General features: G+C 42.8%; 1 long non-coding RNA gene across 1 annotated transcript; it reads right to left on the bottom strand.

The window, feature by feature from the left end:
• Positions 1–16,938: 16,938 nt before the first annotated feature.
• Positions 16,939–37,687, bottom strand: LOC120985950. Its single transcript, XR_005775608.1, has 3 exons — positions 37,676–37,687; positions 24,406–24,410; positions 16,939–17,077 (listed from the first exon to the last, which is right to left on the bottom strand). It is a non-coding gene; the product is annotated as an uncharacterized LOC120985950 (long non-coding RNA).
• Positions 37,688–72,089: the final 34,402 nt, after the last annotated feature.

Raw genomic sequence — 72,089 nt, 5'->3', positions numbered from 1 at the left:
GGTCCGAAAAAAATAAAAGAACCAAGTGAAGAGGTGAGGTGAGGTAAGGTTGTATAACATTTACAACGTTCAACTTAAATTACTTTTACAAAGCTATACTTGACCTTTTGAGAATGATCATAGTATCAGGCTCAGGGGACAACAAGTAAAACAAGAAAATAGAGCATATTCAGAGACCTCTCCAGAAAATATAGCAGGAACAGTGATTTATTCTTGCAGTGAGAAATACTTTGGCTTCCTTCCTGTAATAGTTGAAGATTAAAGCTTCAGGAACCAGCCAGTTTATTTACACTGCTCAAAAAAATAAAGGGAACACAAAAATAACACATCCTAGATTTGAGTTACTTAAATATTCTTCTGAAATACTTTGTTCTTTACATAGTTGAATGTGCTGACAACAAAATCACACAAAAATAAAAAAATGGAAATCAAATTTTTCAACCCATGGAGGTCTGGATTTCGAGTTACACTCAGAATTAAAGTGGAAAAACACTAAAGGGTGATCCAACTTTAATGTAATGTCCTTAAAACAAGTCAAAATGAGGCTCAGTAGTGTGTGTGGCATTCACGTGCCTGTATGAACTCCCTACAACACCTATGCATGCTCCTGATGAGGTGGCGGACGGTCTCCTGAGGGATCTCCTCCCAGACCTGGACTAAAGCATCTGCCAACTCCTGGACAGTCTGTGGTGCAACGTGACGTTGGTGGATAGAGCGAGACATGATGTCCCAGATGTGCTCAATTGGATTCAGGTCTGGGGAACGGGTGGGCCAGTCCATAGCATCAATGCCTTCGTCTTGCAGGAACTGCTGACACACTCCAGCCACATGAGGTCTAGCATTGTCTTGCATTAGGAGGAACCCAGGGCAAACCGCACCAGCATATGGTCTCACAAGGGGTCTGAGGATCTCATCTCGGTACCTAATGGCAGTCAGGCTACCTCTGGCGAGCACATGGAGGGCTGTGCAGCCCTCCAAAGAAATGCCACCCCACACCATTACTGACCCAATGCCAAACCGGTCATGCTGGAGGATGTTGCAGGCAGCAGAACGTTCTCCACGGCGTCTCAAGACTCTGTCACGTCTGTCACATGTGCTCAGTGTGAACCTGCTTTCATCTGTGAAGAGCACAGGGCGCCAGTGGCGAATTTGCCAATCTTGGTGTTCTCTGGCAAATGCCAAACGTCCTGCACGGTGTTGGGCTGTAAGCACAACCCCCACATGTGGACGTTGGGCCCTCATATCACCCTCATGGAGTCTGTTTCTGACCGTTTGAGCAGACACATGCACATTTGTGGCCTGCTGGAGGTCATTTTGCAGGGCTCTGGCAGTGCTCCTCCTGTTCCTCCTTGAACAAAGGCGGAGGTAGCGGTCCTGCTGCTGGGTTGTTGCCCTCCGACGGCCTCCGCCACGTCTCCTGATGTACTGGCCTGTCTCCTGGTAGCGCCTTCATTCTCTGGACACTACACTGACCTGAGCCACTTGTGTGGGTTGTAGACTCTGTCTCATGCTACCACTAGTGTGAAAGCACCGCCAGCATTCAAAAGTGACCAAAACATCAGCCAGGAAGCATAGGAACTGAGAAGTGGTCTGTGGTCACCACCTGCAGAACCACTCCTTTATTGGGGGTGTCTTGCTAATTGCCTATAATTTCCACCTGTTGTCTATCCCATTTGCACAGCAGCATGTGAAATTGATTGTCACTCAGTGTTGCTTCCTAAGTGGATAGTTTAATTTCACAAAAGTGTGATTGACTTGGAGTTACATTGTGTTGTTTAAGTGTTCCCTTTTTTTTTTTGAGCAGTGTATAACAGACACATTACTTGCTTTTGTGTGTGAATGTTAAGTGTGTGTCACAGTTCAGGCCAGTTTTGTGTCTCTCTGTCCATGAAAACGCATATTTCGTGGAAAACATCTCTTACAATTTAGAAGGAGAATGCAATTTCAATAGCCGCACAGACAACAAATGCGAAGAGGCCAGGGAGCAAAATAAGTTTACTGGGATGATTATACTCTATATGTAACATCAGGCCAGTTATAGCACACCATATAGCACAAATCCCATAAGCACTTACTCCTCCCTGCAGCCTATAGCAAGGGGAGCATGGGGAAAGGCTAAGGAAGGAAGAGCAACAGCAGCCATCAAAAAGACAGAGATCTCCACAGACAGAAGTGTGCTCTGTTTCTGTGAAGACGCTACAGCACAGTGTATGAAAAGAGAAAGCTCAAATAGTGCCTTAAAGGGGTTCTGCGGCTTTTTCTTACTGATGAACTATTCTCTGGATAGATCATCGGTATCTGATCGGTGGAGGTCCGATAGTTGTTTGAGAAGGCAGCGGCGCTGGCAGTAGCACCACAGCCTTCTCGCTGTTTCCTGCAGGCCCAGTGATTTCACAACTAGTATCACTGGCCTTTGCGCGGCTAAGTCCTGTTCACTTCAGTGGGGTTTGAACATGGCCATATGTCTCCATGAGTCTCACACTTCAGCTTAGGCATTTCGAGTCAGAATTAACATATGATCAGTAGGCATACCCCTGAGCGAAAGCGAAAACTGAGTCAGGTAAATGACAGATATGCAAATCTTTTGAAGTGTTTCGATGAGTATAATAAAGTGTTTTTACAAAGGTAAAATAAGTAGTGCTTCACCACAGTGGATGGAGTCAGAAGAAGAAAGCTCAGTTAACTGTTCTGTGGCTGTGCTAGGTTATCACAACTCAGTTCCCATTCACTTGAGGACACTCTGGGGCGTTACACAACTACAGATGATGATAGTCAGGGTGGAAGCAGAAGTTGTGAGAGGTCAGGGATGTGGCAAGAGATAGGTGAAGGTGACACAAGTGACGAACAATGATTAAATTACTCCAGCATATGAAGGTATTGCAATGAAGTAATAATTCTTTTTATTCAAGTTGATTGTGGCTGTATAAAATAACATGGCATTTCGGCTTTTAAGCCTCCATTAGACTACAGTCAAAAGTAGCAAACATAAAGATATCAGAGAAAAATAATGATAACAGAGCATACATCTAAGTGTATACATAGATAAATAAATAAATAAATCGCTACCATGGGCCTGCTGCTGACCCTCTAAAATATTATGAGCGAGGGCCCGCTGGTGACCCTCAAAAACATTATGGGCGAGGGCCTGCTGGTGACCCTCTAAAACATTATGGGTGAGGGCCTGCTGGTGACCCTCAAAAACATTATGGTTGAGGGCCTGCTGGTGACCCTCAAAAACATTATGGGCGAGGGCCTGCTGGTGACCCTCTAAAACATTATGGGTGAGGGCCTGCTGCTGAGCTGAACCTCTAAAACATTAGGAGCGATGGCTGCCTAATAAGCATGTTGATATGATGGAGGAGGAGTAGAAGGACGAGAAAAGGGAGATTGAACTATATAACCTTTTTAGTTGTGGAAGGGGTGCATGGGAATACAGTGTATTCTATACACCATAAAAGCCACATTTAGGGTGCCTTCATGTTCAGCCTCTTTCCTCTGGTGGAGTAGAGAAGGGGCAATCCAGGCCTTGTTCATTTTTATAGGAGTCAACCGGTCAGCATTTTCAGTTGACAGTCGTATGTAGGGCTGCAGTAAACGATTATTTTAGTAATCAAGTTTTTTATTGATTATTTTTTACGATTAATTGAGTAATCTAATGAGAAAAAATTAATAAATAAACTGTTTTCTTTAAAAAAAAAACTCAGCAGACCCCCTGCCATAAGTCCCAAACACCCTTTGTTCTCCCCTGTGCGATCAACCCAAGTGCATCAGTTCCCTTCAGTGCCATCAGCTCTGTTCCCCCCAGTGCCATCAGCTCCACTATCCCCCAGTGCCATCAGCTCCCCCCCACCCCATTGCCATCAGCTGCCCCCCAGTGCCATCAGCTGTTCCCCCAGTGCTATCAGCTGCCACCCTCAGTGCTATCAGCTGCCCCCAGTGCCACCAGCTGCCCCAAATGCCACCAGCTTACCGCCCAGTGCCACCAGCTTTCCCCTTAGTACCACCAGCTGCCGCCAGTGTCACCAGCTGCCACCCAGTGAAACCAGCTTCCACCCCCAGTGACACCAGCTGCCACCCTCAGTGCCACCAGCTGCCACCCAAGTGCCACCAGATGCCACCCCAGTGCCATCAGCTGCCCCCCAGTGCCACAATCTGGCACACCCAGTGCCACCAACTGCCCCCCAAAGCCACAAGCTGCCCCCAGTGCCGTCAGCTTGCCCCCCAGTGCCACCAGCTTGCCTTCCAGTGCCACCAGCTGCCCCCCCAGTGCTACCAGCTTGCCCCCCAGTTCCACCAGCTTGCCCCCCAGTGGCACCAGCTTATCCCCAGCACCACCAACTGCCCCCAGTGCCATGATCTTCCCCTCCTAGCCATGTCCCCAGCAACAGTACTTACTTTTCCTGTAGAAGCGGCGCTCCACAGCTCCTCCATCTTCTTCTCAACGCGCTGCACTGTCGTCCTGACGTCACACAGCGTCGGGTCATATTGCGCGCTTACTTGCACCTGATGATGTGTCAGGAAGAAAGTGCAGTGTAATGCGGGCCGGAGGGTGACCACGGAGCAGTAAGTAATAGAAAGCGCTTCACTCCCACTCCGTTGTCACATGACACAAACGAATCCTCCATGTAAAAAATTTGCTTAGCAGCTATTATGCCCCCAGCAGCACTAAATACACGCTATGACAAAACACTGGCGGACGCGCAGGCCAGCACCTCCAAGGCGTAGAGCGCCAGTTCATGCCACGTGTCCAGCTTGGACACCCAATAGTTGTAAGGCACAAAGGGATCACACGGTCTGCTACATACTCCTTCACCATCATACCAAATTTTTCCCTCCTTGTGACACTGGGCCGTGCATCAGGCTAAGGTTGCTGGCGGGTGTCATAAAACTGTCCCAGGCCTTGGAAAGTGTTGCCCTGCCTCTGTTGGAACTGCTGTGTGTTCCCTTGTCTCCCCTCCTCGGTTGGCCAAGGAACTAAGTACTCTGCAGCCCGCGTTGTCAGCTGGAAATTTTCTGGTATTGCACCATTTTGCTCGTCCTCTTCACCAAAAGAATAAGAGATGAGAAGTTCTCTTTGTAGCGCGGGTTGAGAAGGGTGAACAGCCAGTAATTGGTGTTAGCCAAAATGCGTACAACGCAAGGGTCATGGGAAAGGCAACCTAACATAATGTCAGCCATGTGCGCCAGAGTCCCAACAGACAAGATTTTGCTTTCTTCATCAGGAGGATGACTCTCAATCTACTCATCCTCTTCCTCCTCTACTACCCGTCCATGCTGAACAGATGGAATAAAACTTCCATGGGTACTACCCTCTGTAACGGAGGCAACCGTCTCCTGCTCCTCCTCATCATCATCCAATTCACGCTGAGAAGACGAACTGAGGGTGGTCTGGCTGGCTATTACCCTGTGTACTGTATTCCCCCATTTCAACCTCTTCCACATGCAAAGCGTCCGCCTTAATTGTGAGCAGCGAGCGTAGACACAGAAGTGGGATGGTTACGCTGATAATAGCGTTATCACTGCTCACCATATGTGTTGATTCCTCAAAGTTGCGTAAAACCTCACAGAGGTCAGACAGCAATGCCCACTCCTCGCTTGTGAAGAGCGGAAGCTGACTGGAAAGGCAACAACCATGTTGCAGCTGGTATTCCACTACTGCCCTTTGCTGCTCACAAAGCCTGGCCAACATGTGGAACGATGAGTTCCAGCTCGTGCTCACGTCGCACAGCAGTCGGTATGCTGGCAATTACAAGTGCAGCTACAGCGTTGCCAGACTGGCGGAAGCTGTCGATGACTTGCGGAAATGGGCACACATGCGGGGCACCTTTACCAGTAGCTCAGGCAAATTGGGGTAGGTTTTGAGAAACCGCTGAACCACTAGGTTGGACACGTAGGCTAGGCATGGTATGTGTGTGAGCTTGCCGAGCTCCAAAGCCACCACCAAGTTACGGCCATTATCAGACACAACTATGCCTGGTTCTAGGTTGAGTGGCGAGAGCCACAGCTCAGTCTGGTCCCTTATCTTCTTGTCAACTAAGCAGATCAGTTTTAGCACGGCCTGTTGCCGCTTCCCCACTGCAGTGTTACACTGCTTCCAGCTACTGACTGATGACAAGATGATAATTCAGAGGTGGAAGTGGAGGAGGAGGCGGAGGAGGAGAAGGGCCTGGGTTTTAATGTGTTAGGTCATGTGACCTCGCTAACCAATCCTTGCCCTCCTGCACATATATACAGTACAGACCAAAAGTTTGGACACACCTTCTCATTCAAAGAGTTTTCTTTATTTTCATGACTATGAAGGCATCAAAACTATGAATTAACACATGTGGAATTATATACATAACAAACAAGTGTGAAACAACTGAAAATATGTCATATTCTAGGTTCTTCAAAGTAGCCACCTTTTGCTTTGATTACTGCTTTGCACACTCTTGGCATTCTCTTGATGAGCTTCAAGAGGTAGTCCCCTGAAATGGTCTTCCAACAGTCTTGAAGGAGTTCCCAGAGATGCTTAGCACTTGTTGGCCCTTTTGCCTTCACTCTGCGGTCTAGCTCACCCCAAACCATCTCGATTGGGTTCAGGTCCGGTGACTGTGGAGGCCAGGTCATCTGGCGCAGCACCCCATCACTCTCCTTAATGGTCAAATAGCCCTTACTTTCAAAGTTTTCCAAATTTTTGGGCTGACTGACTGACCTTCATTTCTTAAAGTAATGATGGCCACTCGTTTTTCTTTACTTAGCTGCTTTTTCTTGCCATAATACAAATTCTAACAGTCTATTCAGTAGGACTATCAGCTGTGTATCCACCTGACTTCTCCTCAACGCCACTGATGGTCCCAACCCCATTTATAAGGCAAGAAATCCCACTTATTAAACCTGACAGGGCACACCTGTGAAGTTAAAACCATTTCAGGGGACTACCTCTTGAAGCTCATCAAGAGAATGCTAAGAGTGTGCAAAGCAGTAATCAAAGCAAAAGGTGGCTACTTTGAAGAACCTAGAATATGACATATTTTCAGTTGTTTCACACTTGTTTGTTATGTATATAATTCCACATGTGTTAATTGATAGTTTTGATGCCTTCAGTGTGAATCTACAATTTTCATAGTCATGAAAATAAAGAAAACTCTTTGAATGAGAAGGTGTGTCCAAACTTTTGGTCTGTACTGTAAGTGACTCAGCCCCCTTCTCAGATGTCTCCGTGTCAAGGTCCTTGTGTCTTGCTAAGGTTCCTGATATCCACTTGTGTTCCTGACTGTACTTGTGTTCCTGGATTCTGCTTCCCATTTGATCCCTGCCTGCTTGCCTTGGCTCTCCTTTTGCCGACCCGAATTTCTTGACTGTACCTGTGCCGCTTGCCCTGACCTTTTGCCTGTCTGACTTTGCCTCTGCCTCATCCTTCAGTCCTGCACTGTTGTTCGTGGTAATGAGTAAACCTGCGAACAACGCCTGTACCTCTGGTACCTTTCTCAGATACCTCCTGGTCTGCCTGGACCAGCTGACTCATGTGCCCATCTTCCTCAAGTGGTAACGACCTGGTGTTCCCCTCGGGAAAGTCTATCCCCACCATCAAGGGTACTATGAAGATCGAGGGATTCACTTATACAATGCCCTTAGAGGAGGTAGGAGACGTGGTACAGTGGGTTCACACCCGCTGGTTTGTGACACCCTGAATACACTTTGAATACTATTCAACATGTGTCATAACAGTATGACAATATAATCATTTAACTACGGGGTGGGAACCCTACTCCCAGCATGACAGCAGTGTGCCACAAGGCTAAAATACAAGTGACAACCAAACAGATTTAGATGAATTTGTAGCCGATTGTACATGGGAGAAGGCTGAAGAGGGGGTATTGTCATTATCAGGGGATGAGGGTGGCAGTGTGCCCATGAGAAAGCAGGGTGGAAGTAGTAGGAGATCTCCAGTTAAACACGGGAAGGGTACTGCTACTGGGGAGACTACCTGTTAGGAACACTCTAGCAGTGCACTGATTCATAAAAGCAGAGGCTGGCAGGCATCATGCAGTGGTGGGGAGAAAATGCCACACTTGCCAGTGTGGGAATTTTTCGCCAAATCAATGGGGGGTGTTAGCGTGGTGGTATGCAGGATGTGTGGGCAGAAGGTGAGGCGTGGCCAGGGTGTTAATGTTGGCTTGATAACCACACATGTAGTGTCACCATAAAGTGTGGTAAAACCGTGTCACTTGTTTAGTGTAACAGCCTGATGCAGGCAGAAGGAAGCTGTTTTCCCTTTTCATCAACTTCAATGTTGTCTATTGCTCCTGATGCTCCTCCTCCAACTCCTCATCACTTGTTTCAACAGCAATCGATCACAGAGGCAATTGCAAAAAGACAACAGTATGCATGCACTCATCCAATGTGCAGAAGCTTAACATGCACCTGGCCAAGTTGCTGGTACTGCAGTCCCTTCCTTTCCATGTAGCTGACTCTGCACATTTCAGAGAACTGATGATTTGTGCCCACTAGGGATGAGTAGACCCGTGGATTTTCGGGTTCGCTGGGTCCAGCCAAACTTCGGGTCTGGGACCCGAACTTGACCCGAACTCAAACCCGAACACCATTGAAGTGCACTTTGGTGCACTAAAATGACTGTAAAATAGTCCTAGTAAGGGCTAGAGGGCTGAAAAAGGAAGCAAAATGGGGGTAAGAGCAGGACAGTTGCCCTGCAAACAAATGTGGATAGGGAAATAACTAAAAATAACAGAATAGAAAAAAAAAAAAAAAATTATTGAACTAGGAGGCGGAGTTCAAAGTGGAGTAGGAGGTTGAGGAGGCGGTGGACGTGGCGATGTAGGTGGAAGTGGTGGTGGAGGAGGAGGAGGTAGCCAACACTGTTTTTGTTGTTTTTTTTATTAATTTTTATTTAATTTTTTTTATTTGTGTACAGGTCGGCTATATGAAAGCAGCAGAGTTGTGCCGGAACTGCTGTACCGAGGGCAGGCTGAAGAGGCCCACCCCATTGAGATATTAAAATAAAGAGGGCTTAGGGAGGGTGGAGCAAGACGAGCTGTCGGCAACATGCCGGAGCCGCTGCGAACTTAAATAGCGATCGCCCCGCCTCCGCTCACACAAATGCGGCAAGACCCTCTTGACTAAAAAAAATTTGTGAAGACCCCAAAACATTGGGAAATACTAAAGAAAATGCAAAGAGAAAGTGTACTGGAGTATAACAATGGCTGGGTGCGGCCGGTGTACATGTCTAATCTGCACAAAGTACGGACAAGTCCTGTGGTATCCATGCCTGGTTCATTTTAATGAACGTGAGCTTGTCCATGTTGGCTGTGGACAGGCGGCTGCGCTTGTCTGTGATTACCCCCCCTGCCGAGCTAAACACACGTTCGCCACAATACACTTGCTGCAGGGCAGTCCAGCACCTCCAAGGCGTAAAGGGGAAGCTCAGGTCATGTGCAGACCCAATTTGCAGACCCAGAAGTTGAATGGGGAAGACCTATCAGTTTGTACGTGTAGGCATGTGCACACATACTGTTCCACCATGTTGCTGAAATGCTGCAGCCTGCTAAGACATTCCGTATCAGCTGGTGGTGCTGGTTGTTGTGGCGTGCTGACAAAGCTTTTCCACATTTCGGCCATGCTAACCCTGCCTTCTGAGGTGCTGGCAGTGGCCCATCTGCATTGGCGACTTTTTCCTCCTCCTCCTTTGCCTTGTGCTTCCACTGAGCCCCCGCTGTCAGATGTGAATGCCATCAGCAGTTGGTGGTGAAGTGGTGCTGTTCCACAGAGTGACTCACCCATGCGTGCTGCAGCTGAAATTCCACTATTGCCTGCTGCTGCTCGCACAGTCTCTCCAGCATGTGCAAGGTGGAGTTCCACCTTGTGGGTAAGTTGCATATGAGGTGGTGAGACGGAACGCCGAAGTTACGCTGCAGCACAGACAGGCAATCAGCAGCAGGGTGAGAACACCGAAAGCGTGCACAGACGGCCCACACTTTCTGCAGTAGCTCTGACATATCGGGGAAATTTTTCAGGATCCTCTACACCACCAAATTAAGCACATGTGCCAGGCAAGGGATGTGCGTCGAACCGGCTAGCCCCAGAGCTGCTATGAGATTTCGCCCATTATCTCACACCAACAGGCCAGGCTTAAGGTTCAGCGGCACCAACCACTCATCAGTCTATTGTTCCATGGCCGTCCACAGCTCCTGAGTTTCAAAACAACCTGCTGTCATTTCACCCTGGTTGTGCTAAAGTTGGTGGTGAAGGTGTTACGCTGACCAGACGAGGAGGCGGTAGAGGAGAAAGCGGAGGAGGAGGAGGAAGCAACGAGAAATATCCTGCAGTCCTCAGTGGCGGTAGGACATGCGCCAAACTGCTATCCACCTCAGGACCAGCTGCCACTGCATTTACCCAGTGTGCAGTTAGGGAGATATAACGTCCCTGCCAGTGCTTACTGGTCCACGTCCAGAGGGGGAGGAAGAGGCCGTGACTATAGCAGAAGAGGGAGCAAGAGGAGCCTGAGATATTTTGTGGTTTTTGAGGTGTGTACTCCACTGCAGCTCGTGCTTTGCATTTAGATGCCTGGTCATGCAGGTGGTGCTCAAGTTTAGAACATTTATGCCTCGCTTCAGGCTCTGATTGCACAGCGTGCAAACCACTTGCGTCTTGTTGTCAGCACATTGTCTGAAGAACTGTCATGCCAGGGAACTCCTTGGAGCTGGCTTTGGTTTGCTCAGTCCCTGGGTGCGGTGGGCAGTAACAGACATACTGGCTAGGGGACGGCCACTCTGCTTTTGCACCCTTCTCCTTCTTTTGCTGTGCAGCTGGCGCTGTGGGGCCACCACCTCTTCCTCCGAATTGTACACGTCACTCGCATGACCTTGATTCCATGTGGGGTCTAGGACTTTATCATCCTCCACATCATCTTCCACGTACTGTGTTCACCCCTGCCCTCCTTGCCAGTCTGCACATGGCAGAAAGCTGCAGCAGTTGGCACCTGTGTTTCATCATCATCATCAGAGACGTGCTGCGGTGGTCCTCCCATGTCCACATCATGAAATATAAGTGGATGGGGATCAGTGCACTCAATCTCTTCCACTTCTGGGGCAGGGCTAGGTGGATGGCCCACAGAAACCCTGCCATCAGAGTCATCAAAAAGCATAAGAGACTGCTGCATGACTTGGGGCTCAGACTGCTTGGCTGATTTGCAAGGGGGTGAGGTGAAAGACAGATGCCCATGGTTGCGGTTTCAGCAGAGGACCAGGTGGGAGACAATGTGAAGGAACTGGAGGCATTGTCAGCCATCCAATCTACTACCGCCTCTACTTGTTCTGGCCTCGCCAGTCATACACCGGTATTCAGGCCTAGAAAATGACACTGAAAGTCCTGTTGCCTACGTGCACCTGAGGAAGGTGTTTCATTTGGGTGTGTAGCTCGCACAGATCATCCACGTCCTCTCCCTGCAACAGGAGCTCCACCAGCACCAGCAGCACCACGACCAGGGCCATGCCCCTTATTTGATGCTTTCCTCATTCTTTGAGGTCACCTCACACAAAAAATGGAAATATGTCGACCCACCGAACTAACAGACAGATTAACTATATTAATTTCCCTGTCACATATACAGTGCAGGTGTACCTCACACCAAAAATGGGTATATGTCACCCATCGAACTAACATACAGATTAACTATTATATTTTTATGTCAAGGGTACAAAAATGGTGCATTGCACCCACAAAAAATCACTATAGGTCACGTACAGAATTAACAGCCAGATTTATTATTATAGACAGATTAACTATTATATTTTTGTGTCAGAAGTGCAAAGCTGGTGTATTACACACACAAAAAATTCATATAGGTCACGCACAAAACAAATAGCCAGAAACCTAAAACTTTCCCTCGCTTCAGCTGCCTGCTTCTGTCCCTGCACTACTCAGAGGTGATAGGTGGTGCTAGACGTGATCCAGCTTGTATAGAGGCTGGGTCACATGATGCACCGGCCAATCACAGCCATGCCATTACTAGGCATGGCTGTGATGGCTTCTAACTGCCCACAGCTTAAAAGCTGGTTGATTGGCTGCCCTGCAGCCTTTCAAAAGCTTTGTTAAATGCTCGCACACCTAACCCGAACTATTCCGGCAAAGTTTGGGTTTAAGGGAACCTGTCACCTCCCAAAAGCATCCCAAACCCCCAGCAGTACTTGGTGTAGCGAGCAGCGTGTTTTTGATGATGCCTTTCTTTCTGAACAGCGTCACTACTTTTGCTGCATCTTACTTCAGGAAGAAAGGCATCATCAGAAACACGTTGCTCGCTACATGCAGGTACTGCTGGTGGCTTGGGATGCTTTTGGGAGGTGACAGGTTCCCTTTCAGGTCCAGACCCAAACTTTACAGTTCGGGTTCGTTCAACACTAGTGCCCAACCAAGTGAGTCCCAAGCAGACATCACTTCTCAAAAAAGCAGTACCAGCCCTGCACCTGTACATTGAGCAGAAGGTGGGCTAGTCCTTGGGCCTCTCGGTGTCTAGTAGAGTTCAACTAAACAAGATGGTACAAACTCCTTTCACTTAAGTCTCACTACTCGGTACAATGCGAAACATGCCCAAATTAGACAAATTTTAGCTAAACACTGGATCGTCCTACAGAGAGATCCAATTCTAGGGAAAAACATTCCGAAAGCACCTAACCTTACCTGTGGAAAAATATGTTAGCAGCACCTTTCTGTCCCAAATAATCACACAACTCCTGGGGCCATGTGACAACTGTTAACCCTTTCTACCCCAGGCCAGTTTTCACCATCCTGCCCAGGCCATTTTTTGCAAATCCGACAAGTGTCACTTTATGTGGTAATAACTTTAAAATGCTTTTACTTTTCCAGGCCATTCAGAGATATTTTTTTTCTGTCACATATTGTACTTTATGACAGTGGTAAAATTGATTAGAAGAAAGAACCGGCACTCCTTGCGATGTAATTATCAGTATTTTATTCGCCACTCTTGGATAGAGGTTACGCGCGTTTCGGCACATGCAAGTGCCTTTGTCAAACTCATGCAGACAGCAAGTGGCAATGAAATGAACATCAACATATGTTTAAATAGCCCGCCCCTCATCACATGATAGAAGCTTTCGGGTCATCTGATTCTGACGTCATGTTGGCAAGGCAACAAAAATATGTTTACTAACATCCAAGAAAAAGAAAATAGATGCGATCCTTCTGTATCATCGAGGATCGTTAAATATCAATTACACTGTGGAAACACATGGGAAATATAGAAACAAAAATAATTACCTATACGAATATAAATGAATGATTATTTACAATAGACATTCTCATAGAAAACTGCTCACCGCGTACTCACGATTCAACCCCTTGGGTGTCATCGTCTGTAGGCGGTGAATCCAATAGGCTTCACGTTTCAATAGTAACTCCACCCTATTACCTCCCCTTCGAGGGGGTAGTACCTCCTCAATGATTTGAAACCTAAGTTGGGACACATTATGTTTTTGTTGTGAAAAATGCAAAGGAATCGGTAATAGTAAATTTTCATTGCGAATGGTCGATTTATGTTTGGCAAATCGATCCTTCATCCGCATTGTGGTTTCCCCTACGTAGCAGAGTCCACACGGACATTTCAGTAGATATATAATAAAAGAACTATTACACGTAAAGTGGCCCTTTACAGGAATTTGTTCCCCACTATGTGGGTGTGAAATGTAAGGACCTTTAATTATACTAGAGCAGTGAATGCAGCTTAAACAAGAAAAGGTGCCCTTCCTGACAGTAGAAAATATCATTTGTCGGGGCCCTTTTTGGCAGTGCCTATATCTGCTCTAATAATTTTGTCCCTTTTGTAACATAACATCAGAGGACTTTGAAATTCTGCAATCTGGGGATAAGACCTAGTTATAATATTCCAATGCTTATTAATCACTGCCCTTATGCGATTAATCCAAGGGTGGTACTGTATAACTAGGGGGAGTTTTTTTTGAGGAGTCGTATTCTGCTCTATTGGGGATATTTCACATTTATTTAGTTGGTGAGTGAGTAACCATTCAGGATAACCCCTTTGCCTAAACTTATTGGTCATCTCTCGAAAACGATTAGTACAAGTAGAAGGATCACTCACAATTCTACTCACCCTCTGGAATTGTGAGTAAGGGATAGACCTTTTCGTGGCAGGTGGATGATTACTGTCGTAGCTAAGCAGGCTATTACGATCTGTGCTTTTGGTATATAGGTCTGTTTGACATACACCATCTTGATCCTTTATGACCCAAGTGTCTAAAAAAGGTATCTTAAAGAGATCAGTATGTGCTGTAAATTTAAATTCGGGCCATATATTATTAATAAAGACAAGAAATTCTTGTAGGGTCAAAATGTCGCACCGCCATATGCAAAAAACATTGTCTATAAAACGCTTCCAAAAAATGCAAAGCTCTTGGAAAAGTGGATGAGGATATATAAAATCCTGTTCGAACTGAGCCATATAGCAATTTGCATATGGCGGTGCGACATTTGACCCCATTGCGGTCCCACGGCACTGTTGGTAATAGGTATCTTGAAAAAGAAAATAATTTCTCATCAAAACTGTGGTCAAAAGGTCAAGAAAAAAATCTTTCTGCTGTGGTGTATATTCACTACGATCCAACATCTTCCGCACAGCTGTTAATCCTTTATTATGAATTATAGAAGTGTATATACACACATCTAGGGTCACTAGTATACAATATGTATCTATCTTGATTTTTTTAGAAGTTCATCTAAGAAGTGATGAGTATCCCTTAAATATGAGGGGGCTGTTTGTGTTAAGCGTGTCAGAATTTTTTCAAGGAGGATGGCTGGAGGAGTTAATATTGAATCAGTTGCTGCGACTATTGGTTGTCCTGGTGGACGTTCCATACACTTATGTACCTTGGGGAGAGTATAAAATACGGGGGTGATAGGATGTTGTTTAATAAGAAACTCTGTTAATTGCCGGTCTATAGTTATATTCGCTTCATATTGCTTAACTATATTTTCAAGCTCACGCTTGATATCAAAGATCGGATCCCTTGGTAAAATTATATACGTTTCACTATCGGACAATTAGCCAAGGATTTCTTGTACGTAATAATCTTTATCAAGTATCACCAAAGCTCCCCCTTCGTCTGCAGGTTTAAATATGAGTGTATCATCATCTAATAGGTGTCGAATGGTCTGTCTCTCCAAGGTCAAGAGATTCTGATGTAAATAACACTCTCCCCCTTGTTTTAACTGTGTTAATAGTTTATCTATATCCCTCTTAACTAGCCCTATATACGTTTCTACGGGATGTTCACTCTTAGTGGGCATATAATGGCTTTTCAGCCGTAAACCAAATTGCTTCAAAGTCAGTGAACCCTTAATATCTTCAGAATGTCCAATGTCCCCTGATGCGAACTCTCTCTCTTTAGAGAAGTGAGCTTTCAACCGCATAGATCGGAAAAAAGTTGGAGATCCATGTCCAAATTAAAGGTGTCAAGATGTGCAGTGGGGCTAAACGATAAACCCCTCTGTAATAGCTGTATTTGAGCTAAGTTCAAAGTCTTAGAGGATAAATTTAGCACTAAAGAGTCGGGTGTACCTGTGAACGAGTCACTCGTGGGGCATCTACTTCGCCGATGATGGCGGCCGGCTCTCCTTGTGTTTGCTTTCTTGGCCGGCGTCGTCTCCCTAAAAAAGGTTGTTGGCCAATAGTAGATTCGCTCCCAGATCCTGAGGATGAATAGCCTGCCCTGCGGCCTGGGCGTCTGATATTCTGGATAGCCATACCGGACTTGTCTTGCCACCGGTATACGCGATTGGTTGAATAATCCTCAGAGTCCCGAATATATTTGTTTCTTTTGGTGGCTTGAATTTGTATCCTTAAATTTGTGCATTGTTTATCGACTTTTGTTTTCAATGCTTGTAGATCCTCTATCTTAAGACAATCCTTTAATTGGATCTCAATGGAATCAATAGTCTGCTTGCTATCAGAGATAGCTTGAGTGAGATGTTCAATGGTTAATGTAATCAAATCCAGGGAACACTTGTTTAGAATGCTGGCAAACCGAGTACAATATTCGAGATTGTCACCAAACAGTGTAGGTCTAAGGTTCACACGGAGCCCTCGTGGTATACGTTGTGTGCGATAATACTCAGCAAGTGTAGCCGCGTGTAACTCTAGGGAAATTAAATGCTTTGATTCTCTTTCCAAATCACGACTTCTGAACTCACTGGATGGAACCTTCAAAAATTCAACAGATGAATCGACTTGCGCTACTATCCGGCGTGCTTGGTCGTCATCGTATCTAATAGTGTTCATTTGCAATGCTGCAGCTGGTTGCATGGTGTGCGTGCACGCTCCGAGAAGACGTAGAACTTGAAAATAGATGTGAAATATCCCCAATAGAGCAGAATACGACTCCTTAAAAAAAAACTCCCCCTAGTTATACAGTACCACCCTTGGATTAATCGCATAAGGGCAATGATTAATAAGCATTGGAATATTATAACTAGGTCTTATCCCCAGATTGCAGAATTTCAAAGTCCTCCGATGTTATGTTACAAAAGGGACAAAATTATTAGAGCAGATATAGGCACTGCCAAAAAGGGCCCCCGACAAATGATATTTTCTACTGTCAGGAAGGGCACCTTTTCTTGTTTAAGCTGCATTCACTGCTCTAGTATAATTAAAGGTCCTTACATTTCACACCCACATAGTGGGGAACAAATTCCTGTAAAGGGCCACTTTACGTGTAATAGTTCTTTTATTATATATCTACTGAAATGTCCGTGTGGACTCTGCTACGTAGGGGAAACCACAATGCGGATGAAGGATCGATTTGCCAAACATAAATCGACCATTCGCAATGAAAATTTACTATTACCGATTCCTTTGCATTTTTCGCAACAAAAACATAATGTGTCACAACCTAGGTTTCAAATCATTGAGGAGGTACTACCCCCTCGAAGGGGAGGTAATAGGGTGGAGTTACTATTGAAAAGTGAAGCCTATAGGATTCACCGCCTACAGACGATGACACCCAAGGGGTTGAATCGTGAGTACGCGGTGAGCAGTTTTCTATGAGAATGTCTATTGTGAATAATCATTCATTTATATTCGTATAGGTAATTATTTTTGTTTCTATATTTCCCATGTGTTTCCACAGTGTAATTGATATTTAACGATCCTCGATGATACAGAAGGATCGCATCTATTTTCTTTTTCTTGGATGTTAGTAAACATATTTTTGTTGCCTTGCCAACATGACGTCAGAATCAGATGACCCGAAAGCTTCTATCATGTGATGAGGGGCGGGCTATTTAAACATATGTTGATGTTCATTTCATTGCCACTTGCTGTCTGCATGAGTTTGACAAAGGCACTTGCATGTGCCGGAACGCGCGTAACCTCTATCCAAGAGTGGCGAATAAAATACTGATAATTACATCGCAAGGAGTGCCGGTTCTTTCTTCTAATCAAGCATCTGGGGGACACCCGTGGACCGTGCACTCACAACAGCAGTGCCGCGCGACATCTATTTTCAAGTGGTAAAATTGAGTCAAAAAAAATTCATTTTTATTTATTTACCAAAAATTTGGAAAAATTTGCAAATTTCCAAATTTCAATTTCTCTACTTTTGTAATACATAGTAATAACTTCAAAATAGTTATTACTTTACATTCCCCATAAGTCTTCTTCACATTTGGATCATTTTGTGAATGCCATTTTATTTTTTTGGGGACGATAGAAAGCTTAGAAGTTTAGAAGCAAATCTCCTAAATTCTGCAAAAAATCTGCAAAATTTCCAAAAAACACTTTTTAAGGACCAGTTGATGTATGAAGTCACTTTGTGAGGCTTACATAATAGAAACCACCCATAAATGGCCCCATTTTAGAAACTACACCCCTCAAGGTATTCAAAACTGATTTTACAAACTTTCTTAACCCTTTTGGTGTTCCACAAGAATTAATGGAAAATGAAGATGAAATTTAAGAATCACTTTTTTAGCAGATTTTCCATTTGAATCCATTTTTCCACTAACAAAGCAACAGCCAAACTCAATATTTATTACCCTGATTCTGTAGTTTACAGAAACACCCCATATGTGGTCCTAAACTGCTGTACGGGCACACAGCAGGGCGCAGAAGGAAAGGAATATATTATCACTAACCTACTACATAATTATTACATAATATTCGCTATATTGTATATATTCGTTTTTTAGAATATTCGTAATATTCTAAAAAACAAATATATATCAATATAGCAAATATTATGTAATAATTATGTAGAAAGTCAGTGATAATATCTGACACTGGAAAAGCTGGGTAATAACTCAGTGTAGATCGCGAGTTATTACCCAGCTTTTCCAGTGTTAGATATCATCCTAGTGTAGATCACGAATATTCTAATTTCCATGAAAAAGGCAACACTAAAAGGCTTGTCATAAGAATCAGTCTGATATTCTTGTCAGACTATAAAACCAATAGAGGGCGCTATTGAGTTATGAACATCGCCCTCTATTGGTTTCATAGTCTTCTGACAAGAATATTAGACTTGTCATAAGACTTTAAAACCGGGGGGCGGAGCCTGGATGCTGAAGTGGATGGCAGCGTGAAGCTTCAGCTCGTCCACACTTAGGCAATTGAAAGCCAGAAAAGAAGCAATACCCGACTAAAAATGGTTAAATACGGCAGAGATAGGGGTACAGACCCCTCGGATACCGCAAGATCGCATAAAGGGCAACAAGAAATGCAGAGATTCTTTAAGAAGAAAGCGGCTCACTCACCGGGCTTAAGCGCTAAGATGGCGGCGGCTGCAGCGCGGGCTTAAGAGGAAGAGGAATCGGAGGCAGAAAGCGCAAGAGATGAAGATACAGAGACCCAAGATGGATCTCCTGTCTCTAAAGCCTTCCTTACTAAGATACTAAGCCAAGCCCTAGAAAGAGCTATTTAGCCCGTTCTTACCAAGCTGTATGACATAAAAACGGATATAAGATATAGCGCCGTCCACACTAGCAAAAAGACGCATCCTGAAGCCCTTGCTAGACAAGCTGCAGAACCAGAAGATACCGTACACCTGGATGTACCCCTTCGGACTCTCAATTCTCAAGAATGGGAAGAGGATAATAATCCACACACCAGAGGACTTAAATAAAGCGTGGTCAGTTCTGGGACTTCAACCGGTTGAAATACCTACATGGATGCCTGTCATTCATCCATCATCACTACCAAGCCTACCAGCAATTGAACCCTGGAAGAAGGTATCCATGAGCAGGGCAGGCAAAGCAATGAGAAGCATCAGCAGATCATCCACTCTTCCACTGTGACTGCCTGAAGAAACGGACAACCCTTAGTTTTTCACTTAAGTGTGACCGTTCTAGATAGGCCCATTTCCCCTGACCTGAACAGGATAGGGGACTGTCTTATGGGCCTGAGATCTTCTACTACAATATAATGCACACTAACCCAGCTTTTCTTTCCTAGGTTGTGACACCAATTTGCAGAGAGGTTTAAAAAAAAGAAAAAAAAAGAAAAGTAATTTTTTCACCCTCTCAAAATATTATATTTTGTGTGGTGACTAAAAATACCTTAGTAAAGCAAGCCAGTTCCATATCTTTACCGAAGTCACGGCTTGTAGTCACATGTTGGCTAGCTAGTCCTTTTCAGAATGATCTTCTGATCGGGCCTAGTGGGCCTCCAGGAAACTGGGATGATATGGATGTAATGTTATGGTGACCTTTTTTGTTGTTTTTATCTGAGAAATGTTTTTGAATGTTTCGGGTGAATACAAAATGCTTGATCATAGTTCTGGCTTTCAGCCTGAGGTCGTTTGAAAGGTTTAAGTAAAATACAAACCCCTAATCTTCCCCCCCAATAATAATAATATCAATTGTTATTATTAGTACTAATATATCTGGGGCTTACGCATGGGATTAAGCCCTTGCCTGAGCCACAGATAGATCGGGGAAATAGCTGTCTAATGACGAGCTCTTCCCCTAACACCTAGTACCTTTAGGGGTCCTTTTTCTTTCTTAAGATAGACACGGCTGTGTCTATAGAGGTTGACGACATAGAATCTCTAATTAGAAACTAGTAAAACAACATACAGTTGACCTACTGTTAAAGTTCTATTGCTACTACTCTTGCAGTTTATACAGGTATTCGTGTTGTATTGTTAAAATTTCCTAATCCCTAACTCTTCACACCCAGTCCGATTCCTCTTTAACACCTGACACTCCAGAAATACCAGAGGAGATCCTCTCAGTAGACTATCACGATTTATATCGACAACTTAGCTAAAGAAGTCAATTATGAGTGACCTAAAAATCACATTTAATGTTAAAGGGTTAAACTCACCTGCCAAACGCAGCCAATTAATGCTCACACTTAGAAAACTCCATTCCCACATTATATTTCTCCTAGAAACACACTTTCGCCAAGGTAAAATACCAAAACTACAGTCTCATCTATACAAGCAATGGTTTCACAGCACGCATCCTAACTCTGCTTCCAAAGGAGTTTTGATTGCCTTTCATCATACCATTCCGTTCACCATTAAGCAACAACTTGCAGACGCAGAAGGCAGAATGCTGTTACTAAAGGGGGACATAGGCAGTCGCAGATTCACTTTTGTGAATTTGTATGCTCCCAATACAGCCACAGTCCTTTGGCTAATGAAAAGCTTTGACACAATTAAAATATTTGCAGAAGGTTACATAATACTGGGAGCTGATCTTAACTTGACTCTTAACCCCCTGATAGACTCGTCCACAGCGAAAACACATATCTCGCAAAAACACATAGGTAAACTACATAAAAAACTACATGAACTACAATTGGTAGACGTATGGAGATGTCTTAACCCCACAGTCAAGGACTTCTCCTTCTACTCCAACCCACATAAGTCCTTTCAGAGACTTGACTACATACTGACCTCTGCTTCTCTTTTGCCTCTCTTTAGCGCCGCTGGGATAGGAAAATCACGATTTCTGATCATGCCCCTTGCATGGCGAATTTCACCCTGGCCTCCCTCCCAGGAGAGACTGGAATTGGAGGCTGAATGAATCACTCCTGAACAACAAGCAAAATCTGGAACAGGTTAGATCTCATTTGGAGACCTTCTTCGCTGTCAACTCTCCTGCACACAGCAAACGCACAGTTATCTGGGAAACGCACAAAGCATACATTAGAGGGATTTTCATAGCTTTAGGTACCAAGGTTAAAAAAGATCAACAAAAAGAGGTAGACTCACTTCTTGCCCAAATAGCAGCACTAGAGAAACTAAATAAACAATCTGAGAGTAGGGCTTTCCAGGAAGATCTGAAAAATCTTAGAATTAAACTACACAACCTTCTAGCCCAAAAGACCGCAAAACAGTTGTTATATTTTCAACACAAAATATACGCACATGGTAACAAAGGAGGAAAAATGATGACATCACTACTCAAAAAAACCAAACAGGTGACACATATACCCAAAATAAAGAATGCAGATGGTAACACCCTCGCGGAGACCCCGGCTATAGCAAAAGCTTTCCAAGAGTTTTATGCAGCGTTATATAACCTTAACAAAAATGAAAGCGAGGATGGCTCAAAAATGAGACAAGGAAACATTACCAAATTCCTGAGTTCCCTAAATCTTCCTTCCCTCTCACCTGAAGGAGCCTCCTACCTAACAAGCCCAATCTCACCTGATGAGATTAAACAAATAATAAACAGCTTCCCTCCGGGAAAAAGCCCAGGTCCGGACGGGCTTCCCCTGGCCTATTATAAAAAGTTTGAAGATATTCTTATTCCCAGGTTCACAGAGGTTTGCAATTCACTTATACAGGGAGAATCATTGAAGAGACAAACACAGGAATCCTTCGTCACTTTGATACACAAAGAGGGTAAAGATCCGGAACATTGTGGCAGCTATAGGCCCATTTCTCTACTAAACCTTGATCTTAAAATATGGGCGAAAATATTGGCTACTCGTCTAGGCGGTTTCCTCCCAGACTTGATAGGACCTGAACAGGCGGGGTTTGTGAGGGGGAGAGAGGGGAGAGACAACTCTCATCGAGTATTTCATGCCATACATATAGCATGAACGAGAAAGCTGCCACTAGTATTACTAGGAATAGATGCTGAAAAGGCATTTGACAGAGTAAACTGGAAGTACATGAGAGCAACTCTCAGTAAATTCGCCCTACCTGAGGCTTTTATTGATGCTATCTTTACTTTATACGAACAACCAAATGCTAGGTTGAGAGTTAATGGCACACTCTCACCAACATTCGACATCACAAATGGCACTAGACAGGGCTGTCCTCTCTCCCCCTCATTATTTATTCTAGTAGCCGAAACGCTTCTACATGCGATTAGACAGGACACAAATATTACAGGGGTCAAGTTTGGAGAGAAGGAGCTTAAATGCACAGCATTTGCTGATGATCTCTTATTCCTTATAACAAATCCAAAAGTAGGATTAAACAACTTGGAAAGAAAACTTGAGCAATATAGCAAACTCTCAGACTTCAAAGTGAATACTACAAAGTCGGAAATTCTCAATATAACACTCCCTGAGGACACAGTACTACAACTTAAAAAAACATCCCCCTTCTGCTGGTCAAAAGGACCTATAAAATACCTGGGAATTAAAATCCCACAGAATTTAGATGATTTATTTAAATATAATTTTCTGCCACTAAAAGAAGACATCAAGCAATTGCTCCAAAAATATAATATACCCTTTCTGACATGGATGGGCAGGAAAAATGTTTTAAAGGCTTACGTAATACCCAAGATCCTCTACACTATGCAGATGGTCCCCATTCACATCTCTCGGCGATTTATTCTAGACTTGAAACGTTTGTTCTCTAACTTCCTATGGTCGAGGAAGAGGTCTCGCATATCATACAAAGTCCTAATAAAAAACAGAGAGAGGGGAGGCCTCGGACTACCGGATGTAGGTACTTACTATAAATCGATACAGCTTAATAGATGGTTAGAATTAGCAGACCCAAAAAGACAGAAAGATGTTAGAGAATTGTGTGAATACAGTGTAGGGGATCTCTTTCAAAAATACCTCTGGCTCCCGAATAAAAAAGCAGATAAAACAGACAACATAGACCCTTTATTTAAAGGGGTGTATGAGATGTGGTGCTCAGAAAGGAGTTCTTTGGCCCCTACCCAATCTCCACTGATGTCAATGAATCTCCTTCCAGATCTCTTGGAAACACCAATAAAAATATTCCCAGAAGTGTGGTCTTCCTTTGCGCAGATTAAAGTAGGAGACTTTATGAGAGACACAGAACATTATTTAAAGGAAATTATCACAGAACCAACTAGAATGTCCCCAATCTTTTTCCTAACAAACTCACATATAAAATCTGTGTGCAGGAGAGCGGCAGGGAAATACCGGTTCCTGAGGCGCCTTACTGACTTAGAGTCATTGCAAGAAGCAACCTAGGTGAAATGAAGAGGGGTATCTGAGGTCTCTGGGATTCTGGGAGGTCAGAGTGAGATCATAAAACCGCCATACTTATTGGCATGGGAAAAAGAATTAGAGATTGTACTCTCAGAACAGGAGACTAAACAAATATTAGCAAAATCACATGGATTCACGCAATGTGTTCGTATGCAAGAGAATCATTTTAAACTGCTCAAGAGGTGGTATAGAATGCCTGAGTTCCTGTTCAAGAGAGGTCTTTCTGATTCCCAGCGGTGCTGGAGATGCGAAGGAGGGGAAGGTTCTTTATCACACATCTGGTGGTCCTGTCCCCAGATTAGAAAATACTGGGAAGAGGTAAATAAGGCGGTTAAAAAAATAGCACTACCTGACTTTGAAATCACTGTTGAGATGATAGTCTTGTCAAAACCTTCCTCCCTATACACTCCTTCAAAGAAAAAACTTAATAACACATTTATTAGCTATAGCTAAAGCACTGGTTGGACACAAAACCTCCCACAATCCAAGAATGGAAAGCCAAGGTAGACCAAATCTACAATTTTGAAGAAATGACTAGCTGGATAAACAGGAGTCATGATAGGTTCCTCAAGATATGGAAATTATGGGAACTGGTGAAAGCTGATGGTTAGGGCGTTGCTAAAAAGTATGACAACAGGGATATTTTGATAATAATCAGTAGTTAAGATTGTCAAACCAATCTAATACTCATTGAATGACTAGACATCAGCTTTCTGGAGATGCAAAGAGGTTTCGAATACATTCATTCCCCCCCTACCCCCACCCCCCAAAACTTCTTCATCCCTTCCCCTCCATACACCCCCCTCCACTCCCCCCCTCCCCCATTAATTTTTGTGTGTTGATTACTACAACTATCACTGGACAAGTCGCTTTATTGGTCCAGAATGTTATGTATAGGAAATTAGCAATTCGAGGCCATATTAAAAATGTGCTTCGATGAGTTTCACTCATGCTTGTTGATACAGCAACTCGTTCCTATAACAAATGTTAGTTCTGACTGTTATTTGTACTGTCGTTAGAATAATATTGATTAGATTGTCTCTGAAATCAACATTGTCATGGATATAAATACTGAAAATACAGTATATATAAATAAATAAGACTGTAAAACCAATAGATGGCGCTGTTCATAACTCCATAGTGCCATCTATTGGTTTTCATAGTCTTATGATAGCTGAAAAACAAGGCTCATTTGCATGTCTTTCCCATAAGCCCATGTTTATGCAAATACGTTTTTACATGATAAAACTGTATAGGAAGGTTATTGAATATTATGTTAGGACAATCTGAAAACTTTTTGTCACCCTAATAATATTGATCTAGGTGTGCAGGTCCACCCAAGCCATCCAACAGATGTCAAATAACCTTGAGGTTTACTGGTTCTCACTCAGATAAGAGCTGGTTTGGAATATCTCATAGTGCACAAGGCTGCCATTGTAAGGTATGCTGGCTGTTATCTGTCTCATGGATGGATGGCTTGTACAGTCGTGGCCAAAAGTTTTGAGAATTATATAAATATTGGAAATTGGAAAAGTTGCTGCTTAAGTTTTTATAATAGCAATTTGCATATACTCCAGAATGTTATGAAGAGTGATCAGATGAATTGCATAGTCCTTCTTTGCCATGAAAATTAACTTAATCCCAAAAAAACCTTTCCACTGCATTTCATTGCTGTCATTAAAGGACCTGCTGAGATCATTTCAGTAATCGTCTTGTTAACTCAGGTGAGAATGTTGACGAGCACAAGGCTGGAGATCATTATGTCAGGCTGATTGGGTTAAAATGGCAGACTTGACATGTTAAAAGGAGGGTGATGCTTGAAATCATTGTTCTTCCATTGTTAACCATGGTGACCTGCAAAGAAACGCGTGCAGCCATTATTGCGTTGCATAAAAATGGCTTCACAGGCAAGGATATTGTGGCTACTAAGATTGTACCTCAATCAACAATTTATAGGATCATCAAGAACTTCAAGGAAAGAGGTTAAATTCTTGTTAAAAAGGCTTCAGGGCGTCCAAGAAAGTCCAGCAAGCGCCAGGATCGTCTCCTAAAGAGGATTCAGCTGCGGGATTTGAGTGCCACCAGTGCAGAGCTTGCTCAGGAATGGCAGCAGGCAGGTGTGAGCGCATCTGCACGCACAGTGAGGCGAAGACTTTTGGAAGATGGCCTGGTGTCAAGAAGGGCAGCAAAGAAGCCACTTCTCTCCAAAAAAACATCAGGGACAAATTGATCTTCTGCAGAAAGTTTGGTGAATGGACTGCTGAGGACTGGGGCAAAGTCATATTCTCCGATGAAGCCTCGTTCCGATTGTTTGGGGCATCTGGAAAAAGGCTTGTCCAGAGAAGAAAAGGTGAGCGCTACCATCAGTCCTGTGTCATGACAACAGTAAAGCATCCTGAGACCATTCATGTGTGGGGTTGCTTATCATACAAGGGAGTGGGCTCACTCACAATTTTGCCCAAAACACCCTCCAACAGCAACTTCTTCCAACAATCCAACAACAGTTTAGTGAAGAACAATGCATTTTCCAGCGCGATGGAGCACCGTGCCATAAGGCAAAAGTGATAACTAAGTTGCTCGGGGACCAAAACGTTGACATTTTGGGTCCATGGCCTGGAAACTCCCCAGATCTTAATCCCATTGAGAACTTGTGGTCAATCCTCAAGAGGCGGGTGGACAAACAAAAACCCACTAATTCTGACAAACTCCAAGAAGTGATTATGAAAGAATGGGTTGCTGTCAGTCAGGAATTGGCCCAGAAGTTGATTGAGAGCATGCCCAGTCGAATTGCAGAGGTCCTGAAAAAGAAGGGCCAACACTGAAAATACTGACTCTTTGCATAAATGTCATGTAATTGTCGATAAAAGCCTTTGAAACCTATGAAGTGCGTGTAATTATATTTCACTACATCACAGAAACAACTGAAACAAAGATCTAAAAGCAGTTTAGCAGCAAACTTTGTGAAAACTAATATTTGTGTTATTCTCAAAACTTTTGGCCACGATGGACATACTTACCTGGCTTTTGGCATATAGCCTTTGTGTGGTTGTCTATTGCATGTCGTATATAATAGGAGTCTAAGACGCATCCAGCTATCCTCTTAATGCTGTTGCCAAACCATTTTGATGGGGTTTCCATAAATTTCTAACCTTTTTTTATGAACCAGACACCCTCTTGTCTTCCGAGCAGGGAGTGCCTGGGTGTCTCCCATTGACTCCCATTGTATTAAATTGTATTCGAGCACCCAAATTATTCGGCCGAGCACTCGGGTCTGCCGAGCATAGCGATGCTCAAGCCGAACAGGTATTCGGTCGAGCGTGCTCGCTCATCACTAGTTAATATGTCTTATGGAATTAATTTTTTTGTTATATTCTTTAATAACGTTGGCTGTGGCCTAATTTAACCATTTATATTATGTGTCCAGGTTTCAGATTTTATTTTTTTGTTTATGAGGTTAAATTACTGGGGTGTGTATATATATATATATATATTTATTTAATCACATGCAAATTAAGTGGGGGATGTATCTAATGTAATAAAGGACAGGGCCTTTTACTGACACACACACGTATATACACTGCTCAAAAAAATAAAGGGAACACTTAAACAACACAATGTAACTCCAAGTCAATCACACTTCTGTGAAATCAAACTGTCCACTTAGGAAGCAACACTGAGTGACAATCAATTTCACATGCTGTTGTGCAAATGGGATAGACAACAGGTGGAAATTATAGGCAATTAGCAAGACACCCCCAATAAAGGAGTGGTTCTGCAGATGGTGACCACAGATCACTTCTCAGTTCCTATGCTTCCTGGCTGATGTTTTGGTCACTTTTGAATGCTGGTGGTGCTTTCACTCTAGTGGTAGCATAAGACAGAGTCTACAACCCACACAAGTGGCTCAGGTAGTGCATCTTATCCAGGATGGCACATCAATGCGAGCTGTGGCAAGAAGGTTTGCTGTGTCTGTCAGCGTAGTGTCCAGAGCATGGAGGCGCTAACAGGAGACAGGCCAGTACATCAGGAGACGTGGAGGAGGCCATAGGAGGGCAACAACCCAGCAGCAGGACCGCTACCTCCGCCTTTGTGCAAGGAGGAACAGGTGGAGCACTGCCAGAGCCCTGGAAAATGACCTCCAGCAGGCCACAAATGTGCATGTGTCTGCTCAAACGGTCAGAAACAGACTCCATGAGGTTGATATATGAGGGCCTGACGTCCACAGGTGGGGGTTGTGCTTACAGCCCAACACCATGCAGGATATTTGGCATTTGCCAGAGAACACCAAGATTGGCAAATTCGCCACTGGCACCCTGTGCTCTTCACAGATGAAAGCAGGTTCACACTGAGCACATGTGACAGACGAGACAGAGTCTGGAGACGCCGTGGAGAACGTTCTGCTGCCTGCAACATCCTCCAGCATGACCGGTTTGGCATTGGGTCAGTTATGGTGTGGGGTGGCATTTCTTTGGAGGGCCGCACAGACCTCCATGTGCTCGCCAGAGGTAGCCTGACTGCCATTAGGTACCGAGATGAGATCCTCAGACCCCTTGTGAGACCATATGCTGGTGCGGTTGGCCCTGGGTTCCTCCTAATGCAAGACAATGCTAGACCTCATGTGGCTGGAGTGTGTCAGCAGTTCCTGCAAGACGAAGGCATTGATGCTATGGACTGGCCCACCCGTTCCCCAGACCTGAATCCAATTGAGCACATCTGGGACATCATGTCTCGCTCTATCCACCAACGCCACGTTGCACCACAGACTGTCCAGGAGTTGGCAGATGCTTTAGTCCAGGTCTGGGAGGAGATCCCTCAGGAGACCATCCGCCACCTCATCAGGAGCATGCACAGACGTTGTAGGGAGGTCATACAGGCACGAGGAGGCCACACACACTACTGAGCCTCATTTTGACTTGTTTTAAGGACATTACATCAAAGTTGGATCAGCCTGTAGTGTGTTTTTCCACTTTAATTTTGAGTGTGACTCCAAATCCAGACCTCCATGGGTTGAAAAATTTGATTTCCATTTTTTTTTTTTGTGTGTGATTTTGTTGTCAGCACATTCAACTATGTAAAGAACAAAGTATTTCAGAAGAATATTTAATTAACTCAGATCTAGGATGTGTTATTTTTGTGTTTTGTGTTAGCGAGGTAGAGATGTACGATGTAACCTGCTGATTTGCTACCTGTCACACCAGGTACTAGGTAATAAATTGTAAAGGGATTAAATACTTATTTGTATAACTGTATATGTACATTACATGCAGAGTGTTGGCGATAGATACAAAAGTAATGTAAGCATTTTACCTTGACATTATCTGTCCCGGATCTTTGTGATCCACTCCAAATTCCTCCTCTTCAAATCCGACCACTTTTTTAATATGGCCATTTGAGGGTACCTGACCTTAATATTTGTTTTGAGCTCGGAACAGAGCTCCTTTACAATGGCCTGTTTCTCTGCCTGGACCCGGGTGCGGTTATATCCCCACTCCAGAATGCGCTGCAGGATAAAGACACAAGCATATAATCCCAGTTTTGTTTAATACAAATATTGAAAATAATGTCCTCAACAAAACATCTAACAGTATTTAAGTGTTTGAAGGGGAAATATTAGATTTAATGTTACCGTTATAAGATCGGATTGTATTGTGATTGTATGTTTGTGGGGTCTGAGCAATCGGATATTGTAGAGATGTACCTGTCTAGTGAAGTGATGGTATGGTATGGGGTGTAAAGCTAGTTCGCCTCCCCGTAGTGCACCCTGGGTAACTCTAAATGAACCAGCAAATAGCTGGTGGTAAGACAAAGAAAGCTTCTCCTGAGTCCTGACCAAGAGGACGTAAACTCTAATCTATAGACTATGTGTGTGTGTGTGTGGGGAGGATATTTGAGAGATATTTCTATGCTGCCCATACGTACAGTGCAGACCAAAAGTTTGGACACACCTTCTCATTCAAAGAGTTTTCTTTATTTTCATGACCATGAAAATTGTAGATTCACACTGAAGGCATCAAAACTATGAATTAACACATGTGGAATTATATTCATAACAAACAAGTGTGAAACAACGGAAAAAAAATCATATTCTAGGTTCTTCAAAGTAGCCCCCTTTTGCTTTGATTACTGCTTTGCACACTCTTGGCATTCTCTTGATGAGCTTCAAGAGGTAGTTCCATGAAATGGTTTTCACTTCACAGGTATGCCCTGTCAGGTTTAATAAGTGGGATTTCTTGCCTTATAAATGGGGTTGGGACCATCAGTTGCGTTGAGGAGAAGTCAGGGGGATACAGAAGTCAGGTGGGGTGCTGCGCCAGATGACCTGGCCTCCACAGTCACCGGACCTGAACCCAATCGAGATGGTTTGGGGTGAGCTGGACCGCAGAGTGAAGGCAAAAGGGCCAACAAGTGCTAAGCATCTCTGGGAACTCCTTCAAGACTGTTGGAAGACCATTTCAGGGGACTACCTCTTGAAACTCATCAAGAGAATGCCAAGAGTGTGCAAGGCAGTAATCAAAGCAAAAGGTGGCTACTTTGAAGAACCTAGAATATGACATATTTTCAGTTGTTTCACACTTGTTTGTTATGTATATAATTCCACATGTGTTAATTCATAGTTTTGATGCCTTCATAGTCATGAAAATAAAGAAAACTCTTTGAATGAGAAGGTGTGTCCAAACTTTTGGTCTGTACTGTACATGCTACAGACATAGTGCTGTGATGTTACAACAATACTTAGTGCACCAATCAGTAATATCTACTTAGAACTGATAAAAAGTGAAGTTGTATGTATTGCGAAAAATATATTCGCATCATAAGTGGTGATTTTTCGCAATCGAGAATATTTTATAGCACTCTATCTGCATATAAAATGATTGGTCTGACATGCATGTGAAATGTAATCAAATACACTGGTGTAATTTGAAATTAGGTATCTAAAGAAGAATAATAGATAGTGGCTCACCTGGCTACTTCTCATGTACAGTCAGGTCCATAAATATTGGGACATCGACATTTTGGCTCTATACACCACCACAATGGATTTGAAATGAAACAAACAAGATGTGGTTTAACTGCAGACGACTGTCAGCTTACATTTGAGGGTATTTACATCCAAATCAGGTGAACAGTGTAGGAATTACAACAGTTTGCATATGTGCCTCCCACTTGTTAAGAGACCAAAAGTAATGGGACAATTGGCTTCTCAGCTTATCCATGGCCAGGTGTGTGTTATTCCCTCATTATCCCAATTACAATGAGCAGATAAAAGGTCCAGAGTTCATTTCAAGTGTGCTATTTGCATTTGGAATCTGTTGCTGTCAACTCTCAAGATGAGATCCCAAGAGCTGTCACTATCAGTGAAGCAAGCCATCATTAGTTGAAAAAAAAAAAAAAAAAACATCAGAGAGATAGCAAAAACATTAGGTGTGGCCAAAACAACTGTTTGGAACATTCTTAAAAAGAAGGAACTCGGAATGGACGTGTGAAGGACGGCTCCCATGCTCGCATAACCCTCACAGCACTGTGTCTTTAGCCCACTGGAACCCAAAATGGTTAAAATCGGGGGACAAAAGCCCACAGACTAATCGAGTACCAATCGCTCCCAGAACCAGGCCGGAGAGATGGAGAGATATGTTAAGAAGACAGCCGCAGCGACAGTGAGCCGCGAATCTAAGATGGCGCCCGGCACACCACGCTCAGCACACAAGCTACCAACAGCGTCTGGCGAGGATAAGGTAGGAGAGGACCCCAGCGATGCAGACTGCTTGCCCATATCTAGAACCTTCCTAAAGGAGGCCTTAGCAGAAGCACTGGGTCCCCTCAGTATGGATATCTCCTTAATAAAAGAAGATGTCAGGCACATAGGCAGAAGATTGGAGGCTTTGGAGGAATCGCAGGTCGCAATCCTACAACACCAGTCGGAAGTCTCATCATGCTTGTCCCTAGCTCAATGCCATATTAATTCCCTATATACAGCCATGGAAGATCAAGAGAACAGGAGCAGGCGTAACAACTTACGCTTTAGAGGCATTCCGGAATCTATCTCGACCATAGACATTCCGGAAACAATAACTCAGATATGCCTGAAAATTCTGGGACCAGAATCGACACATGGAGTTCTGCTAGAAAGAGCCCATAGAGCTCTCAGGCCAAAACCGCAAGCGAATGAGCCCCCCAGAGACGTCATTTGTAAATTTTTACACCTTCCTGTAAAGAAGGCCATACTGGCTAATGCTAGGAACTCTAGCTCCGTTGAGTGGGAAGAAAATACTATCATCATATTCCAAGACCTGGCACAGTCAACTCTTAAAAAACGCAAAGCCCTGAGACCCCTTACAGAATGGCTGCGACAGCACAGAATTATATACAGATGGACTTTCCCGTTTGGAATATCGTTCCTGCATGATGGTCGTCACATCCACATATCTTCCTTTGCTGACTTGGATAAAGCCTACGACCTTCTTCAAATTGCTCCATTGCCTATTGAGAACTGGGACGTTGCCCAAAATCTGAGCTCCCTACCTAAACTCCCCCAGGTGACCCCCTGGGAACCTTTGGGTACTCCAAAACCCCAAAGAAGTAAAAGGGGAAATTCCTTCTCCACTCCCAAACGCCTGACCATGGTGGAGAAGTAAAATGTTTTGTTTTCCTTAAATCTAGGTGGACTCTATACAGCAATATGGGAGATATACAGATTTCAAGCTAATGTTAGATTGTTTTTTCATGTGATGACTCCTTGTATACTGGACGGAGGGCCGAGCGTCCATTGCTCTCTGCCCAGTATATGACGAAACAGTAGGGATCTTTTTCATGAATTTCCCATCTGTTATAAGATTAGTTCAGTCACATGGCCAAATACCAAGATCAGCCTAATTTCAGTATATATGTGCAATCCCTTATAATGGTTGCAGTGCAAGGCACTCAAAACTGCCCGCCACTATCTTATAATAATCCACTTTATCGTCTCCTCTAAGTAAAGTGTTTTGTTCTTCTTTAATTTGGGTGGACCCTGTTGAGTAGTATGGGAGACGTACAGATCTTTAGCTAAAGCTATACAGGGAGTGCAGAATTATTAGGCAAGTTGTATTTTTGAGGATTAATTTTATTTTTGAACAACAACCATGTTCTCAATGAACCCAAAAAACTCATTATTATCAAAGCTGAATATTTTTGGAAGTAGTTTTTAGTTTGTTTTTAGTTTTAGCTATTTTAGGGGGATATCTGTGTGTGCAGGTGACTATTACTGTGCATAATTATTAGGCAACTTAACAAAAAACAAATATATACCCATTTCAATTATTTATTTTTACCAGTGAAACCAATATAACATCTCAACATTCACAAATATACATTACTGACATTCAAAAACAAAACAAAAACAAATCAGTGACAATATAGCCACCTTTCTTTGCAAGGACACTCAAAAGCCTGCCATCCATGGATTCTGTCAGTGTTTTGATCTGTTCACCATCAACATTGCGTGCAGCAGCAACCACAGCCTCCCAAACACTGTTCAGAGAGGTGTACTGTTTTCCCTCCTTGTAAATCTCACATTTGATGATGGACCACAGGTTCTCAATGGGGTTAAGATCAGGTGAACAAGGAGGCCATGTCATTAGATTTTCTTCTTTTATACCCTTTCTTGCCAGCCACGCTGTGGAGTACTTGGACGCGTGTGATGGAGCATTGTCCTGCATGAAAATCATGTTTTTCTTGAAGGATGCAGGCTTCTTCCTGTACCACTGCTTGAAGAAGGTGTCTTCCAGAAACTGGCAGTAGGACTAGGAGTTGAGCTTGACTCCATCCTCAACCCGAAAAGGCCCCACAAGCTCATCTTTGATGATACCAGCCCAAACCAGTACTCCACCTCCACCTTGCTGGCGTCTGAGTCGGACTGGAGCTCTCTGCCCTTTACCAATCCAGCCACGGGCCCATCCATCTGGCCCATCAAGACTCACTCTCATTTCATCAGTCCATAAAACCTTCGAAAAATCAGTGTTGAGATATTTCTTGGCCCAGTCTTGACGTTTCAGCTTGTGTGTCTTGTTCAGTGGTGGTCGTCTTTCAGCCTTTCTTACCTTGGCCATGTCTCTGAGTATTGCACACCTTGTGCTTTTGGGCACTCCAGTGATGTTGCAGCTCTGAAATATGGCCAAACTGGTGGCAAGTGGCATCTTGGCAGCTGCAAGCTTGACTTTTCTCAGTTCATGGGCAGTTATTTTGCGCCTTGGTTTTTCCACACGCTTCTTGCGACCCTGTTGACTATTTTGAATGAAACGCTTGATTGTTCGATGATCACGCTTCAGAAGCTTTGCAATTTTAAGAGTGCTGCATCCCTCTGCAAGATATCTCACTAATTTTGACTTTTCTGAGCCTGTCAAGTCCTTCTTTTGACCCATTTTGCCAAAGGAAAGGAAGTTGCCTAATAATTATGCACACCTAATATAGGGTGTTGATGTCATTAGACCACACCCCTTCTCATTACAGAGATGCACATCACCTAATATGCTTAATTGGTAGTAGGCTTTCGAGCCTATACAGCTTGGAGTAAGACAACATGCATAAAGAGGATGATGTGGTCAAAATACTCATTTGCCTAATAATTCTGCACGCAGTGTATTGTTCTCCTTTTGATGACTCCTTGTGTGCTGGTCGGAGATCTGAGCGTACATTGCTCTCTGCCCAGTATATGACGATGAATCAGTAGGGATCTTTCTCATAAATTTCCCATCTGTCATAAGGTTAGCTCAGTCATAGAGCTAAATATTAAGTTCAGGTTACTTCCAATATATATTTGTACGCTCCCGTGCTATGGTAGCAGCTCAAGACACTCAAAGCTATCCGCCAGTATCTTATAATACTCCACTTTGTCCTCAAAGATCCCCCGATTGTAACACTGATATTACGTTAATATCACCAATATCAAAATGTTCCAGTCTATTTGGTACTACAGAGGGTAGTGCTTATGGGTACTTTACCCTCTTCCCCCCCCCTACATGATGCCTAGGAAAAAAGGCACAATTGTTATGTTCTATCTGGTACGGATGATGTTTATTCATCCCTTACCTCCACTTATTGTTTTATTTTGTGTTTCTAATTGTTATTGTTTTGACAGGTACTATAAAAGTTACCAAATACTCACTCAAATGAACATAAGGATGTCTTCATGGATTCAGGACCCAAAATCTGAAATTCCTCCTTCTGTCTGGATGCTGGTGGTCTTCTCTCGTGGCCGCACTCCCTCCTCCGCTTTGCTCCTGGTTGGTCAGAATTTCTTTGCTATTACATCCAGAACCCCTCCCCCTCTCCTTGTTGAGACATGGTGGATTTTAAGCTAGTCTCTTTCAATGTCAAGGGGATGAGGTCCCCCTCCAAGAGATCCCAGATTTTCTCTCTCTTACACAAGGAGAGGTGTTCTGTAATCTTTTTGCAGGAGACACATTTCAAACATGGGAGCTACCCTAACCTTTCCCACTCCAAATATCCGAGCTGGTATCACTGTGGTGCTGGGGGTGTGGCCTCGAGGGGAGTCAGCATTGGCTTTGGTAGGGGGTTCCCTTTTCAGTACAAATCGCATGTTCAATACCCGGAAGGCCGATACCTAATCCTCATAGGCCAAATAGGGCAATCCATCTTTACCTTTGCTAACTTATACGCCCCAAATGTAGACCAAAACAACTGGCTCACCCCAGTAATTTCTCTTATAGAAAAACACAGAGAAGGATTTCTGATCATGGCAGGTGACCTTAACGTGGCTTTAAATCCCTCATTAGACACCTCCTCTAAAAAGTCCCCATTATCAGCAAAAACTCTTAGTCTGATACACACAAAACTTCATAACCTGGGAGTCTTAGATGTCTGGAGATGCCATAATCCTGATGCGATTGATTATTCCTTTTATTCCCCTGCTAACAAATCTTATAGCAGAATCGACTACATTTTAATCCCAAAAGAAAAATTACAATTCTGCTCATTCCCAAAAATTGAAAACATTACTCTATCCGACCATGCCCCAATCTTTTGTGAAATCCGCTCAGACCAGAAAACCAATAGACAAACCAACTGGAGGTTCAATGAGTCCCTTTTAAACAATGCAAAACATACTTCTCTTATCTCCTCTTACCTTGAGGAATATTTTCTTACAAACGCTACGCCTGAGATTTCTCCTCAAACCCTATGGGACGCCCATAAGGCGTATGTTAGAGGCAGACTGATTGGTCTTTGCTCCTTCCTGAAAAGGGAATCAGAGAAAAAACTTAATGACTTACTATCAAAAATCCACTTAGCAGAAAAGGCCCACAAACAATCCATGTCAGATTCACTGCTAGCGGAACTTTCTACCCTTAGAGCTCAACTAAAAAACCTTTTAAACGAACGCTCAGCCAAACTTTTTCTGTCAATACAACAGAAAATTTTTGCCCACGGCAATAAAGCCTCCAGATTCGTCATGAATCGCATTAAACATAGGAGAAGTTCCCGCTATGTTCAATCCCTCAGGTCTCAACAGGGTAACCTTTTGTTCAAAGCGGAAGACATAGCAGATCAATTCAGGATATTCTACAACTCCCTATACAACCTAAAAGTCCCAGATCCACCCGATCCCTCCACTTCTAGAGAAACCAATATTAACTCTTTTCTTGACACACTTGACCTCCCAACCTTAACCTTAAAACAGCGGGATTCCCTGGCCAGGCCTTTCACTACCCCAGAATTAGAAGCCGCCATTAAATCTACCCCCAGGGGTAAATGCCCCGGCCCGGATGGTCTCCCTATATCATACTTTTTTGCTTTCAAAAACATACTCCTACCACATCTGCTCCCTGTCTGCAATTTAGCCATGTCCAATTTACCACTTTCACATGATATGACTAGAGCCACTATAACAATAATACCCAAGGAAGGCAAAGACCATACACTATGTTCCAATTATCGTCCAATTTCTCTCCTCAATGTAGACCTTAAACTTATAGCTAAGATGCTAGCCACTAGGCTACAAAGCTTTCTACCCAACTTGATACATCCAGACCAAGTAGGCTTCGTAAAGGGGAGAGAGGGGAAGGATAATACCACAAAAATATTAGACTCCTTGTTTTATGCTTCCCATAAACATGTTCCCTTGGTCCTGATTGGCACGGACGCCGAGAAAGCATTTGATAGAGTAGACTGGCTATATATTAGACTAACTTTGTCGAAATTTCAGCTCCCAGAGTCATATATCAATGCAGTATTTGCAATGTATACGCACTCCTCGGCGTCCGTGTCGGTCAATGGAATACTATCATCCAGTTTTTCCTTAAGAAATGGGACGAGGCAAGGGTGCCCCCTTTCCCCCCTTTTATTCGTACTCGTGATGGAATCCCTTCTACAAGCCCTTAGACAAAACAGTGACATTAGTGGTCTGAAAATAGGTTCTCGAGAATATAAATTAGCAGCATTTGCCGATGACTTACTGATCACCACTACTAATCCACACAAATCCATGCCCAAGATCCTGTCGACACTTAACCTTTTTGGATCCTTATCAAACTTTAAAATTAATCCTTCAAAGTCCCAGGTCCTTCATATAGGCCTCTCGCCCGCTAGTGTCTCCTCTCTCAAAGTAAACTCCCCATTCAATTGGCAAACCCAACAATTAACCTACTTGGGAGTCAAACTCTCTCCACATTTACCTGATTTATTTCGATTAAACTACATGCCCCTTTTAATAGCTATGCAGACACAGATGAATTCCCTAGACTCACAATACCTCTCCTGGTTTGGTAGAAAAAACATTTTCATGTCTCTGATCATGCCCAAACTCACGTACCTGATGCAAGTCCTACCCATAGAAATACCCAAATCATATTTCTCCTCTCTTAATAAATACATACGCAAATTTATATGGCAAGGCAAGAGTCCTCGCATCTCCTTTGATACTTTGACCAAACCCAGAACTTCAGGGGGCATTGGTCTCCCCGATCCGGAGACTTATATGAACGCTATCCAATTATCCAGAATTATTGACTTAATTAGGGAACCTGGTCACAAATCCTGGCCAGAGTTGGAAAATGCCCTTCTTCCATCTTCTATTAGGGCACTTATATTAGCCAATAAATTACTGCCTCAACCTAGCCTCATTTCAAACCCTATCACACGTAACACCCTAAAGGTCTGGAGGAAGTTCACTTCCAATCCTGGAGGTCCCTTGCTCCCTTCACCTCTTCTACTTATTAGAGACACAATTGATCTGGCACCCAAAGAATTAAAGGATAGCTGCCCTTCAGCCATAAGGAATTCAACAATTGCCGCGTCACAACTTATAGATAAAGATGGTTGTGTTGTTTCGGACTCTGAAATAAACACAAGACTGGACACGCAGATTCGCAATCCAATATTACAGCATTTCCTCAAAACAGAGGCCCTCCTTTGTGCGAAACAAACCTCCCGAGTGAGAGAACTCAACTGGTTTGAGACAATGCTGAGCAGTAAGTTGTATCCTCCTAAAACTATTTCCAAAATATACAAATATCTGAAAACACCTCCCTCCCCTCCCAAACCTGCGATCGTAGGCATTTGGGAAAGAGACTTACAGCGTATCCTATCACCTCAAGAGATTACTAAACTTCTATCCTCCCCCCACAAACTGTCCAGGTGTATACGCATACAGGAGAATAGTTATAAAATTCTCATGAGGTGGTACAAGACCCCAGATAAAACTTGTATGTACAGTTCAACAGCTTCTGATGTTTTGGAGATGTCATACATCGAAAGGCACATTTATGCACATCTGGTGGTCTTGTGACCTAATTGAGCCCTGGTGGCAAAATATTCTCCAACTTTGCAATAAGATTTGTCAGACGTCTCTCCCATGTACGCCTGAAACAGCTCTTGTCTCCTTGGGGATGGAGAAAGTGGGACCACATAAAACTTCTCTATTCTTACGCCTAATAGCAGCAGCCAGATTACTCTTGCCCACGCATTGGCTCTCTTCAGACATCCCCAGTATTGATCATTGGATCAATAAAGTAGACCAGATATACAGGTTGGAGGAAATTTCTCATTGGGAATCACATTCTAGGCCCAAGTTTTTAAAAATTTGGTCCCATGGAAAGAATATAGAGGATTTACGTAGCTAATTATATACATATGCTCATATTTGTTAATGGTCGCCTGCCCGTACTCTCTCGAGCAGAAAGTGGTAGCCTCATGTATCCCCCATCTACACCTATTCTTACCCCTATGTCCATTTTACCTCATGACAGGAAAGGGGCCCTTGGATCCGTGTCATTCTATTTGAACAGAAATCTATTCAAGCTTATCAGTAACTCATGCCTGTCAATGTTGGGCTATATTGCCCGTCTGTTACAAAAAACTTGTGATGATTCTTTTGATTACATATATCGCCTGCTTTTATGTCACTTGTAATATTGTTGTATTTTGACTTCAAGCCTGTACCATGCTATGATAAATATAAAAACAATAAAAATTGTCAATTAAAAAAAAAAAAAAAAAAAAGAAGGAACTCATCCGTGAGCTCAGAAACACCAAAAGACCCGGAAGACTGCGGAAAACAACTGTGGTGGATGACCGAAGAATTATTTCCCTGGTGAAGAAAACACCCTTCACAACAGTTTTCCAGATCAAGAACACTCTCCAGGATGTAGGTGTATGTGTGTTAAAGTCAACAAGCAAGAGAAGACTTCACTAGAGTGAATACAGAGGGTACACCACAAGATGTAAACCATTGGTGAGCCTCAAAAACCAGAAGGCCAGATTAGAGTTTACCAAACGACATCTAAAAAAGCCTTCACAGTTCTGGAACAACATCCTATGGACAGATGATACCAAGATAAACTTGTACCAGAGTGATGGGAAGAGAAGAGTATGGGGACGGAAAGGAACTGCTCATGATCCTAAGCATACTACCTCATCAGTGAAGCATGGTGGTGGTAGTGTCATGGCGTGGGCATGTATTGCTGCCAATGGAACTGGTTCTCTTGTATTTATTGAGGATGTGACTGCTGACAAAAGCAGCAGGATGAATTCTGAAGTGTTTTTGGCAATATTATCTGATTATATTCAGCCAAATGCTTCAGAACTCAGTGGACGGTGCTTCACAGTGAAGATGGACAATGATCCAAAGCATACTGCAAAAGCAACCAAAGAGTTTTTTAAGGGAAAGAAGTGGCATGTTATGCAATGGCCAAGTCAATCACCTGACCTGAATCCAATTGAGCATGCATTTCACGTGCTGAAGACAAAACTGAAGGGAAAATGCCACAAGAACAAGCAGGAACTGAAGACAGTTGCAGTAGAGGCCTGGCAGATCATCACCAGGGATGAAACCCAGTGTCTGGTGATGTCTATGCGTTCCAGACTTCAGGCTGTAATTGACTGCAAAGGATTTGCAACCAAGTATTAAAAAGTGAAAGTTTGATTTATGATTATTATTCTGTCCCATTACTTTTGCTCCCTTAACAAGTGGGAGGCACATATGCAAACTGTTGTAATTCCTATACCGTTCACCTGATTTGGATGTAAATACCCTCAAATTAAAGCTGACAGTCTGCAGTTAAAGCACATCTTGTTTGTTTCATTTCAAATCCATTGTGGTAGTGTATAGAGCCAAAAATGTTAGAATTGTGTCGATGTCCCAATATTTATGAACCTGACTGTATAAGGTTCTCTAGGTCTAGCTGATTCACCCAATCAGAAGATAAAGATTTTGCGATGCCGAGCAAGGATATCCAGACGGGGAACCAGCTACAACTCAGTGGTCGGGAAAGGTACCAGCAGTCAGGGTATTAATACAACTCAGTTGCCGTGTGGGATGCCAAATTAGGCACAATACCCGACTGTTTCTATTAGAACGTTTACATATATAGATGACTGAAATACCTATGATACAGCCATCAGCACATTAGATTCAGTGTAATTAATTACTGGAAGATTTCACTTGACTAGATTGGTTTACTATTGATTTACTCTTTAGTATATTATCTCCCATCCAAGCATACCAACTGTGATTGAAATTGCTACACATTAGCAATAAAACTATATTGTGGCAACCAAAGGGGTGACGTCATTCCAATGCGTTGGCAACACTTTGGCAACACAAATATGCTACATTTACGGCAATAACTGCTGCCCATCTCTTTTTGAAAAAGGAACTTATCCACTATTCGTCTTTTGGAGAGACTCTTTTTTCCCTTCTTTTTTTTTCCCTTTTTGCTTTTTTTCCCCTCTTTGAGACAATCATAAGAATGTTACCTCTCATATATGTTTTTAATAATTTTTATATATGATTAATTTTTTATTATTTTTAACGTCACTCATAATAAAATAGATAGTACCGTGTATATTTGACTTCCGTGCATTATTAGATGAAGAGTGCCTGTCTATTTATACTATTAGTAATGTGAAATAATAATCATAAATCAAACTTTCACTTTTCAATACTTGGTTGCAAATCCTTTGCAGTCAATTACAGCCTGAAGTCTGGAACGCATAGACATCACTAGACGCTGGGTTTCATCCCTGGTATTGCTCTGCCAGGCCTCTACTGCAACTGTCTTCAGTTTCTGCTTGTTCTTGGGGCATTTTCCCTTCAGTTTTGTCTTCCGCAAGTGAAATGCATGCTCAATCGGATTCAGGTCAGGTGATTGACTTGGCCATTGCATAACATTCCACTTCTTTCGCTTAAAAAACTCTTTAGTTGCTTTTGCAGTATGCTTTGGATCATTGGCCATCTCCGCAGTGAAGCGCCGTCCAATGAGTTCTGAAGCATTTGGTTGAATATGAGCAGATAATATTGCCCGAAACACTTCAGAATTCTTCCTGGTGCTTTTGTCAGCAGTCACATCATCAATAAATACAAGAGAACCAGTTCCATTGGCAGCCATACATGCCCACGCCATGACACTACCACAACCATGCTTCACTGATGAGGTGGTATGCTTAGGAACATGAGCAGTTCCTTTCCTTCTCCATACTCTTCTCTTCCCATCACTCTGGTACAAGTTGATCTTGATCTCATCTGTCCATAGGATTTTGTTCCAGAACTGTAAAGGCTTTTTAAGACTTTGTTTAGCGAACTCTAATCTGGACTTCCTGTTTTTGAGGCTCACCAATGGTTTCCATCTTGTGGTGAACCCTCTGTATTCACTTTGGTGAAGTCTTCTCTTGATTGTTTGCTTTGAAACACATACACCTACCTCCTGGAGAGTGTTCTTGATCTGGCCAACTGTTGTTGGGGTGTTTTCTTCACCAGGGAAATAAATCTTTGGTCATCCACCACGTGGTCTTCTGGGTCTTTTGGTGTGGCTAAGCTCACCGGTGCGTTCCTTCCTTTTAAGAATGTTCCAAACAGTTGTTTTGGCCACGCCTAATGTTTTTGCTATCTCTCTGATGGGTTTGTTTTGCTTTTTAAGCCTAATGATGGCTTGCTTCACTGATAGTGACAGCTCTTTGGATCTCATCTTGAGAGTTCACAGCCACAGATTCCAAATGTAAATAGTACACTTGAAATGAACTCTAGACCATTTATCTGCTCATTGTAGTTGGGATAATGAGGGAATAACACACACCTGGCCATGGAACAGCTGGGAAGCCAATTGTCCCATTAATTTTGGTCCCTTAACAAGTGGGCGGCACATATGCAAACTGATGTAATTCCTACACCGTTCACCTGATTTGGATGTAAATACCCTTAAATTAAAGCTGACAATCTGCAGTTAAAGTACATCTTATTTGTTTCCTTTCAAATCCTTTGTAGTGGTGTATAAAGCCAAAAATGTTAGAATTGTGTCGATGTTCCAATATTTATGGACTTGACTGTATATGTATATGGATGTGCCCCAAGCATCTTGATATAGATATATATTTATAATACGGCCAGTATCCCCCCCCCCCCAATCGTGGTGCCCCCCCAGCTTAGGAGAGGCCAACAACTGGACAATTATGTCCAGTTTCGTCCACTTCAAAGGACAGAGGATCAATAAAGATCCTCTGCCCTTTGATAACATCTCCGGCAGCGTCATATCACCGCGCCAGCCCACGTGTACCTGGCTGCAGGCGTGCATGCGCACACCTGCAGCGGGGGAAAACGGGAGCGAGCGCTGCAGGGTTTAAATATCCCAGCAGCACTGCGCTCGAAACACAGAACCCCTACTCCCTCGCAGAAGAAGAGAGCGCAGGCAGCCATGTGCCGGGCTGCGCTGCGCTAGAGAGCAGTAACCCCCCGACCTGCCCCAGATGCCCACAACCCCCACCTCAGACGGAGAGCACAGGCAATGCTCTGGACAACTCTAATCCGGCTCCCAAGAAGGAGTGAGAAGAGCGCAGGCAGCACACAGCGCTGTGCTCAGGAAGATTTCCTCAGCAGCATTGAAGAGAGGGACGGAAGAGGAAAGCAGTCAGCTGGCTAAGTATCGCTTTCCCTGCCCTGCCTCCTCCTTAACCCCTGCTGCCCTGTACCCCAGTTAATTCCGGCATTGCATTGCCCTGATCCCCTGCTGCAGTCTGCTGCCCTGATCCCCTGCTGTACCACTGTCAGACCCCAGCCTTGCTCCCCTGCCCTGATTTACCCCTGCATACCCAGGTCATTAACCCCTGATGTATGAGTGTTAACCTTTTCCAACCCTGGGTTAACCCCTTTATGTCCATCATCCCCTGCACTGTATTGGTTGCCACTGTAGTATATTATAATAAAAATAGTAAGTCGCACGTAGTTCAGTGTAGTGTATAGGCAATAGAGGTAGCTAGCTAGTTAGACAATTAGTTAAATAGCTAATTAGCTAGAGAGTAATTTCTATAATATTGTATAAATAGGCGGAGTCATCAATAGACGACTCATGCCTATTTATTATTATTAATTATTGAGATTTCCCTAAATATCAATAATTAATATTTCCCTTAACACTGCCAATCAGAGGCCGTCATGTGACTGGTGAATGTCATGATGTCATGTGACTACATTTGGACAAAGTTAAGGGGATGGGCTGCTGTGGAGGTCCCATTTTAAAATGGCAGGGCACTGTGGGGGGGGGGGTCAGTGTTAAGGAGTGGGGGACTGTGGAGTTCACTGTTAAAGGGACAGGGTGCTGTAGAGGTCACTGTTACAGGGGATACTGTTGAAATCTTTTAATGACACACACAAAGATTAAATTAAATAAAAATAAATATACCGGTGCAAAGCCAGGTCCTTCTGCTAGTATATATATATATATATATATATATATATATATATAGTATCCAAAGGATGAGGCAGCACTCCAATTGAAGTAAAAAAGTGGATCCTTTATTCCCCTCTGTGCTATATATATTCAGAACCTGTTAATATATAATGCATATAATATGCTGAGGGACTTGGGAAATGGAAGTTGGTATTAGTGGACTTTAAGTACTCATAAGTTAATTTCAAACGCCTCGTTCAAACCATATGGCTTAAGGCTATTAAGCTTAAAAATCCAGTACATCTCCTGCCGTCTAATATATTGGATGTCTTCTCTTTGGTATACGGGTATTTGTTCTATTGGGGTGATAGTAAAACCCACAGAAAAAGCTCTGTGATAGTCTGCATCATGTCTCGAAACGTTATGTTTCGGGTACTTCTTCTTTATGTTGAATCTATGTTTGTTCAATCGATTTTGAAGTGTTTGTATAGTGCGGCCAACATATATTAGATTGCAGGGACATTCAAGTATGTAAATGACAAGGGTTGAATTGCAATCAAGGTTGCCCAAAATGGGATAGAAAATCCCATCACTCTTGTTCTGGAAGGACACTGTTTGGCAGATAATTGGGCATTATAGACATCTTGATTGTCTGCACCTCCTACTGCCATTCGGTTTTTCCCTGTTGATGTTGGCCCTCCCACTTTCGCCATTTCTTAGTTTGTTCAGTGCCAATATATTTTTCAGGGTACATGCTCTTCTATATGTGAGTTGAGGCGCTCTTGGAATTATTTTATTAAGATTTAACCGTGTTGTGACTCTGGTTATAAGTGGTGATACAATTACAATGATAGTTATTAACTTCACTGGCTTGTTTTTTATTAGGTTCAAGACATTCCAACTGTGTTAGTCCCACTGCCTTATCACATGAAGCGGTAATAATACTTTTAGGGTAACCCTTCTCACTAAATCTGGGTGATAGAATTGTACTCTGCTGTTTGTAATCTTCCTCTAATGTACAGTTTTGTCTTATCCTTTTAAATTGACTGAACGGAATATTTAGTTTCCATTTTATTAAATGTGTGCTAGTGTAGTCAAGATAACTGCTACTATCGACTTTTTTTTTAAAATGTTCTCGTTAAAATTTCTTTACCTTTAAAGAATATCTCTACTGGCCCTTGACATAGAGAAAGCTTTCGACTCAGTTACTTGGGATTATCTTTACTCAGTCCTCCAATCCATGGGTATTAAGGGTCCATTTGTGCAGGCCATTAAAGCTCTTTATTCGACCCCAGTAGCCTACCTTAAGCTCCCGTCCCTAAACCCCTCCCCTATCCAAATACTTAGAGGCACGCGACAGGGATGTCCCTTATCCCCGGCACTTTTTGCTCTGGCAATGGAACCATTGGCCATCTCTATTAGAAATGATCAGAACGTAATGGGGGTTAAAATTGGCGAGAAAGATTACAAATTAAGTTTGTTCGCAGATGACCTTCTCCTTACCCTTACCAATCCACTAGTTTCTCTACCAAACCTTCTACGTCTCTTGGAAAATTTCTCAGAGGCCTCTGGACTACGAATTAATCACCAAAAATCAGAACTTATGTTATGTAATAATCCTCCCTCCTTGAAGTCTCTCCTCCTTAAAAATTTCCAATTTCACTACTTGCCCAATCACATTCCATATTTAGGCACATTATTACCAAACTTACCAAATAAGATGTATAAGTTGAATTATATTCCTTTGTACAGAAGTATAAGAGATGACCTTAAAACTTGGCATAAGTTACCGATATCCTGTATAGGACGTATACATGTTATTAAGATGGTAGTCTTACCCAAACTCCTGTATTTATTCAGGACTATACCAACCCCAGTCCCAAATGGAGATCTTCAAGGCCTACAAAGGGATGTGATGAAGTTCGTATGGGGCAATAAACGGGCTCGTATTGCCAAGGCTACCATGTGCCGACACAAAACACAGGGTGGCCTATCTGTCCCCGATTTCATTAAATATTACAAAGCAGCTAGATTAGCACAACTTTTTTTGACACACACCAAATATGAAACTCACCCATTATGGGTCTCGCTAGAACAGTCCCTTATATCCCCTTGGACATGGAAAGCTCTAATCTGGTCTACACTACCCATTCCAAAAAAAATCTGTACTGACTCACCACTATCATACCAGGCCATACTTTTATGGAGGTCGGTTCGGTTTAAATTTTCATTACAGTCAAAACCCTCTCCACTCATCCAATTGATAGGCAATCCTGCCTTCACACCGGGATTGAGATACACCAATTTTAAGTGGTGGACTGACAACAATTATACAAGTCTGCACAGATTCCTGGTTAGGGGGAAATTGATTACTCTGGGCGATTTTAAAGATAAAGTGGACCTCCCAAGCGATGAATCGTTCAGAGCTAATCAAATTTTCTCATTCCTTCAATCCCTGAAGATTGATAATCAGATATTAGACTTTACCTCCGTTGAACGATTTATCAATTTCTCTCTGTGTAGACAGGGTATGTTGTCTAGATTTTATAGCATGCTGGACCTTACACCCGAAGGGGTTCGTCTTCCGTATATGGTGGAGTGGGAAAAAGATATCCAAAATAAATGTCCACTATCTGAATGGTTTCTTCGTTCCCAGACACTGACCAAGACTTCATGGCAGACCACACTGGCAGAGACCTCTGTGAAGGTTCTTCATAGAACCCACTTAGTGCCATTTAGGTTGCACCGTATATATCCAGAGGTATCTCCATTATGCTTTAGAGGATGCAATAATGATGGTACGGTCTATCATATTTGGTGGACCTGCCCTCATGTACAGCTATTCTGGTCCAAAATTGGCAAATTGCTTACTACAATTCTAGGATGTTCCTACCAAATTTCACCAGCTTTATGCCTCTTAGGAGATAAACCTCCTGAACTAACTTTTGCCAAATTTAAATTGTCACAGTACATTTTAATGGCAGCCAGAATCCACATAGCGTTTAAGTGGAAAACAAATGTCTTAAGCTTCCAGGCAGTCTTAGATAGAATTAATAGGATACTTCTTTATGAAAAACTATCAGCAATTCGAGCCGACACTTTCGAAGCGTTCGAAAAATTATGGGAACCTTGGGTCTCTTCAACCTACTCAGCCAAGATACAACATAACCTATCACTGTAGTGTGCATTACCCAAAGTGTTGTTACATCAGACTAAAAACAAGCAGGATGTGCATATTCAGGATGCTATCTAAATTCACTTGTGAATCTTTGCCTAAAGTTCTTTAGAATAACTCCATTTGACAACTAGTTTTTGTTCTATGCATATTGTTTTTTAATTATTATTTCTCTGTATGTCTTTACTTGCTATATGAACAAAATGCTTGTATATCTACAATTATTCTACAATGCACCAAGATACATTGTTGATGTTGAAAATAACTTTTAATAAAGCATTTGAAACATAAAGAATATCTCTAGGTCTAGGAACTCAGTTTTTTGGCTGTTATATGTTCCTATAAAGGATATCTCGCAATCATTAGCATTGAGGTGGGAGATAAATCTTTCAATACTTGTTTGATTTCCTTTCCAGATGAAAATCAGGTCATCACTTTAGCGTTTTAAATGCATAATATTTTCTCCCAAATACTGTGTCTGATATATAAAAAGATCTTCAAAAACTCCCATGAATAGATTTGCAAAGCTTGGGGCAAACCTAGTCCCCATGGCGGCCCCACTCGTTTGTTTATAAATCTGATCTTGGAACTGAAACACATTATGTGTAAGGATGAACTCAATACCTCTTATGAGGAAATCTTTTTGTTCCACAGACATTGTGGGATCTTTATTGAGGAATTTAGATGTACATTCCACCCCTAGTTTATGTGAAATATTAGAACATAAGGAGTGCCAAGGTGAGCCACTGGTATTCTTCATTCCATGTGATACCTTTTAGTTGCCTAATTAAGGCCGTAGAATCTGTTAGATATGATCTAAGATTGCTTACGTATTTTTGTAGGAATACATCGATATTGTGAGTTAGATTATAGGTAAGGGAGGAAACTCCAGAAATGATGGATCAGCCAGGGGTGATTTTTTAGATCCTTGTGGATGTTGAGAAAATGGTAAAATGTAGCCAAAGTAGATTTTTTTTACTAAAATGTACTCTGTTTCTTTTTTGTCTAACAGATGATTGGCTGTCTTTATTAGTGCTAAGAATTCTTCTCTATCTTGTGTAGAGGGATCATTTTTAAGTGTTACGTAATATTCCTTATCAGATAAAATCTTCATAGCTTCTTTGATATAGTCCTCTCTATTTTAGATAACTATCCCTCCTCCTTTATCTGCATTCCCAATAATAATGATGTTTTTATTGTATTGTAGTTTCTTTAGGGCATTTTTCTCAAAAGGTTTAAGGTTATGTCTACTGGTGGGTCCCTGATTGATTTGTTGGAATTCCTCTGATACAACTGAGTAGAATGTGTCAATAAAATTACCTTTGTGGTGAGTTGGGTAAAAATTAGATGGTGGTTTTAGACCTGAAGGTATACAGTAGGTGCAGGAAGATCTAGGTGAGATTCATTAGAATCAGACTCAAAACAAATTTCAGAAATGTGGATTACCACACATAATATCTTCTTATGTGTAATGTAAATTTACATGTTAGAGAATAAGAAACGTGAAGATCCCTTAAATGCCAACTGAGAATTTTGTAATGAGACAATATCTTCATGATGAATTAACATTGTTTACAACCTGCAAAAAAAAAATTGAGATTTATATCTCTTTTCTAAATGCTTGGTTGTTTAAATCATGTCACTTTGGGAATATTCCATTTTGAATCACTGCAAAGAGATGAAAGAATGAATTTGATGGTTTTGAGCTTGTTTTTGATAACGGACAGCTTTAGCATCTAAAAAATATTGCAGAAAGTGGTCAACACTCTGTTAAAAATATTTATTGTATGAATACATGTATCAGGCTTCTGCTTGAAAGGCTTTGAGCCAAGGACTTTTTAGTAATGTTTTTCATGTAATAAATTTTCATAGTGCGAGAAGCTGTTTAATAGGACTGTGGATAGAGTGCTCAGAAAGCACACTGAGTACTTATTTAAAAAAAAAAAAAACATCTTGTAATATTTTACAAGAGTTCATATATAAATTAATTTCAGGCTGTTTAGTCATTTTTGTGCACAGCTTTATTTTGATAAGAATTTTACATCAATACTTAAAAGACTGGTTCCAAATAGATGATGATATTGCTTAATACCATAACATTGGTAACCATGAAGGGAGACTTATACATGCTGTCCCTTTAATGCCATGAATGCCCCTTTTGAGAGCCTACCAACATGTTGAATAAGAAAGCAGCCTTCTTAATCAAACTACTTTTTAACTCATGATGGCAAAATAATACATCAAAAAAGAATGTCAGGTCTCAAGAACACAGTGCAGTGATCTGGTGCATGCAACAACTGTAGTGAAAAAAGATACGGATAGCACATCCACATGCTATGCATTGATAAGTTAAAGATCCGCTCTAGTGGTCAAATCACAGGTCCATATAACTCAAATGATCTCTGATATCAAGCTTAATGGTAAATCCTATCAAACTGAGTTGAGCATAACAGTACAACTCAAACTAAACAACAAACTGGAATATATCCACAATGTGCCACTGCTACAGATGGATCTGGATAGATTGGAGGCTTGGGCAGGAAATTGGCAGATGAGGTTTAACATTGACAAATGTAAGGTTATGCACATGGGAAGGAAAAATACTATATATTTATACCAGTCTTGAAATCAGCAATTCCCAGGTCATTAAAAAAAAAGTTATCCTCATTCATATTTAGATGATTTAAGGATATGATTTTTATTTTTATTTTTTTTAAGAAAGAACTAATATCCATCTCTAGAGGTGCTAATACTGAATCAATGGAGAAATTATATATATATTTTTTAGATTTGCTTATCTATAGTAAATATGGTTCAATTGATTATTTGAAATCATTATTATTATTATTACTTTCTACTCTAAGGCAGACAACCTTCTATTCTCTTCTTGTTCTATTTAAATGTACAATAAATCTGCAATACTTAATTTCACAAGAAATATCTGCACTGCATTATGATGCAAACCCCATTGCAGCCATTTAGCAATAGGTGATTGAAGATCTTGACCAGAAAGTCCTAGCAGTGACAAGATTCATTTTAGACAGCATTATGATAAAGAGCCCAGTTATTTCTTGAACTTTTGAAATAAATTGATCTAATGAAATGGAACAATATACATATAGTATAAGGAACTTCCTTGAGTCTGTTTGATGCTTTTCATGAAAAGATTTCTAGACTTGGCCTTGTATTTGTCTTTTTAAAGACAGCCGGAAGATCCAAGAAGATGGCAAGAGATTAGATTGTGCAGTGTTAATGACAGGAGCAGTCATCTATGACAGTGCAGGAATTGGATAAAATTGTTAAGATTCCTAATTATTGCTTTGTGTTACTTTCCCCTATTGCAGTTAGCCAATTTGAGCTGGCTTCAGGGGTAGTTCTGCTGGAGTGTGGAATAAAATCAGCCAAGTTGCTTATTGTACACCAGAAAAATATAAATGAGTAGGTTAATATAGAACAGAAAATCAATTATGAACTTTCACTGAGTCGGAAAGAGAGAACAGACTTATGTCCACCCCCAATTAACTCTCTATGCATAGAGAAGGCTAATTTAAGACTCAAGTCTTTGACTATTTGTAACTGAGGTCAACACTTGGATCTAAAGTGATACGTCTGTAATAAATGGAAATCTAAATTCTGAAGGCCTTTGTTTGATCAATAATTTACATTATATGCTTAAAAGAACAACACTCGACCAGGCTGCAGAATAATTTACCAGAGTCCTACAATTATTTACTATGATAAATACATTTAATAATGCAAAAAGGCATTTATGCTGTAGCAGCACTTGGCCATTTACTAGTGTTGATCGAGCACCAAAGAGCTCGGGTGCTCTACAGAGCACCCGAGCACAATGGAAGGCAATGGGAGAACCCGAGCATTAAACCAGGCACCCCCTGCTCTGAAGAGGAGAGAGCATCTGGTTCACAGAAAAAGGTTACAAATTGAAGGAAACACCACCAAAATGGTTTGGAAACAGCATGGGGAGGACGTCTGGATGCGTCTTGGACTCCTATTACCTACGACATACAATAGACAACCACACAAAGGCTATTGGACAAAATCTGGGTTTGTGCAAGCCAACAATCTATCCATGAGACAGATACAGTCAGCATACCTTACAATGGCAGCCTTGTGTGATATGAGACATTTAAAACCAGCTCTCATCTGACTGAGAGCCAGTAAGCCTCAAAGTTGCTTCATACCTGTTGGATGGCTTGGGTGGACCTGTGCACCAAGATCATTATCATTAGGGTGAAAAACAATTTCCTGATTGTCCTAACATAATATCCAATAACCTTTCTATGCAGTTTTGTCATGTAAACTCATTTGCGTAAACATGGGCATATGAAAAAGACATGCAAATGAGCAGAATCTGAATTGTTTTTCAGCTGAAAAACCATTTGCATGGAAAATTTGCGATAAAAAGCTGGGATTAGAATATTCGCGATCTACACTACTCATGAATAGTGCCATCTATTAGATTCATGGTCTTGTCATAAACCTATGAAACCAATAGATGGCGCTGTTCATGAGTCATGAACAGCGCCATCTATTGGATTCATAGTCTTATGATATATGTTGTGCCATTCTTTTATTATTTCTACTAGAAGTTATGAATGAATTACTAGCAGTATGCAGTAAGGGTAAAGAGGGGTGGTAACCAGTTGGCGGTGTATACCTACATAGATTCACTCTATCCAATCAGTGCTGCCATTTTCACACTGTGCAGGTAACCATTCCCCACTCTTACTTCTGCTGTGTGTTACTATGAGATGCTGCTGGATTGTTGCTATTGCAACTGTGTAGTGATATGGTAATATAATCTATGCTTCTAAATTTTATATCTTGTGATACGTGTATTTGTAACTTTGTAATTTGTAAACCTTGAATAAAAACAGTTAAATATAAAATAGGTTATCAATATCTTGTCAGTGGGGACCCAACTGTCAGTAAATCCAATAATTATTTGTTTGAAGGAACTACAGCACTTGGGTACGAAGAGGTTGTGTCACTTCAGCAAGTGGCATTTATTGTATAGAGAAAGTTAATACAAGGCAGTTACTAATGTATTGTGATTGTCCATATTGCTTCTTTTGCTGGCTGGATAAATTTTTCCATCATATTTTACACTGCTCACTTCCATGATTATTACCACTCTGCAATCAATCAGCAGTGGCTGTGCTTGCACACTTTAGGAAAAAGCTCCGGCCTCTCTGGTGGCCAGCACCGTGGGAGCTCACATAGTCTGGTTCTTTTTCCTATAGTGTGCAAGCACAGCCACCTCTGCTGGATTGAAGGTTGGTCATAACCATGGAAACAAGCAATATGATATGGAAATACAAATGCAACCAGCAAAGGAGGCAATATTCACTGAGGAAAATAAACTGTCAGATGAAATGCACAATGTAAAAGTAAATTTCCCATTAAGTCCTCTTTCACACGGGCATCACGGATTTGGTCCGGATGCGTTCAGGGAAAATCATGTGATTTTGCGCTTGCGAGTGCTGTCAGTTTTGTATTCGATTGCGTTGGGTTGTTGCGTTTTTTCCGTGCGTGTGACATGTGGATTGCATGCGTTTTTCACGCACGTGAAAAAAAGCTGATCCATTCACTAGATTCACCTGTGACTGAAAACATATATAAATAGCCCCAGAATGCATTGGTTTGTTGGACAGCTCCATTTGTTTGGGGAGTTGTTGTCATCTGGTCGGTGTGTGTGTGTTTGTTATTGGATTTTCCTTTGCAGGATGTCCACTTTCACTGTGTGATCCACTGACCATGTCTTCTTGCACTGGCTGGTCTACTGCTGTTTTGGAGAGCAGCCAGAAATGATTGAGGAGGAACCATGGAGGAAGCGTATGTGGGTGCATCCTATCATTTCGCAGTGGGACAGCAAAGGGAACATCAGCTGCTCCTTAAATATATAAGGCCTTTTCTTGGTCTCAGCAGCTCTGCCAATGATTCTTGACCTCTTCAACTTGTAATAAAAAGAGAAGAAATTAAAATGTAGGCAAATATAAAATTCGACAGAGGATTACATATTACATGGCCTCTATACTAGGGAGGATAAACGTATGACATGGACTACATACTAGGGAGGATAAACATATGACATGGAGTACATACGCGGGAAGATAAACGTATGACATGGAATACATACTAGGGAGGATAAAAGTATGACATGGACTACATACTAGGGAGGATAGACGTATGACATGGTCTACATACTAGGGAGAATAAACGTATGACATAGACTACATACTAGGGAGGATAAACGTATGACATGGACTACATACTAGGGAGGATAAACGTATGACATGGACTACATACTAGGGAGGATAAACGTATGACATGGACTACATACTAGGGAGGACAACGTATGACATGGACTACATACTAGGGAGGATAGCGTATGACTTGGACTAGATACTAAAGGAGGACAGCAAGGATCAAACATGTATACATTGTCTAATCACTGGAATTATTCCGACTTTGCCCTTGGGTTTTCTCCCAGATGGTGGCAAATAGCTGTTGTGTTACCTCCAACCAGGCCGCATCCTTCTTATAGCGGTCCTGGTACTCTGCATAATGCAAATCCCATAGGCAGGGCCTGTCCAGCACAAGGATTATCAGCTTCTCGATGTCCATAGTCCATGGTGTCTTTGGCATTCTTTCTCCGCAAGGGGTTAAGAAATCTTGCTGCAAAACTTCAAGCTCCTGTCTCAAGCCCGACGATGAGAAACTCCTATTTCCTGTCTGAGATGCCTTGAGTGTTGCTAAGTTACTTGCGCGAAAAATGCAACACAACGCAGTGCATCTGGATTCAATGCATTTTTCACGCAGCCCCATTCACTTCTATGGGGCCTGCGTTGAGTGAAAAATGCTGAATATAGAACCTGCTGCGATTTTCACAGATTCAGTGCGGGTGCAATGCGTTCACTTCACGCAATGCACCCGCATGGAATTCTTGCCAGTGTGAAAGGGGCCTAAAAATGCCCTGTCTTACCCAGGAATAAGTACAGCAGCGACTTAAAAAGATTAAAATAGGCAAATCGCCAGGACCAGATGACATAGACTCCCGTATCCTAAGATAATTAAGTAATGTCATAGCCAGACCCTTATTTCTGATATTTACAGACTCTTTACTGACAGGTAGTGTTCCACAGGATTGGCGCATAGCAAATATGGTGCCAATATTCAAAAAAGGTGCAAAAACAGAGCCCCGGAAACTATAGGCCGGTAAGCTTAACATCTGTTGTGGGTAAACTGTTTGAAGGTTTTCTAAGAGATGCTATCTTGGAGGATCTCAATGAAAATAAGCAAATAACACCATATCAGCATGGCTTCATGAGGGATCGGTCATGTCAAACTAATTTAATCAGTTTCTATGAGGAGGTAAGTTCTAGACTTGACAGTGGTGAATCAATTTATGTCGTATATCTGGACTTCTCTAAAGCATTCAACACTGTACCACATAAAAGGTTAGTATATAAAATGAGAATACTAGGACTGGGAAAAAATGTCTGAATGTGGGTAAGTAACTGGCTCAATGATAGAAAACAGATGGTGGTTATTAACGGTACACACTCAGATTGGGTCACTGTCACTTGTGATGGACCTCAGGGGTCAGTATTGGGCCCTATTCTCTTCAATATATTTATTAATGATCTTGTAGAAGGCTTGCACTGTAAAATATAATTTTTTTCAGGTGACACTAAACTGTGTAAAGTAATTAACACTAAAGAGGACAATATACTGCTACAGATGGATCTAGAGGCTTGGGCATAGAAGTGGCAGATGAGGTTTAACACTGACAAATGTAAGGTTATGCACATGGGAAGGAATAATGCAAATCAACCGTACATACTAAATGGTAAAACACTCTGTAACACTGACATGGAAAAGGACCTAGGAATTTTAATAAACAGCAAACTAAGCAGTAAAAACCAGTGTCATGCAGCTGCTACCAAGGCCAATAAGATAATAGTTTGCATCAAAAGGGGCATAGATACCTGTGATGAGAACATAGTCCTACCACTTTACAAATCACTAGTCAGACCACACATGGAGTACTGTGTACAGTTCTGGGCTCCTGTGAACAAGGCAGACATAGCAGAGCTGGAGAGGGTTCAGAGGAGGGCAACTAAAGTAATAACTGGAATGGGGCAACTACAGTACCCTGAAAGATTATCAACATTAGGGTTATTCACTTTAGAAAAAAGGCGACAGAGGGGAGATCTAATTACTATGTATAAATATATCAGGGGTCAGTACAGAGATCTCTCCTATCATCTATTTATCCCCAGGACTGTGACTGTGACGAGGGGATTAATTATGGTAAGAGCAGTGAGACTATGGAACTCTCTGCCTGAGGAGGTGGTGATGGTGAGTACAATAAAATAATTCAAGAGGGGCTTGGATGAATTTCTGGAGTGTAATAATATTACAGGCTATCGCTACTAGAGAGGGATCGTTGATCCAGGGAGTTATTCTGATTTCCTTATTGGAGTCAGGAAGGAATTTTTTCCCCCTTAAGTGGGGAAAATTGGCTTCTACCTCACAGTTTTCTTTTTGCCTTCCTCTGGATCAACTTGCAGGATAACAGGCCGAACTAGATGGACAAATGTCTTTTTTCGGCCTTATATACTATGTTACTATGTTACTAATCACAATACATTAGTAAGTGCCTTGTATTAACTTTCTCCACATAATAAATGCTATTTGCTGAAGTGATACAACCCCTTTAAGTCCCAACCCCCAAATTAGTCATGAAGTTGAGGGCTGAAGACCAGCAGCAGCCCTTAAGCATGGAGATGGGACGACCCTTTAAACCTCTTCATTGTTTATATTGCTCTATATACCTGCAATTTTTACATTGAGTGGGAAAAAAAAAGTAAAACCCAGCTCATCAACAACTAAATATATGGCACACAGGTGTATAAGGTAATGAAAACAATGAAAAGTAGGCACCTGCTCATCAGGAATGCAAAGAGTCAACCCCCCATTCCCCACCACCACCAATCTGGCATTGGTAGCATCTCCTAAGGCCAGGTCATCAGTATTGAGAATTGGGAAAACCTATTTAAGCTCTAAAGCCTACAGAAGTATGAATACAGCTCTGAACTATAATAAAGGCGGCAAATATGTCCTGTCATGCTTCAAAGTTTCCCCATTTGAACTGTAGCCCCAAAGTCCTCAATAGAGTGGTTAACCTGGAAGTGTTCTCCCAATGGAATGCCCCTATTCTCATATCTTAAGAGGTGGGTCTGGCCACCCACTCTCCCTTGAGGGCGGATGTCAGGGAAGAGAAGGGTCTGGAATGTTGGACTAGAACACTCTTGATCTTTTGTTCTCAGGGAGGTAAGGTGCTGCCCGAGGTATCTGTAAGCAGATTTCTCCCATTAGTAACACGTGCATGCTGGGCCACACGTGTAGCTTGAAGGTATACAGAAGAATTGGTAAGGATACCTGTCAGTTGAATACTCATTCATACAAAGGTTATTTCAAGTGTATGGCTGGCTTTATGTTTGTGTCTATGACCAGTCATTCTCTGGATGCAGCATCTGTCTAGTTTTTCCAACATAGAGTCCTGTAGTTGGGTAATAAATATAGTAATAATGTGCAGACCACCTTGGATTTGCAAAGAAATATATAGTCTTTAGAGACAGATAAACATGTGTGGTCTATTTAACAAAAAATTGAATTTGCATCAATGTAAACACTATAAAAAGCACAATTAAATGAGAAATCCGTCTTGTGATCTCATTGTGCTTTGCTAGAATGAATTAAAGACTTTCACGCATAAAGACTAGGATTGTTCCAAGAATGGGATACTGTACATAAGAGTCTTAGATAGTGGGTACAAAGAAAAATTTCCTCCTGCCAAGACATTTGAAATGCAGCTTAAGTGCACAAATTGTTAACTGTATCATGCTGAATACAACAGCATACTTTCCTATAGGAGCAATTTTCAGTTCCGCTATAATTTTCCTCTAAAGGAACCCAATAAAATAGCAGTTATTGTATCCTGTATATAAAAATCAGTTCACATGAAAATTATAGCGCACAGACCCAAAAGCCCTCAAGTTTGCTCTCAGTCCTTTGCCTTGTGATTTTGCTTCTTTGTAACTTTTATATATATATATATATATATATATATATATATATATATCTCACAATGAATGTTGTGTTTCAGATTCATTACATAAGTACATTGGATATTGTACATTGTAACATTAGAAGGGAAAATCATGTATTCAGATGTACAGATGTAGAAAGCTTTATTTTGGCGGCAGCTGCACCAGGGTGGTCACTTTAATGTGATTTGTTGTATTACTGTTATGTGTTCTTGTTGCATTAATGTGTTAAGCCAGTCAAAGTAACACTGGCTACATCTGGAAACCAAACCTGCTCTATAATCTATCTTAAATTATTTCTATGTATATTATCTAGTATACATTAAAGGGGTTCTCCAGGTTTTTAATATCTATGACCTATGCTCAGGATAGTTCATAAATTGTAGATAAGACAGCACTACTCACTGTATTATTCCAGTGCTTCCATTTTGTGGCGGTGCCCGCAGCGTTAAATTATGGCCTCCCGAACTCCTTAATAACTTGCATTATAATCAAAAACTGCGGTACTCCGATATCTTAGAAATTATCTACTTTATTTCACCAAGACAGCGACATTTCGACCTGTTAGGTATTTATCAAGCTCGATAAAGACATAACTGGTCGAAACGTCGCTGTCTCGGTGAAATAAAGTAGATAATTTCTAAGATATCCGAGTGCCGCAGTTTTCGATTATATTGCTATGCTCAGGATAGGTCATCAATATCAGATTGGCGGGGGTACGCCACCCGGTAACCCTGTCGGTCAGCTGTATGACAGCGCCCACTGCTATGTCTATGGCAAAGCAGCAGCAAGCAGTAGAAGAGAGGGAGATGGCATGTGCACACTGCGTCACTTCATACAGCTGATCAGTGGGGGTGCCGGGTGTTAAACCCCCGCCGGTCTGTTATGACCTATCCTGAGGATAGGTCATCAATATTAAAAGCCAGGAGTACCCCTTTAACCTCTTCCGGGCACATGACGTACCGGTACGGCATGTTGTCCCGGTACTTAAGGACACATGACGTAATGGTATGTCATGTATAGTTCCAATCACCGCCGCCCGGCGGGCGGTGATTGGAACTAGGTTCCTGCTCAAACTATTGAGCAGGCACCTTGGGTCAATGCGCCGGGGGGTCCTGTGACCCCCCCGTGTCAGCGATCGCAGCAAACCGCAGGTCAATTCAGACCTCCGGTTTGCTGCGTTTCCGGGTTATTCGGGTCTCTGGGGACCCGATAACCCCAAACAGGATGGTGATCGGTGGTGTGATAATACACCACCAATCACCATCCTGCAATTCTGAGAGGTGATGCTGACATCACCTCTCAGGATCGCCTCTCATTGGTCGGCTACGCGGGTGGGCATTTCAAATTACAGCAGCGCTCCTCTCCTCCTCCTTTTCAGTCCGAGAGCCGAGGAGAGAGGAGCGCTTCACATCGATCTCCAGCCAGCACCCCCATCTGTTCAGGGATCATCAGCCAGCACCCTCATCTGTGTCCCAGCACCCCCAGCACCACCAAGGTATTTAGGGAAAGGTTAGGTTAGGCAGGGATATTCAGGGAAAGTTAGTGAGAAAAAAAAAAAAATCTTTTGATTGCATCACCCTAAATCAGCTGTGTGACCCTAGACTCCCCAGGGGTGCCGTTTTGAGCCCATGATTCCTGATTTTGTAGGCCAACCAGGAATCCAGATTTCCACAGTGGGCTTTACTGAATACGACTACTTTAGTCTTTTTTTCAGTGACCACTTTGTAAATCTAATGGTGGAGCAAACAAACCTGTACGCCCAACAGTTTGTTGATCAACACCAGGGCTCCTTTTTGGCTAGGCCCGGTGGCTGGACTCCGGTCAGTGCAGCCGAGATGAGGATGTTTTGGGGCCTCGTGCTGCACATGGGCCTAGTCAAGAAACCTAGTGTCAGGCATTACTGGAGTAGGGACATCCTCTACCAGACCCCACTTTACAGTACGGCCATGACACGCTCCCGGTTTGAGGCCATCCGGAAATGCCTTCATTATGCAGATAATGCAGCATGCCCCCCCCCCAGGTGATCCTGCCTATAACCGCCTGTACAAAATCAGGCCGGTCATAGATCACTTTGGGGCCAAATTTGTGCAGGCCTATGCAGTATGTTCACTCTAAGCGGGCGAGGTATGGTGTGAATCTGTACAAACTTTGTGAGAGTACCTCAGGGTACACTTGCAAGTTTTGTGTGTACGATGGGTGAGATTCCCGTATTAAACCCCCAGAATGTCCCCCCACTCTGGGTGTTAGCGGGAAACTTGTGTGGGACCTTATGCACCCACTGCTAGATAAGGGTTACCATCTGTACGTGGATAACTTTTATACTAGTATCAGCTTGTTCCAGTCCCTTGCCCCCAGATCCACGTCTGCTTGTGGGACCATGCAGAAAAATCAACGCAGCGTCCCTACCCACCACCTTCAGGTACCTATCCCGTGCCTTTACCAGTGGAAACCTGTTGCTGGTCAGATATAAGGACAAGAGCGATGTCCTTGTACTGTCCACAATTCACGGTAACGGCATCACCCCTGTCCCTGTGCGAGGTACCGCAGCAACGGTCCTCAAGCCCGATTGTATTGTCAATTACAATTGGTATATGGGAGGAGTTGATCTCTCTGATCAAATCCTCAAGCCATATAATGCCATGCGCAAAACCCGGGCATGGTACAAAAAAGTTGCGATCTACTTGGTGCAGGTTGCCTTGTACAACTCTTTTGTGCTGTCCCGGAGCGCTGGCAACACAGAGACATTCCTTCAGTTCTATGAGGCAGTCATCAAGGACCTGATCTTTTCTGACCGGGAAAGAGCAGGCCGGAGTACCTCGGGAACTGGAGATGCCCAGATCGTCCCTGGCCAACACTTTCCAGGTGTAGTCCCCCATACTGGAAAGAAGGGATGGACCCAAAAAAGGTGCAGAGTGTGTCACAGGAGGGGGATACGGAAGGACACCACTAGAACATGTAAAAAACAAATAAAAGCGTCTTCGACCCTTTAAAAAATAATGAGGGGGAGTCGCAGAGAGCGACGAGGAGAAAGCAAAGCTGTTAAATATTTTTTTCTCCAATGTATTCACTGAGGAAAATAAACTGTCAGATGACATGCAGAATGTAAAAATAAATTCCCCATTAAAAGTGTCCTGTCTGACCCAGGAAGAAGTACATCAGCGACTAAAAAAGATTAAAATAGACAAATCGCCAGGACCGGATGGCATACACCCCCGTATCCTAAGGGAATTAAGTAATGTCATAGCTAGACCCTTATTTCTGATATTTTCGGACTCTATACTGACAGGGAATGTCCCACAGGATTGGCGCATGGCAAATGTGGTGCTAATATTCAAAAAGGGTCCAAAAACTATAGGCCGGTAAGTTTAACATCTGTTATGGGTAAACTGTTTGAAGGTTTTCTGAGAGAACCTATCTTAAAGCATCTCAACAGAAATAAGCAAATAACGCCATATCAGCATGGCTTCGTGAGGGATCGGTCATGCCAAACTAATTTAATCAGTTTCTATGAGGAGGTAAATTCTAGACTTGACAGCGGCGAATCAATGGATGTCGTATATCTGGACTTCTCCAAAGCATTTGACACTGTACCACATAAAAGGTTAGTATATAAAATGAGAATGCTCGGACTGGGAGAAAACGTCTGTATGTGGGTAAGTAACTGGCTCAATGATAGAAAACAGAGGGTGGTTATTAACGGTACACACTCTGATTGGGTCACTGTCACTAGTGGGGTACCTCAGGGATCAGTATTGGGCCCTATTCTCCTTAATATATTTATTAATGATCTTGTAGAAGGCTTGCATAGTAAAGTATCAATTTTCGCAGATGATACTAAACTGTGTAAAGTAATTAACACTGAAGAGGACAGTATACTACTACAGAGGGATCTGGATAGATTGGAGGCTTGGGCAGATAAGTGGCAGATGAGGTTTAACATTGAGAAATGTAAAGTTATGCACATGGGAAGGAATAATGCAAGTCACCCGTACATACTAAATGGTAAAACACTCGGTAACACTGACATGGAAAAGGATCTAGGAATTTTAATAAACAGCAAACTAAGCTGCAAAAACCAGTATCAGGCAGCTGCTGCCAAGGCCAATAAGATAATGGGTTGCATCAGAAGGGGCATAGATGCCCGTGATAAGAACATAGTCCTACCACTTTACAAATCGCTAGTAAGACCACACATGGAGTACTGTGTACAGTTCTGGGCTCCTGTAAACAAGGTAGACATAGCAGAGCTGGATAAGGTCCAGAGGAGGGCAACTAAAGTAATAACTGTTTCAAAGAATGTACATAAGGGGTTCGGACCGCGCGTATCATAAATATACGGTATAAAACAGGTTATTTTCTCTTTCTCCCTTCAAAAAGGTATCGAGGTCTGCAGATCTCCTATTGGTGGATATCCTGCAACTTATAAAAGAATACAATAGGGTAGATCCGTATGGTTGTGCTGCCCTGTGATGCACAGATTGTACTTACACGGCCCTCCACCAATAACAAGCGTATTACTGATATCCTCCACAACAAGTTGGTTCTCCGCAATGAAGATCCACGCTCACACGCTAGTGCATAGGGCTCAACCACGTGCAAAAAAAAGGATTTTTTTTGTCACCTTACATCACATAAAGTGTAATAGCAAGCGATCAAAAAGTAATATGCCCCCCAAAATAGTGCCAATAAAACCGTCCTCTCATCCCGCAAAAAATGAGCCCCTACCTAAGATAATCGGCTAAACAAAATAAAAAATAATGACTCTTAGACTATGGAGATACTAAAATGTTTTTTTTTTTGTTTATCAAAAGATAATATAGTGTAAAACATAAATAAATAAAAGTAGACATATTAGGTATTGTCACATCCGTAAGAATCTGCTCTATAAAAATTCCCCATGAACTAACCCCTCAGATGAACACGGTCCAAAAATTTTTATAAAAACGGTGCCAAAACAGCAATTTATTTGCAAATTTTCCATTTTAAGCAGTTTTTTTCCAGTAACAAAGCAAGGGTTAACAGCCAAACAAAACTTAATATTTATTACCCTGATTCTGCAGTTTACAGAAACACCCCATATGTGGTCGTAAACTACTGTATGACCAAACGGCAGGGCGCAGAAGGAAAGGAACGCCATATGGTTTCCGGTATGCAGATTTTGATGGCCTTTTATTTTTTTTGCACCATGTCCCATTTGCAGCCCCCCTGATGCACCCCTAGAGTAGAAACTCCATAAATCTGACCCCATCTAAGAAACTACACCCCTCAAGTTATTCAAAACTGATATTACAAACTTTATTAACCCTTTAGGTGTTCCTCAACAGTTTATGGCAAATGGAGATGAAATTTCAGAATTTCTATTTTTGGTAACCTTGCCTCACAAAAATGTAATATGGGGCAACCAAAAATCATATGTACCCTAAAAATAGTCCCAACAAAACTACCACCTTATCCCGTAGTTTCCAAAATGGGGTCACTTTTATGGAGTTTCTAGTCTAGGGGTTTCATCTCCATTTGCCAATAACTCTTGTGCAACACCAAAAGGGTTAACAAAAATCAGTTTTGAATACCTTGAGGGGTTTAGTTTCTTAGATGGGGTCACTTTTATGGAGTTTCTACTCTAGGGGTGCATCAGGGGGACTTCAAGTGGGACATGGTGTAAATAAACCAGTCCAGCAAAATCTGCCTTTCAAAAACCACACGGCACACCTTTCCCTCTATGCCCTACCGTGTGCCCATACAGTAGTTTATGGCCAAATATGGGATGTTTCTGCAAACTACAGAATCGGGGCAATAAATATAGCATTTTGTTTGGCTGTTAACCCTTGCTTTGTTACTAGATAAAATGGATTAATATGGAAAATTTGCCCAAAAATTTAAATTCTCAAATTTTATCTCCATTTGCCATTAACTCTTGTGGAACACCTAAAGCAGGCATCCTCAAACTGCGGCCCTCCAGCTGTTGTAAAACCACAAGTCCCATAATGCCCTGCTGTAGGCTGATACCTGTAGGCTGTTCGGGCATGCTGGGAATTGTAGTTTTGCAACAGCTGGAGGGCCGCAGTTTGAGGATGCCTGATCTAAAGGGTTAACGATGTTTGTAAAATCCGTTTTGAATACCTTGAGGGGTGTAGTTTCTAGAATGGGGTCATTTTTGGGTGGTTTCTATTATGTAAGCCTCACAAAGTGACTTCAGACCTGAACTGGATCCTAAAAATTGGGTTTTGGAAAATTCCAGAAAAATTCAAGATTTGCTTCTAAACTTCTAAGCCTTGTAACGTCCCCAAAAACTAAAATGTCATTCCCAAAATGATCCAAACACGAAGTAGACATATGGGGAATGTAAAGTAATAACTATTTTGGAGGTATTACTATGTATTATAGAAGTAGAGAAATTGAAACTTTGAAATTTGCACATTTTTCCAAAATTTGGGTAATTTTTTTTTTTTTTTATAAATAGAAATGTTTTTTTTTTTACTTCATTTTACCAGAAGTACAATATGTGACGAAAAAAAAATCTCTGAATAACCTGGATAAGTCAAAGCGTTTTAAAGTTATCACCACTTAAAGTGACACTGGTCAGATTTGCAAAAAATGGCCTGGTCTTTAAGGTGAAATATGGCTGTGTCCTTAAGGAGTTAAGTGACAGATTTTCAAACAATCCATGTTCTTCAGCTTGAGTGCTAAGTTTTATGGCCCAATGTATTTGCGAATGACGCACTCTACTCACCTTCTAAGTAATATACTGGAATATTATGCTTCTATTACTAAGGATATAAACACCCCCTGCATATCACAGAGAGTAGGCGCTAAACAAGACATCGTTTGAACACTATACCCTGTCTCTTTGCATTCTATCATCTCGGGTATTGCTGAAAGCTTACCAAGATTAAAGTGGCAATGTCTTCACTTTATATGCTTTAAAATGATATCTGTTCTGTCCTCCTTATGTGTGAAGGTACATAGCTTGACAGACAGCTAAACCTTATCCCGGCAATGAATTGACAATGGAGTAACGTCCAACTTTATCTTTATTGCAAGGATGTGAATCAGTGGTAAAACTGGGGAACAGAAAAAACAATGCGCTTACTAATGGGGTCTGACATATACCCTGTTTCCCCGAAAATAAGACAGTGTCTTATATTAATTTTTGCTCCCAAAGATTCGCTAGGTCTTATTTTCAGGGATGTCTTTTTTTTCCTTGAAGAAGAATGGCACAGGGGTATCAGGGTGGGGAGGAGGATCACTTAAAATGGCACAGGGGTATCGGGGTGGGGAGGGGGATCACTTAAAATGGCACAGGGGTATCGGGGTGGGGAGGGGGATCACTTAAAATGGCACAGGGGTACCAGGGTGGGGAGGGGGATCACTTAAAATGGGACAGGGGGATCAGAAGGGGGAATCAAAATGGCACAGGAGAATCAGAGGGGGGGATTACTGTACCATTTTAGTACCCCCTTCTGATCCTCCTGTGTCATTTTGATTCCCCCCTCTGATCCCCCTGTGTCATTTTAAATGACCCCCCTCCCCACCCTGATCTCACTGTGACATTTTAAATGATCCCCCTCCCCTGTGCCAGTGGACAGTGGATTACCGTATCTAGTCTCCCCCCCACCTTCACCAGACATCCCCACCTTCCATCAGATATTCCCCCCACCTACCTGTCACCCCTGTGTGTCCGTGCCAGCCAAGTTGTGAGTCAGCCAGACTTGAGCAGCGGGCAGAGCGAGCAGCGGGTGGAAGAAGGCGGCAGCTTGTCCTGGCGGCGGCGTGGGCTCTCTGATTTAAAGAGATCTTGCACCGCCTGTGCTGCGGCCAATCAGTGAGCTGCGCGGCGGCGCCCGTTGGGTCCAGAGGAGTCAGACGCCTTACGGTACCGTAGCTTCGGGTGCCTTATATTCTGGTGTGGCTTTATTATCGGGGAGGCCTTATTTTCAGGGGATGTCTTATTATCAGGGAGGTCTTATTTTCGGGGGGATGCCTTATATTACAGCGAAAGGCAAAACTAGAAGTAGGTCTTATTTTCGGGGAAACACGGTAGTAATGCATATACAAACACAGATGCATATCTAAACCAGAGCATGCTACCCATCTGCATAACAAGCATGGACCCTAGCTGCTAACTGTAAGCTGCTATTAAGGAGAGGAAAAGGATATGCAAAATACACATAAAAACAGATACAACAGGCTGTAATGTGGCTATGTGACATACCAGCGATGCTACTGTGAGCTTAGATGTAGAGGATGTCTCAAGAGGCTTCCAAGCCATGTGCTATCCTCAGGCAGTGATGACTGTTAATGAAGAAAATGGCTGCTATGTGCAGGGACGATGATGTCACTAAGATATGGAAGATGAAGTAGACCAAACTTGTAGTGTCAAATAGCTGCAATTGTATGTAAAACAGCCACTAGATGGTGGTGTTACACAATTTACAGAGAATTATACATAAAACATATTAACTATGTATGAAAGTTATGCATAAATGAACAATAAACTTGCTGAAGAGATGACACTCCCCGTCTGGTATCTATGGGATACTACATTAAGTCACTTCTGGAGATTGCAACAAAATCAGTTTAGTAAAAGGTCTGAGGAAGAGTTTAGGCTCATGTTGCCTGCAGACTTTAACCTCCACCTTTCTGACCTTCCCATCTTCACTTGGGAACACCTTGGTTATCAGTCCCAAAGGCCAGTCATTTATTTTTGACTGAGGGTCTTTGACAAGGACAACATTACCAACTTCCATGTTGAGTTTGCTGGTTTGCCATTTGTTCCGGACATGTAGTGTAGTGTATTCCAGAAGGCATCTGCTAGGGTTTGCACTCGTGTCCATTGACATTTGTACAAGTCTTTAGTACTAAACTCACCAGGAGAAGCTGATGCAGTACCGATATTTTGGGTGAGAAGAGTGGAAGGAGTGAGCAAAAAAGGATCCTCCGGGTCGTTGGATATTGAGGTCCAAGGTCTGGCGCTTATGATTGCCACTACTTCGGCCATGAAGGTTGAGAGGGTCTCATGAGTGAGCTTTGAAGTTCCCAGCTCTAAAAAGATAGAATCAAGGATGCAGCGGACTAAGCCAATCATACGCTCCCAAGAGCCTCCCATGTGGGAAGAGTGTGGGGCGTTGAATGACCATTTGCAGTTTTGGTCAGCAAGATATCTCTCTACATGGTCACTGTCAATGTTTGAGCGGATATACAGTTCTTTGCAGGCTCTAACGAAGTTGGTACCCCTATCAGAGCGGATAAGTTTAACTGGGACTCTAATGGAAATAAAACGTCTGAGAGCATTTATAAAGCTGGATGTATCCAAAGACTCAATAACTTCTATATGCACAGCCCTGGTACTCATGCACATAAATATGATTGCCCAGCATTTACTGTTAGCATGGCCTCCTCTAGTGTGCCGTGTGGTGACAGACCAGGGGCAAAACACGTCAAGACCAACGTTAGTAAAGGGGGGTTCTGTACTAAGATGGTCAGCAGGGAGGTTAGCCATCTTTTGTGACTGAAACATACCCCGTAGTTTTTGGCAAGTGACACATTTGAAAATGAACCAATCACAAGTCTTTTGGCTCTCAGAATCCAGCCGTACTTAAAGCGCCTTCAGTGAACAAATGTCCCTGATGTTTAGTCTTCTCGTGATAGTGTTGCACAAGTAAGGATGCAATATAATTGCTTGGGAGTATTATAGGAGTACATTCATTACTCTTGAGCTTTGCATTTGAAATACGTCCACCAACTCTCAACAGTCCATTAGCGTCTATAAAGAGGTCAAGTCTCCTGAGGGAGTCCAAGTTCTTGAGCATAAACTTCATGTTGGATACAATGGATGATAACTAGTGTTGAGCGAACAGTTCGAGCATAGTTCGGGTCCGTACCGAATTTTGGGGTGTTCGTGACACGGACCCGAACCCGAACTTTTTCGTAAAAGTTCGGGTTCGGGTTCGTCGTTCGGCATGTATTTTGGCGCATTTTGAAAGGCTGCAAAGCAGCCAATCAACATGCATCATACTACTTGCCCTAAGATGCCATCGCAGCCATGCCTACTATTGGCAAGGCTGTGATTGGCCAAGTGCAGCATGTGACTCAGCCTCTTTATAAGCTTGTGCGCACGTCGGGACGTGCTCACTCCCGATGTGAATAGAACAGGGATAGACGCAGCTGATGCTAGGGCGAGAATAGGCAGGGATAATTGAATAACTGGAAGCAAATTTCTCTCCTCCACCTGTGATTCATCTGAACAACTGCAGCTGAGCTGCTTTTTTGATAGGGATTGGCTATTTTTAGAGTGGCCAGAGTGATTTTTCCATCCACATGTACCTGGGCTGACCGCCGGCCGCCGACTTGTAGTGCTGCAGCAGAAGCTGCCACAGTGTGCATTCCAAAGCTCCAAACAAGTCAGACATCTAAACCTGGGATTCAGACCAATAGCGATTTAGCAGCACAGTCCAAGGCTATTTTTTTTAAAGGTTGTGCAGACCATTTTGTGGCACATGTTACTGGGCTGATAGGCGGCGGCCATCTTGGGACTAGTGCTGCAGCACAATCTCTCCCAACGTCCATTAATCACTTGTAATAGTGGTCTGTGCCATAGAAATCCTACATCAGGGACTTGGGTGTGCTTGTGTCACCCCTACTAATACCAGTCCACCTGTAATCCATACAGTGAAAAGCCATAAAGTATTCCAGTGAGGGAATTTTTTTTTTATTTAAAAAAGGCCAAGTTAGTTTATCTGGCGTTCAATATACTAGATACAGTTAGGCCTGCGTTTCATACATCTGGAATTAGCAAACTAATGTGCTGGGGTTGGGAAAACATATATGTACCCATACTAGAATCTGTCAAAGAAAGCGGTACTCACATATAACAGTCATTCCATCTGTAATCCATACAGTCAAAAGACTGAAAGTATTCCAGTGAGGGAATTTTTTTTATTTAAAAAAGGCCAAGTTAGTTTATCTGGCGTTCAATATACTAGATACAGTTAGGCCTGCGTTTCATACATCTGGAATTAGCAAACTAATGTGCTGGGGTTGGGAAAACATATATGTACCCATACTAGAATCTGTCAAAGAAAGCGGTACTCACATATAACAGTCATTCCATCTGTAATCCATACAGTCAAAAGACTGAAAGTATTCCAGTGAGGGAATTTTTTTTATTTAAAAAAGGCCAAGTTAGTTTATCTGGCGTTCAATATACTAGATACAGTTAGGCCTGCGTTTCATACATCTGGAATTAGCAAACTAATGTGCTGGGGTTGGGAAAACATATATGTACCCATACTAGAATCTGTCAAAGAAAGTGGTACTCACATATAACAGTCATTCCATCTGTAATCCATACAGTCAAAAGACTGAAAGTATTCCAGTGAGGGAATTTTTTTTATTTAAAAAAGGCCAAGTTAGTTTATCTGGCGTTCAATATACTAGATACAGTTAGGCCTGCGTTTCATACATCTGGAATTAGCAAACTAATGTGCTGGGGTTGGGAAAACATATATGTACCCATACTAGAATCTGTCAAAGAAAGCGGTACTCACATATAACAGTCATTCCATCTGTAATCCATACAGTCAAAAGACTGAAAGTATTCCAGTGAGGGAATTTTTTTTTTATTTAAAAAAGGCCAAGTTAGTTTATCTGGCGTTCAATATACTAGATACAGTTAGGCCTGCGTTTCATACATCTGGAATTAGCAAACTAATGTGCTGGGGTTGGGAAAACATATATGTACCCATACTAGAATCTGTCAAAGAAAGCGGTACTCACATATAACAGTCATTCCATCTGTAATCCATACAGTCAAAAGACTGAAAGTATTCCAGTGAGGGGATTTTTTTTATTTAAAAAAGGCCAAGTTAGTTTATCTGGCGTTCAATATACTAGATACAGTTAGGCCTGCGTTTCATACATCTGGAATTAGCAAACTAATGTGCTGGGGTTGGGAAAACATATATGTACCCATACTAGAATCTGTCAAAGAAAGCGGTACTCACATATAACAGTCATTCCATCTGTAATCCATACAGTCAAAAGACTGAAAGTATTCCAGTGAGGGAATTTTTTTTATTTAAAAAAGGCCAAGTTAGTTTATCTGGCGTTCAATATACTAGATACAGTTAGGCCTGCGTTTCATACATCTGGAATTAGCAAACTAATGTGCTGGGGTTGGGAAAACATATATGTACCCATACTAGAATCTGTCAAAGAAAGCGGTACTCACATATAACAGTCATTCCATCTGTAATCCATACAGTCAAAAGACTGAAAGTATTCCAGTGAGGGAATTTATTTTTTATTTAAAAAAGGCCAAGTTAGTTTATCTGGCGTTCAATATACTAGATACAGTTAGGCCTGCGTTTCATACATCTGGAATTAGCAAACTAATGTGCTGGGGTTGGGAAAACATATATGTACCCATACTAGAATCTGTCAAAGAAAGCGGTACTCACATATAACAGTCATTCCATCTGTAATCCATACAGTCAAAAGACTGAAAGTATTCCAGTGAGGGGATTTTGCTTATAAAAAATAATATATTTCATTGTGGTGCGAGTTGAATCGCAACAATGAAGAAAAATACTATTAAGGGACGAGGACGCGGTCGTGGTGGTGTCCGTGGAGCCTCTGTTGCTGGTAGAGGACATGGCCGTTCGGCCCCAGGCGCACACAGTAGGGAACGAACTCCCTCAACTAGCCGGCAGAATGTACCGCAATGTCTCGTGGGGCCCAATGCCGCTCTTAGGATGGTAAGGCCTGAGCAGGTACAGGCATTAATCGATTGGGTGGCCGACAGTGCTTCCAGCACGTTCACCACATGGTCTTCCACCCAGTCTTCTGCGGAAAGCGCACAGGTGGCACCTGAAAACCAAGCCCATCAGTCTGTCACATCACCCCCAAGCATATCAGGGAAACGGTCTGAGCCACAAGTTATGCAGCAGTCTCTTCTTCTGTTTGAAGACTCTGCTTCCAGGGTTTCCCAGGGGCGTCCACCTAGCCCTTCCCCAGTGGAGGAAGACATACCATGCACTGACGCACAACCACTTATGTCTCCAGATGAAGAGGACATGGGAATACCACCACAGCAGAGTCACCGACTCTCTGATGATGACGAAACACAGGTGCCCACTGCCGCGTCTTTTTGCAGTGTGCAGACTGAACAGGAGGAGGTCAGGGAGGGAGACTGGGTGGAAGACGATGCAGAGGACGATGAGGTCTTAGACCCCACATGGACTGAAGGTCGTGGCGATGACTTTCACAGTTCAGAGGAAGAGGTAGTGGTGAGACCGAGACAACAGCGAAGCCAAAGAGGGAGCAGGGGGCCAAAGCAGACGAGCCGCCGCCCCCAGATTTCGCCTGCTACTGGACATCGCCAACAGGGACCCAGCCCCACAAAGGCAGCTTCAAAGAGTTCCCTGGCATGGCACTTCTTTAAACAATGTCCTACCGACAAGACCCGAGTGACTTGCACGCTCTGCCATCAGAGCCTGAGGCGAGGCATTAACGTTCTGAACCTCAGCACAACCTGCATGACCAGGCATCTACATGCAAAGCATGAACTGCAGTGGGGTACACACCTTAAAAACCAGGCACTCGCTGAGGCTCCCCCTGCTCCCTCTACCGCTGCTGCCTCGGCTTCCGCCTCGAGAGGAATGTTGCCACCTGCCGAGCAGCAAACAGAGGATGTGCCACCGACACCACCACTACCGCCACCGTCAACTAGCGTCTCCACTATATCACACAGCAGCGTTCAGCTCTCAATATCTCAAACCTTAGAGAGGAAGCGCAAATTCCCCCCGAGTCACCCTCGAACCCTTGGCCTGAACGCCAGCATTTCTAAACTGCTGGCCTTTGAAATGCTGTCATTCCGGCTGGTGGACACAGACAGCTTCAAACAGCTGATGACCATGGCTGTCCCGCAGTATGTGGTTCCCAGCCGCCACTACTTCTCCAAGACAGCCGTGCCTTCCCTGCACATGCAAGTGTCCGATAAAATCAAGTGTGCACTGCGCAACGCCATTTGTGGCAAGGTCCACCTAACCACAGATACGTGGACCAGTAAGCACGGCCAGGGACGCTATATCTCACTAACTGCACACTGGATGAATGTAGTGGCGGCTGGGCCCCCGGCGGACAGTTCCTTGGCGCACGTCCTTCCGCCCCCTAGGATCGCAGGGCATCATTCTCTGCCTCCTGTAGCCTCCTCCTCCTACTCGGCTTCCTCCTCCACTGCTTCCACCAGCTCATCCGGTCAGCCACACACCTTCACCACCAACTTCAGCACAGCCCGGGGTAAACGTCAGCAGGCCATTCTGAAACTCATATGTTTGGGGGACAGGCCCCACAGCGCAAAGGAGTTGTGGCGGGGTATTGAACAACAGACCGACGAGTGGTTTCTGCCGGTGGGCCTCAAGCCAGGCCTGGTGGTATGCGATAATGGGCGAAATCTCGTGGCAGCTCTGGGACTAGCCGGTTTGACGCACATCCCTTGCCTGGCGCATGTGCTGAACTTGGTGGTGCAGAGGTTCATTCACCACTACCCCAACATGTCAGAGCTGCTGCATAAAGTGCGGGCCGTCTGTGCGCGCTTCCGCCGTTCACATCCTGCCGCTGCTCGCCTGTCTGCGCTACAGCGGAACTTCGGCCTTCCCGCTCACCGCCTCATATGCGACGTGCCCACCCGGTGGAACTCCACCTTGCACATGCTGGAGAGACTGTGCGAGCAGCAGCAGGCCATAGTGGAGTTTCAGCTGCAGCACGCTCGCGTCAGTCGTACTGCCGAACAGCACCACTTCACCACCAATGATTGGGCCTCCATGCGAGACCTGTGTGCCCTGCTGCGCTGTTTCGAGTACTCCACCAACATGGCCAGTGGCGATGACACTGTTATCAGCGTTACAATACCACTTCTATGTCTCCTTGAGAAAACACTTAGGGCAATGATGTTAGAGGAGGTGGCCCAGGTGGAGGAGGAGGAGGAGGAGGATGAGGGCTCGTTTCTAACACTTTCGGGCCAGTCTGTTCGAAGTGGCTCAGAGGGAGGTTTGTTTAAGCAGCAGAGGACAGGTTCACAAGTCGCCAGCCAAGGCACTGTACTGGAGGACGAGGAGGATGAGGAGGAGGAGGTGGAGGGGGACGAGGATGACGCAAGTTCACAGCGG

The sequence above is a fragment of the Bufo bufo genome, chromosome 1 (assembly GCF_905171765.1).
Source record: "Bufo bufo chromosome 1, aBufBuf1.1, whole genome shotgun sequence".
Classification (NCBI taxonomy): domain Eukaryota; kingdom Metazoa; phylum Chordata; class Amphibia; order Anura; family Bufonidae; genus Bufo; species Bufo bufo.
This window is presented reverse-complemented; position numbering and strand designations above follow the sequence as displayed.